The sequence below is a fragment of the Pogonomyrmex barbatus genome, unplaced genomic scaffold (assembly GCF_055798465.1).
Source record: "Pogonomyrmex barbatus isolate J1 unplaced genomic scaffold, ASM5579846v1 scaffold12, whole genome shotgun sequence".
In the NCBI taxonomy this organism is placed as follows: Eukaryota; Metazoa; Arthropoda; class Insecta; order Hymenoptera; family Formicidae; genus Pogonomyrmex; species Pogonomyrmex barbatus.
The window spans coordinates 5,297,473-5,369,561 of NW_028297108.1; the positions used below are offsets into that span (position 1 = coordinate 5,297,473).

A 72,089-nucleotide genomic window follows, 5' to 3' on the forward strand; every position below is an offset into this window, starting at 1 on the left:
ATTCCCGCGTTGTCATGTGCACCTGTGACGAGAACTGTGCGGGTATTTACCGTGCCAGCTGGACAACCAGCTTCACGTTTGCCCGTCGCTTCATGAGTCATTGCCCTTCTGACGTGCGATTCTTATCGCTGGAATGCTTTTCTGCGATGCTGATCCGCTAATATGTGATAGTTATGCGATACGCTCCGATAAATCGATCGAAGTGGATAAGCCATTAGACAGAAGCGATTAGATCTATTCCTAGATGCTACTAGTTTTTAGATTTTTCTAGTGAACTTCACATTTCAATTATTCATATCTAACGTTTTAATAATGATAACATTTATAACAAACTTTGAGTAAGGCGCAATTTCCATAAAAAATGCTCGCAGGCAAAAAATAACATTAAAATACAACCAAATAATATTTTGTACTCGTCTTGGAATGAAATACTTCATCGTGTCATCAATTTTTTATGAGCCATAAAGCTTTCCTTCGTTGTTAATTTAGGGGATCAAAGTTTTTGGAACTGTAAAGCTGTTAATTAGCGTAGTGTACCAGCGACATTAAATTTCATTCGCATAGAGCATGAAGTACGTCACAACCTGTCGCATCACGCATCAATGTTAAATTTCGCTTACAGTTTTTACAGTGTATTCGCGAAATTTCGGACTAGAGTGTGAGTTACAGCTGGCGGTGCTGTGGCTGTGGATCTACACTGCAGGAGGGCAGTAACGTGTCGAGGGTGGGGACGTCTAGCTGACTGGCCGCGCGGAGCGAAACTGTCTCGGCTTTGCCTGCACGCCGTCGCTTTGACAGTGGTGTAACAACCTTCGCGAGAGTCGTGCCGTGCCGTGCCGTGCCGAGTCGTGCTGCGATTTGCGGCTTGAAAAACGGGGAAAAAGAAACGATCGGTGTTTTTTTCGAAAAATTGATCGCCGCGTCGCATCGAGGACCCGCCACTCGTTCAAAGAGCGACGCGCTTTCCCGAGCGTCGCCTATCCCTCGCTATTGAACTTTTAGTTAAATTAAAAAAACGCTGACACGTACAATCGAGAAGAATACTACAAGTTTTTCCCCTCGAAATTCATCACGAGGGGCGATTTTTAAAGCGAACTTTCGAAGCTCTTCGCGTGAGAGGAGCACGTAGAACGGTGGATCGATTCGATCGATAGTCTGTCGCGACCGAGCGGGACTGACAATTTTAAACATGCTCGCGGATATTTGAGTAAATATTACAAAGAGGAGACAAAATTGATCATCGTAAGCTGATATAAGGGAACCATTATTACGATAGTCCGCGGACACGCCGTGTGTGGTTTGTGCGCGTGATAAAACGTTATCTGCTATAACACGAAATTCCTTCACGGTCTCTACAAGGATCATTCTTTCGGGAAGTTTCGGTGCGGTTTCCTGCTCGGTCCAGGGGGGTACCGGAAGTGCATATTAACTAAGAAGAACGATACGGCATTTGACGGCATTTGATGGCTCCTCGTGAAAAGGTCCCACTGTTTCGTTTAATAACTCAATTGTAGCCGATGTCACGGCTCGCTTCAATTAGTTTGAAGGTAAATCAATCTTTTTTCTTTGTACTCTGTGTACATCCTCTGCGAATACTGTGAGTTTGTTGTTCGAGACCAACGTTCAGAATGTAAATGTTACGGTTATGTGGAACGTACGAGAATTAAAGGATTCAAAAGGAAGAGTGATATAATTATATGCGATAATACATAATGTATAACACTCGATAAGTTAAACTTTAATTATTTTGAATATTACTATTATAATATTACTCTACTATTTTCTTTAGTTTAAGAATATTATAAAATACCTTATCGCTTCAGGATTATAAATTTCTAGTATTAAACATTAAAATCGCAAAATGCGAATAAATAATTTCTTTGTAATTTCTTCGTTTCTTCGTTTTCCCGGAATTTACAGTTCTAATATATGTTCTCGTGTGTCTAATTAAAATTATGCTTTTATCGCTCTGTTTTTATCGCGGTAACCCCTAACTGTTAGCCTCAATCTTAAGGAAGCAACGAAAATAATATGTTCTTTCCGCGATAAATATCTCTAGAAAAATAATACGCGTCATATACAGTTAAAAAGGAAAAACGTTAGAATAATTAAGTCTGTATTATTGTTAAAAGAACCACTTCCGTATGCATGTCACGATAAAAATCTTTCAATGCCAAAGAACGTAATAATAAATGCAGGAAATGATTCACGAACTTGAAATTGTACCCCTGAACAGCGATCGACACATTGCTCGATCATATAATCTCCGCTTGAATGATTTGCACACGATTTGATGACGTATCGCTCCTCAGTTCCGTAGTCCTCTGCATATTCAATGATTTGCAGGATTTGTATGTATTACGGACTTTCGTGGAATTAATTTTCACATATAGATAAATTCTAACACGTTCGCTTCATGCACGCGAAAAATAAGGCACGAAAGCGAAAGAAGTGATACTTGGCGTACACGTTATATTGCAAATATTCAGCCTTATAACATGCGATAAGAGATCCGGCTTCCTCACATTTCTCCTATGCTTTTGGAAAATTTGAAAATCAAATAGAGAAATTCTTCGTTGTTATTTTATACAAAAATTTCCTTAATGTGCGCATTTTAAAATAAAAAGATATTAAAAAGTTGATGTAATTAAGGAAGTAGGAAATTTATTGAACTTAATTCGGTATAATAACGAAAAATATGGCTATTTCAGCAGAAAAAAGCTGATAATCAGGAATCTAATTGCTTCGAAATGAGAGAAAGGATGAAACGCGTCAGGGAAAACGTTTAATTAATACGGAGCAAAATATACGTATAAGATTTATCTATATTAAACGATTTATCAAGATTCCTTACGATTTGAGTTCTACCGTGATATCTCGACGAACTAATTTTCGCAATCACGCAAACGCAATGCGTGAAATGCACGCGATTTTATTGTACGACTCTCACGTAATCAACATTCAACACACATATGCTATACGTCGATAATTCCATTTTTTTCAAAATAATAATAATGCAGTTATCGATTAGAGAATTTTTTGAGAATCCCTTTTTGCGTTAATGCACGAAACACAAGAGCAATCTTTGTACCGAAAACGATTCTCGCTTTCGCGGAGGAAGAACTTTTTATTATATTACACCATGAAGGAAACCGCAAATCTCTAAACGAGAAGAATGATTCGAGCGTGGTTGCACGTCGTTCGGAGCAAGATTCTATCTGTTAAAACGATTAACATCACCGGTGAAATAGCCGAACGATTTTCCTGTTATCTCCTTTTCCTGCGCCGGGAATTTGAACTTGGAAACCGCATTTGACGCATAAATCCGTCAGTCGTAAATGTAATCATGATGCAACAGCGGCGGACATCAATTTCTCGGATGTGAGAACATTTTTTTTTATTTTCTGGAAATACTTTGCCGCTTTTTCAATTCATTCCATTTCGTTGGATTAAAATAACGTATAAAATGTAACGCCTGTGTTTATGCTTACTGATTAAAGTTTCATTTCGCAAAGTGACTGAATCTTGGATTATTTTATTCCAAGCTAAATCTTATTACAAGTTGATATTTTAACTTTATGAATTTGTTCTTCGTAAGTCGATCGTGAATTATTTAATTGCTATATTGATTTTTGACGTTAATTAGAGCATGGGCGTACCTGCTGACAATTAGCAAGTAGGTCACTCGATCGTTCGCCAGGAACGCAAAGGGGGAAAGCATAAGCGCAGATTCATCAACTGCTGATGGCGTGTTTCATCGATCGGATGGTATCATCGAAAATTCCGCATCTTATATAAATCGTGCGAAAATCGATTCTCCAAACGTGCCGTTTCGGATGGCAACTGGTTTTCCATTTGAATTTAAATTTAAATCATTTACAAAAATCTTTTAACGAAAAAGTGCAAGATTGGAATAATAATTTTATTAAAAACTATATAAAATAGAAATGTATAAAACTTTAATAATGTAATGTAATTAATATAATTCAAAATATTAATTCTTTCAATTTTTTAAAGCTATATTGTTAAATTGGAATATTTATAACTTCAATATTATACTTCAATATTATAAATTTAAAAAATAGAAGCTTTGAAAAATAAATTTTAATTGTAAATAGAAATTTAAAAATCATTTTAAACAGACAACGCGCTTTTTTATTTCAATTTTAACATTGCAGTGTAAATATAAAGATTATAAGCATCATAATATTATTCTGCATTCGACGAACGGATAAAATGAAAAAAACTGAATTTTAAACATTCTCAAAAAAACAAGCGTCGCGAGATTAATGCGCTGATGAAATATATAGTAATCGACAAACTTGTTGATAAAAAAGATATCGGAAAACACTTTTAAACGTTAGTTCAACGATTTATATTTTCCAGATTCGAGAACGATACGAGGATCAGAACACTTGTAACTCAAGTGAACTTCAATATTCTATACGAACTATACATGCAGTATCAGCTTATTTAAATGTGAAGTAACTAAACGAGACATCGCTTATCTCTGTAATTCCTCGAATAAAATAATATAATAGCTGCAAAATTTCGGAACACCTTGCGAAATTATTAGTCTGTTAGCGCGCAAGTTTCAATTCAAATAATAATAATAATGATAATAATTTTCAGTCAGTGTTCTAATATTCAGATTCAAGACTGAAGATATTTAGTTCTTAGCTACAACAGAATTATCTCTCGTTTGTGACACACACACACACACACACACACACACACACACACACACACACACACACACACACACACACACACACACACACACACACACACACACGAAAATAATATATTTCATTGATGCTATGCATAAAATGCAGAATGGATGATATTTTATCTACTTGACAGTTGTAAGATAAGGCAACTATCAGCGTTACGTCACGTGCTAAATGTTAAGGGTACTGAGATACCGTGTCCGTGGAATCTCAAATGCACTTGGTGTACATATGTGCTGAATATATATATGTGTGTATATATGTGTGTGTGTGTGTGTGTGTGTGTGTGTGTGTGTGTGTGTGTGTGTGTGTGTATGTGTGAAATTAGAACCGCGGCAACCATGCGTGCAGTCAGAACTTTAGCAGTTTTACAATGCCACGCGGGCCGTTCGCTCCAATTACGAATCCACTTTGTGCCGCAATTTTCGATTTTCTGGGTCAATCCCAGCACGTCCGTAATTTATTGCTTTCATGCTAAGACGTTTATATGATTTCGGATTAATACTAAAATGACATGTGATATAGATCTGTAATTTTCTAGTTCTAATAACTGCATTGTCGGATAATTACGTAAAACAATTGTCTTTTTTATTGACATTAATTAAAGCAATATCAGAATCGACGTCGGAATCGAACATTTAAATTAAATGTTTCAGGCTTTGATAATATTTCTAAATTAAACTACCCCGCTTTCTCCGTCATCGATCAAAAATATTTATTGACGTTAATCGCACGTTCTCTCGCTGTTCATCGCTCCGCTTTCGCTCGCGTTGCTTCTTTCCTGCTTTCATTTACAATCAAACGTACGCCGATGCTCGTTGACGCATACGTGCGTACGACCGAAGGGGGATTTTACTTGGAGGTTTCCTGTCTTCGTCCGGGATATGACGATATCCCCCCTGCTTGGCCAGTGGCGTAAGTATTCAGAAAAATATCTAAGCTCTATTTTTAGCAATTACAAAGTTATATTTTTTTTAATGATAAAAAAATAATTTCTGCTTATTCAGAAGAATAATTTACGTGTATATAATATAATTTAAAAATATTACAGACGTGATAATGTAACTTACATATTAAATTTAACCTTACATATGAAAAACGAGTGTTAACATATTATTAACATCGGTAATAAATTTTTCTTGTTTGTCATTTATTATATTGTTTAAGAATTTCTGATATTGTGCTACATGAATATTGTAAAAAAACTTTAACAGAAAAATAATAGCATATTAAGTCATATTAAGTCATCATATTATATTAACTTCACAAACAATGCGCATTCTTTTTGTTTTCGCGAACATTCATACACTCTTTGAATTCATTGTTCCTTAATTAATTAGTAGTCTCGTGATGAAATTACATTTTCTCGACAATTTGGCCACTCTCATTTCCATTATTGTCTAGTTTTAATCGTCACAGGGAAGAAATGTCATATAATTGTCATCGCAATGTGATTGTCGTGTAATGGACATGAGAGAATCTCTCATCGGTCAGAGAAATGTAATTTAAATCGTTCAGTACATAAGCATACATGAGCGATAATCAAACTAAAGCAACATCAACATGTTTCGTTAAATTGAAGTTGTTAGATAAATCTTTAGGTCTCTTTTATCGTTGGATTTATAGAGAAAACGGAATAATCATCTACCTTACGTTTTTTTTTCACTTTTATCCTATTTATCCACGTTTCGAGCTTATCAGCGACATGAGCGTAATGAGTTTCCTTTGAGGATGTCCTCAAGGAGGCTCTTTTCAACCGTGCATTCCTGTAACGATAGGCAGTCTTTGAAATCACTGCCGTAAGTGGGTTACGATGTCTCTTGGAATTCAAATCGCTATCTTGAGTCCGCAGAAGCCGTGCAATTTGCCTTTTCAGGAAATCGAACATACCGATACTCTCTCTTCGAGAGACTCAGAATTGCTTTTACGGACTCTCTTCTGGAAAGTCGGTTACTACTTCGGTACCGCGATGCACCCCCTCTGTGTCCCTTGTTTATCGGACATATCGAGTGCTCGTCAACTCCGATAATTGCTCTGCTGCATCGTTAAAGAGGGCAGGGTCACGCATCATGAGGGAAGCTTGAGAGCCACGCTTATGCTGCAAAGACGTGCTTCTACGTGTTACGTGCGCGCGCACGCGTGCGTATGATTTAACGAGCACGTTGTGTGCCCTCGCACAGATACGCACCAAACGTACGCACGCACTTGCGTGCCTCGATGACATTTTAGCCGCGTACACGCTTACCATATTAAGCGCGCGCGCTAATGCGTGCCAGTGTTTGGACACGCTTGTCAGAATCGCATCAGTTCTCATCCTTGTGAAAACTGATTTTTTTTTATTACAATTACGTGCAACAAGACATTTCAGAGAGAGAGAGAGAGAGAGAGAGAGAGAGAGAGAGATTAAAATTAGTTTTAATTAGTGATAACAAAGAAAGATCGATAAATTCACTGATTTTTCAATTTAAAGTAAAATCAATTTTCCACATCAAAAATAAAATAAATCGATTTTCCAGGCTAAAACCATTTATCTCATATGAATAAATTTTATTATTAAAGTAACAAAACATTGTTTTTTTTATATTATATAGCATTATAAGCGCCATTTTTAGAATTTTTTCCATCGCGTCTTCTTTGAATTAAAAGCATCTTGAACTGATTAAAATTGTTTCAATAACTTTACAAAAGACTGAATATTAGAAGTCAAATTATTCCAGATATTTATGAATGAAATTAACCAACATTAATTAAGTTGCAACTTTTTCTCCTTCTTAGCATACTGTAATTAAGATTAAAATTTTAATTACTGCAATGTTTATTAACGTGATAAAGAGTGAAGAATATGAAGATATCCTCCAGCTCCGATACATTCTCTTTAAAAAGATACGGCCAGACTTTTTTTCTTCTCGCGTATACATATTGTAGACACAACGGTGTCGTTAAAGATATTTCTTGCGAAGTTACGCCTGATGACATTTATATCATGCCCGACGCGTTGACGTACGTACACAGACAAAAAGGATGAATTCGTTTTCTTTCACATTTATTTTATTTATAGTAGAAGTACTTGCTTTCTCGTTATGCGAACGTGTGATAAACACTTTATATTGCTTTATATACTTTACGCTTTAAATAATTTATCGCTAATTAATAAACTATTACAAATCAAATATTTTTTGGAAAATGATTTCTCAAATATAATTTCAATATAAAGTAACAAGATTCGACAAAGATTTCATCTTTATAAAATTTGTTTAAAACAACAATCGTATTTGATGCTCAAGAATCGAAAAATCGGAAACTAAAGAGATTATAATGGCTTGTGATAAATATGTAAGAAGATAAAACAGATGAGGAACTTAAAGTTCATAAAAAATGATTGCGTCGTATCATAGATGAGCAAGAGATGATGTCAATCCGGGGGGGTTGTGTATAGTGACAGGGAGATCTCAATTGATTTGCTAGAATTGATGCACAAAAAGGTCTTTAATAGGCGTCGATTATCCTCGCCCACAGTTTCCGACGATTATCCAATCGCGGTATTGAAAGAGGTGCAAAAATCTCGTCCCCACAGCGACATTTAAGTCGCCCATTGCGTTTGCGAATGCACGTCGCAGCAAATATGTACGACGGGCCATCCATAACAAGAGGGGTCCATAACACACTCTATTTTATTAATATCGATTACAAAAAAAGTTTATTAAGTATTCCAGAATATTTAATTCGAAATATAGAAAGAGGTATATGTTGACAATATGATAATAAAATATATTTAGGTTTATATTTTTTTCATTATCATGCACGTTCAAGTTAAGAAATAAATTAGTAAGTCGAATGAGTAAGTCGAGTATATTTGAATAATGATTTCAAAAGCAAAGTTAATGTTCAACCATATGGAAAAGAGAAACGGCTCTTCTTACTTGACCTTTTTCATAAACTGAGGTTCTTTTAGTTCTAAAGTGCTTGAGTAATGTAATATTCATAACTTTAAAATAACTTTTCGGATGTTTATTTTTAGTAAAAGGAATCAAGATTTATTTGTATTTCGAGTTGAAGATTTTTTAAAAATCAATATTCAAATTTATATGTACATATAAAGGGAAAAACAGAATATTTAAAAATATTTTTATAAACATTATAATCTACTATTAAATTTCAAATTTAATTAAAAAATTAAATTAAAATTAAACTTATACCTATATAATTCTTAATTCTTTTCTAAAGACCTATGAAGCTTGAGAATTTATGCGAATTACATTTTTAAAAATCAAATCAATATTATGTACTTTTTGTACAAACATTTTTCTCTTTGATAGTCTCTTTTTCATTCGTTTGGGGTTCAGGGAGAGCCGTTTAGAAATTTCATTTATAAAAATGGTCTCTATAATTCTTGTTGTCATGTGTGAGAAATGGAATCGAATGTCAATTAATAATAGCGGAGAAATTAATGGCGATAGAACACCCGCCCCTTTGTGGGAAAATGGCTACTGCGGCAATTTTCGTGTAACTTGAAAAATCGAAATCGGTCACGTCGAAGACGTCTGTTTATACGACGAGCGTTGTTCCACAAAGGCACCGGTGCGAGCTACCGATGCCGAGCGACGCGAATGCTAATTCGATTAGCTACCCCCCGGATGACTCGGCCCACCCCGAGAGACGTCGGTCACCCTTACGTGACGTCGGCGTCATCCCGTTTGGTTCGTAAGATGAGTAAGTAGTAGTAGTACCGATAGTAGTAATAACACAAGACACGTGGTATCGACCACTCGACATTTATATCCATCTGCCGCACGTGCACCAATCTTATTATTATCTGAAACAATAGCATCGCGACGAATATCAATTCTTTCGGAATGGACGATGAAATCAGTCCGCCACAGAGAATCGATAATGTATGCGAAACTACGTCCGAGATTTCGAATCGTTTCATTGTGTATTCTGTTTTGTGATTGTGCGCGCTATCATTTCTCTCGTATTGAGAATTTCATTGCGTGAAAACGCACGGATCGTAATATGTAATATCTTTGTTAAATAGATTGGTGCGCATTTCGTATGTGTCTAAATTCCGGCAGTGTTAAACAAAGCTTTTGAACGAGTATCTTTCCTGCGAGATTGAAAACCAACAGCGAGAAAATAGCACAAGAGATTGCGTACATTATCCTTTGTATTCTCTCGAAAGAAAAGAGGAATGATCACTTTTAGCTTATCAAATTTAAATAGAATAAGAACAGAAATAGAATAGAATAAGCGAACATCGAATATAAATTGTACAACTTTTCATTATGAATAAAGCATCCACGAAATAAATATAAAATTTCCCTTCTTAATGTCGTGTAAAATTCTGCCATATGGATTTTTTGCTTTGACGTCAGTACGTTTTTAGTTTGAAAGATTATTCTTCCATGAGGATTAACAAAAGTACTAGAACGCGACTCTTTGATCTAACGGTAAAGTAAAATGGTTGTCTAAATAAGTTCCGCAATTTATCGTGACGGATTCCCGAGAAGAGGCCTCTGAAATATATATATTGATATCGGAATAGATCACAGTCGATTCCCTTCGCTACTTTCTGGATCACGCAATTTCTCTTCCAACTTTATTTTCCTCCGTTATCGATCCGATCTCTTCGTGCATCTACTGAATTGTTACTCTCTTACGTTTGATAAATCGTTCCTCGCTGCTCGAGCTATCTTTTGTTTTATCATTTCTAAATTTACGCGAGCGATATTTCGATACTCGTTGGCACCCCCCCTCCCCCCCCATCCCACTCTCTGCCCCCTCCGTTCAAGCGCCATCTCGCCATCTATACCGCGAAGCAACCCCCCGATCGATTTTCCGCGCGCGCGAGCGTGCCGCCGCCGCCGCCGCCGCCGCCGCCGCCGTTTTACCAAATAAGGGAAGGACTCGCGCGCCTAGCACGATCAACCCCCCCGACCTACAACATGGCCGGCCACCGGATGACAGTTGTTGCACCCATCTCGCGTGCTCGTTGACCCCGTGACGCTCCCACCGGCGTCCCGTTCGGCGTGCACCTGTCGCCGTCATGTGTTCGCACGGTCGGCGCCGATTACGCCGCGATTCCGCGACGGTGAGCCCGTCAAACGTCACGCGATTAACGCCACTTTGGATTCTCGTGGACGCGTCCTCGTAAAAAGCCTGCTGCAGGATCCGACCCTCCGACTCGAGTTCCCGATGGCGAGCTTGCTATTCCGTGCGAAAGTAGATGGCAAACATCGCAACAATCTCGCCAATCTGTGACACTGTAAATATCATTTGATGATTCAGCGACATTAGTCCCTAACTGGGCATTTGTTTACGTTGATTAATTTTAATTAGAATTACACTATATCTTCAAATTCAATTCAAATTCTTTAAAAAGATACGCAAAATATAAGAAAAAAAAAAATAGTAGTTAATGTAGTAAAGGGAGAACCTCTAATGTAATTTGTTTGCCAATCTTTTAGAAAATAATTTTGTTAATTATGTCATCGATTATAATTATTAATAGAAATAAAAGAGTACTGAGGTGTAGAAGTCAAAATTTCTATGATATCGTAATTATAATCTGTACAAGTTATATGTGTGCCATAACTTCATTGCTTCGTCAATCGATCGGAAAGATACTTGAAGTTTTGCGGTGTGCAAGTTCTCTGAACTCTACTCCTCCGCGAATACGTGGGAGTTTAAATCGAATGTTGAGAAAAGCGTTTTGGATGAAATGCTGGTTTTGTTGTGTTTAACGCAATGGTATGAGAACACCATGTTAGGTTGGAATCTATGAAACTACACATAGCACTCTTGCTGTGGATACTAGCGTGAGTAGGTGAGGACATATCGTGGAACTCATGTTAACAATTCATGAAACAATTCATGAACAACGCGGCAAGTGCATTTATACGTTTTTAATGGCAGTGCACTAAGGCTTTGAAATTTCACGGCAACGCTATTTCTTTCAATCGCTAAGAGCTGGCTTTCGATACGAATAATTTGTTGCTTTTATCGCATTCTTTTATTTATTATAAAAATTTTCTATTTATATTTTCTGAGAAGAGCGCATTTTCTTACCAATGACGATTAGATTACTCTTTCGCAATTGCAGTATAATATAAATTGGTTCGTCAATATTCTTCAAATTTAAATATTTATCGAAAACATACGCTGGAAAAATCAACTCGTAGAATAAAAAGAAACATAAATGATTACGTACAAGCGAATATCGTAACAGATACACGTTCTTGTTTCAAACGTTCCGCACTGGAGAGCGCCAGAGGAATGTCAAACGCAAATATTTATTTTACATTGCAGCTCGGTATGACTATTTACGTTGCACATTGATATATCGCCTGCCAGTTATTGAAATTATTAATTGACATCGTTAAACATACAATAATCAGATATTATTATAACAATTCTACATGGTATTTTTATTAACTATTCATTATTGAATATGAAGTCTCTTTTTAGAAATATATATGTATTTGTAAGACAATTATACATCATAATATCTAATCGACTTTCAAATCGTCCACTTTATCGATTACTCCGATGATAAAGAATTTTTCATCAGAAGCAAGAAGCTCTTATAAACTTTTAATATTAATCCTCGAATGGAAATTCAAATAAAATGGAACAAATCAAATTTGTCACTGATCGAAGAATTTCTTGAATTTTATATTTTAATCGCTCGTTTCATCAATCTCGGCTGCAACATTCATTGATGTAATTCAAACTATTAAATGCGAAAACTATTAAACCCGTACCCGTGTGACTCGAGAACTTCAGCGGCCCGATTTTTGCATAGTACGTAATTATTTCCGCCGATAGAAATCAGGAGGCTCGGCGAGTGACGATGCGACGAGATGACGAGCGCGAAATGTGCTTTCGGGCCGAAAATAACGCGGCCGGTATGGCGGTACGGTGGAATCTCGCCGTTTGCAATTTTAGAAACCCCAAAGCCGATCGTGGGTTCTCTCGTGCGCAAGTGACAAGGACGTGCTCGGTCCTCCCGGACGTGATACTCTCTCGTTGAGTCCGCGCGGCATAAAACACGACGCTCCCACGTGAGTCATCGTCGGCTCGTCCTCGTCAACGCGGACAACCAAATGGAACCCCTTCGCGAACGCTTCAGGTGAGGGCAGCTCGGCGAGGGAGAATCGTTTCGTTCGCCGAAACTGATTAACGAGATTCATCTCCCCGCCGACGAGTTCGCGGAATTCATTTATTCCGCGGTATCGATGGGGATACGCGTTAATCCCGACGTGTGCGTGTGTCGCCTACCCGGAATTAATGGTTCGATATATATATATATATATATATATATACACACACACACACACACACAAGTGAATATATATGCTCGAACTGCAGCCTGAAATTTCAATTTCATTGTAGTCTCGTACCTGACAAGTTACCACTCGTCGGGTGAAGCGAGTCGAAATTCAATTCAAACAGAAATTCAATTATAAACCATTCGCCCTTCATATTCGTCGCCGATTAATCTTTTGAGTATTGTGCGAAGTATTCTGCAAAGTGTAATCATGTGAGCTCTCTCCATCGCTTTAGCAAGAAAAATATTCTAGTCTACGTCATCGCGTATCAATTGCTTCAGTATGTGGATTATTTTAGAATTCCCGAGTTTAATTTCGATGCCTCTAATATATTTTGATTCGACTTCTTTTTATATAGACAATTTTAAATATAAAATACAAATTATTTTTTGTAATCTAGAACAAATTGATAAATATCGATTCAGAATTCCGGATAAAAACATATTTAATGAAACAATATCGATCAATGTCGTGCAATGTAAATAGCGAATAATAAGATTTTATTATATGTTAGTTTACTTCATACGTGCGCGCGAACATTTGTTTTTAATGATATAACTAATAATAACAAATCTATCTTTAAATTCATCAAAACAACTATTATTTTAAAAAAGACATTCCTGAATAATGTTATATCGCATAAGTTTATACGAGTAAATGAATAAATTATACTGTTTGTTATTCTAATAAAACTCACATCGTGTAATTCAAATTGTCTTGCAGATGCCTTTCACGTTGTAAAGTGACTTTCGTCGAAAGAAGCTGTGCACTTACGATGGGCAAGCTTTTAAGCCTTTTGGCTCGAGATGAGTCTACCTGTTGCACTCCTCAGAAATACGACGTCTTTTTAGATTTCGAAAGTGAGTAGTACATTATTATTGTATAAGTTATTTTTCGCAAAGAGTTTTAATTTTAATCTAAAATCTTTTAATGCATTTTACGTGTATGATAATGTTTTCTAATTCCATGTTTATATACTTTTAGTAAAATATTTTATTAAAATTATTTTATAATGGCATATATAATTGAAATAACATATATAATTTTTCTAATGACGAGACAAATATATTCTTTATAATAGCGAGTTGTAATTATAAAATTATATGGTAATAAAACATATAAAAAACATATTATTAAATAATTACCGATCTGTCCCATTTGCCTATTCCAGATGCACAACCATCGGATATCGAACGTGAGACGTTCGAGGCGGTGCAAAGAGTGCTGAAAAATTCGGAATCCATTTTGGAGGAAATACAGTGTTACAAGGGAGCTGGGAAAGAAATCAGAGAGGCAATTTCGGTACCCACGGAGGAATGTCAACGAAAAGCGTATCTGACCGTGGCACCTCTCGTCGCAAAACTCAAACGATTCTACGAGTTTTCCTTAGAGCTTGGTATGCTTCATTAATCACATTAACGATAACAATTTTTTTTATATAAATAGCATTATACTTTGCCTCTCAGAAGTTAGATATCGATTCGAATATCGAGAAAACTTCGACTTGCCGCAGAATGCTTTTAGCCATATATTTGTGGCATAAATTTTTAATTATATTAAATATTGGTGGTTTTCGATAATACCCGTGGAAAACAACATTTTAAAATATTGATGTTCATATCCAATTTAATGAAATATCGATATTTAATTTAGCGAACATTTCTCTTCAAGCAAAGCCGCGCAGAAAAGTCTTAATTGAAAGTGCAGGCTTCGCATTTTTATATTAAGTAATTATTTTTTGTTACGTCAGTAAAAATTAAAAAGAGTTATATTCTTAATAATTTTACATAATTCAAATTGTTGATTGGCTATTTATATTGGTCTCTTATTATAATTGTATATAATAATAATAAACATAAACAATATGTGATAATTACCAATTCTTATTGGTGTTTATTTATTTAGGATTATGTAATATTGTATTAGTATCAATTAATTATTGCATATAATTTACTTAAAATAATTGCAAATAACATCTTTAACACGTTGCATAAATAAATTTTAATATTAAGTTTCATAATAATTTTTATTCGTTTATTCATACGTATAGAAAGGGTTGTACCGAAAATTCTGGGACAATTATGCTCGGGTAATCTTTCACCGACGCAACATCTAGAAACGCAACAGGCTTTAGTCAAACAATTGGCGGAAATATTGGAATTCGTATTGAAGTTCGATGAGCACAAAATGAAAACGCCGGCAATTCAGAATGACTTCAGCTACTATCGAAGGACACTGACGAGGGCGTCCTTGGCGCATCAGGACAATGCCGAAAAGGATCTAGTTGTCGGGAACGAACTTGCCAACCGAATGTCCTTGTTTTACGCCCACGCGACACCCATGCTTCGAGTTCTGAGTCACGCGACCATTACTTTCTTGATGGACGTAAGTGGTATCGCCTCTCTACATTGTTCCCGTCCGTGAGACCTCCCATTGTTGCCCGGACAATTATTGATCCGGCCAGATGCTAACTGATGGCAATTAGATGAAATTCTGCGGTTATCCAAGCGGTTTCTCGGCCCTCTTAGCCCTTAATCATTCTCAACCGAATGAAAATTCTGTTTCATTCCAAATTTCAAATTTGAAGCAAATTCCGAAAATTATTCGTTTTATTTCGATTAAATGACTTTAATACATTATCGTGTTTTAAAAAATTATGCATATTATTTATCATATATTATTTTTGAAAAGGATTTTATATTAATAATTACATATAAAGAAATACAAAATTCTAAAGATTTTGATAAATACTAGATATTACATTTATGTCTCTTTATATTATAAAGTAGAAAATATAGCGACATTTTAAATTCTATGTATTACATTCAAAACTTTTTTGCAAGCTTTTTTTATTAATTATCTTACGGAAATATCTCTCAACAATGAACCGTTATAATGAATCGCGAGCTTTCATTTGTATTGATTGCGATGACAAATAACCGCGTTACGTGATCGACATGCGACGTAATGGTAAGACGGACACAAAAAAATTGTCGACGATAATAATGCCTCTGCTGAACTGGAAAATTGACAGGTATCCTGGCCATTTAAATTATCCGAGCGCTATATAGATTGCATCAATCAGACAAATAAACGTGGCATGACGGATGTGTACACAAGTCCGATGTATATGCAAGCTTTTAATTAAAATCAATAACAAAGTAATAACTCATTATTTGCAAATAGCATTTCCAATTTGTACAAATATGTATTTCATGATATATGCCTTTTAAGGCCGAGCTTTCCAATAGATGTTCATTATATGTATTTCTAAATTTAAAATGGATAAACCGTCATGTATCTCCAACGATGTATTTATTACTTAAACTGTTTTTGTAATTTTTAGAACGAAGATATAGCAAGGGAAAATATTACAGAAACACTTGGCACAATGGCAAAAGTGTGTCTTCGAATGTTGGAAAATCCGTAAGTACTATTTCTATCGGTATGCAAAGAAAGCTTTATCGCAAGAGAGTAGGAATTTCTTCGCGAAGCTAATTTAGGAAATATCTTGTACCAGGAATTTGCTGGCGCAATTCCAACGAGAGGAGACTCAACTTTTTGTCCTAAGGGTTATGGTGGGCCTGGTAATTCTTTATGATCATGTACATCCCCAGGGTGCCTTTGTAAAGGGTTCAAACGTGGATGTGAGTACAGAAAAACTTTTGAACTTTTAGCGCAATATTTAAAAAAGAAAGTTTTTAATCGACAATTTTAATTCAATTTCTCTTTATCTATACTTTATCTATGTCTTTTATATAAATAATTTTCTATATGTATAATACTTCTACGAAATTATTGATAGTATTCGGATTAACATACTACTAAGGAACAAATATTTTTAAAGATTCGACAAAAATATTTGTTAGAAAGAAGATTTTTGAAGATAAGAATCTCATTTTGCCTATACTTTTTTAATAAATGGCTTTACATGTAATTCAAATCTAACAGGTCAAAGGCTGTGTGAAGCTATTAAAGGATCAGCCGCCTTGCAAGAGCGAGGGCCTTTTGAATGCTCTTCGCTATACCACGAAGCACTTGAATGAGGAGAACACGCCGAAGAACATAAAGAACTTACTCGCTGCATGATTACCGAAGCAACGCGGTTGCTGCATCAGAAGCTGAGATCGCCGGCCGCACTTCCTTGTAGACACTTCTAGAAGAAGTGGCATTCGCTTCGAATGATCGTCTTTGTAGCTCCGCGAATAGGTCCAAGAATCCTTCACGCGCGCGTAAAGTGCGACCTGCGTCGGGCTTCCTTCTAACACGCGTCTGACATACCACCTGACCTGACGGACCACACGCGTATCCTCAAAATTAAAAGTCGAAAGCTGCCCGAAAACTGCCGAGATTTATGAAGTCTTCGAAAAATCAAGTTAAGTGACACGATAACGATCGATTTTAATAAAACGGTCATTGCGCGTTTCCTCTTATTTTCTTACGATTCGTTTGAGAGAATATACCATTATTGCTGATATTATTATTACGTCACGAAATGATTATTGTCAAATCGCGACACGTATTTTCCGCGAATTATTCTATCATTATTTTTTTTTATTATTTTTTAAGCATTAATATTTTTTCAATAGCGAGTCCTTCTTTAGTTCGTGGCATTTACATCTTCCAACGACAAGAGAAGTTAAATAGAAGCTACAATAGATTTGTATGGCTACAGATTGTTCCCCGTAGTAAGATTTTCTCTGGTACAGTGTTCCAACCAAAGTTATCTATTGACACGATTTCCGGCCGAACGGGATTAAAAGTTAATTAGAGCATATCATAGTGTATTTAAGATACTGATGGACTTTTGAAGGTGTTACGAAGAGAGCTTTAATCACGTTATGGATATTATGGAGATTTTTAGCTCTTGTTTTCTTTGTTGAATGACGGGCGAGAGGGTGGATTGTGAGATTGTGAATTGCAAAGTCGAATACTATCGGATACTGAATATGCATAATCGATAATCGTATTTTATTGATAATTCAATATTTGGAAAGTATCAAACATTATTGTGCGTGATCTGGTTTATTAAAATTTAAAATCATTTTGTAACTTTTTTGTTGTACACGATTGAAGATTAAAAAACCAAAGATGCTTTTAGTATATAGTAAAGCTACAAGAACGTCAAAGATGTGATTTATTATTATTATTATTATTATTATTATGTACTATGATTGTATTATTATTAATATTCTCATTGTAAATGATACTACAAAAGTTCTATTTATAATAACTAGCAAATCGCACGAACCGCAATATATCTCAGCGGTATTACGTCATTGTTTACGTATTAATGCAGAAAAATCTATCTATGTGCAAATGTAATAGTCGCGATAATTTTTCATACTATGTCTTTCTAGTCGATACAATTTTTCAGAGCGTATAACATTGATTTTATAAATTTTTACGTCAAAATTTTTGACTCACATTTTTCTAATATATATTTTTAATTAATTTATTATAAGATTTCAAATAATATTTATTATAAATTCTGAAATATTTTTTCTTACTTCAAGTTTCGTTTAGTTTTTTATACGGATTTAAAAAATTTTGTAAAAATTTGATAACAAACACCACATTAGCAAAACAATCCTTAGATATTACAATTTTTTACTGTCATATTAAAAAAGGAATATTTGTGATATTTAGGACCGGTTTTTACATTTACATATGACGTAAATATGAGGAAAAATCTTACAGGTGTTTTCGAACTGACTTTAGCACAAATCATCTTCTTGCGCGTTTTAGAGATTAATACCTTGAAGACTGCTTGCCGACCATAATGTGGAATCTTGTGTGAAAGTACATGTAACCGAAGATCACACGTTTATGTAAAAATTTACTGTGAAATGTTTATCAGTAGTGAACCTCAAGACACTCAAATATTGTATATACAGATTGTTATGACGTATTATCGATATCCACAAGTATTACATTGTTACATTGGCGCTTCATCAACAAGTGCCCTGACTTATTGCCTTGGTAATTTTTAAGGGAAAAACAAAAACGAGACAAACAATATTTAGTTATTTTTACGTATTGTTCATTATATGCTTCATTTTGTAATGTTATTCAATGTCAATTAACACGAGGAATATTATTATTGCATGCGCGCACGTGCGCGAGAGATTGTACTTGAATTAAATTAAAATCCCCTGAAACGCACAAACACTGTAATTATTTTAATAGAGTTTATTATTTCGATGAATCACTTCCTTCGAGCAAATACGTATGTTTGAATATGCTATAATCATGTACGATTATTTTCACGAGAAACTTCCTTCTTGCATATGTTATTGATTTATAACAACTTCCTAATCCAGATTAAATAAACAAGAGCGAATAAAAAAATGGATAATTTGTTCTTTTTTTTTTAATTAAAGGATATAAATAAAAGATAATCTTTAGCTTTTTTGCTATTTCGTCTATATTATATATGTCTTGTTTTCATCTTACTATTTTTAAATTAACATTTACTCTTTCTAAATGTTTATTGCATTATTGCTTATAGAAATATGTATATGAGTGTACATGCATATAAATGTATGTAAGTAATTTGTAATATTCTTGGTTTGATTTGTTAAATCTAAATAATGGTATAGATCAATCATCTTTGCATCAAAAAAAGATTGAATTTTGAGGCAAATTAGTTACTTGTGTTTGTTCACTTTGTTATTTGGATTTAGTTTTCTAAAGATCTACAGATCTAAAGATCAACACAATATATGTTCATACCATTGACTTTTGTTTGTATAAAATTGCATGCGCATTATTCTTTTTTAATATATTTTAACAACATTAATCAAATGATGAAAATACTGCAGAAAAATTCTAATATAAAATTATCTTTTTCATGTATATAAAAATAAATAATTGATATAGGATGCTTTATTTGGACAAAATCATTATTATTATGAACTTTAGAAAATTTTTTATATTCTATAAAATTGTAAATCTTACAATTAGATCTGGAAATATATGATAATTAAATATATTATTTATCTAAAAAGAGTCGTATTTTCAGAAGCGTACAAAAAAGAACATAACTATAAACTAAACATACAGAAGAGATATCTTTCATTTTTTTTTTACTTGTAACTCTTATTTATAATAAAAAATACATGTTTTTGAAATCGTACAATTTAAAATTGATAAGTAAATTTCGTGTATGATATCTACCTAGATTACAGACGAGAAAGAAACATATATTTTTATATAAAAACTATTTTATCCATAATTAATAAAATATTATCAAGGGTTAATAATATTATAAACTGTTGCACTATCAGTTGATAATTCATAAGAGTAAAGTTTCACGAAGAAAATGGCAGAAAGATTCGTGATCTTTATAAGAGATGACGCATTAAAGCTGAAGCCCGCCATTACGTGACGCCACGATGGTTATTAAGGCGCAATTCTTTAAATATTGATTGAAAGCGGGTTGAAGTCTGAGGGTGTTCGGGGGAAGCTGGAGGGATAGACGCAGAAGGTGGAGGTTGGTCGAACTGGCGAGATGAGATGAGAAGGTTGACCGAGAAGGGGAGACCATCTATTATATATGATGGGCGCGGTCGCTCTCTATGGATTTTTTTCTCCATTATAAATGCAAGCCATAGCGAAGATAAATTTTTAATTATCGGCCTGCAGCAAAGTTTGATTAAGACAGTTTCTAATTTTGTAGGATCTCGCAGTATTGAACTGACGTGAACCAGCATAATATTTTTGGATGGATTTTTCTTGGCTATTCATGTGGTTCATATTCTATCTAGATTTATCATCACCATAAATTATGTTCGTTTTTATAAATTAAGTAACAAACATTTATGATTAAGTTATTAAATAACATGTTTCTAATATTATATACAAGTTTCTTCACGAAAAACAAATTTGTATTAAAAATTTGTTGTGTAATTTTTTTGTAGATATAATCTGAATTAAAAGAACGTATTTTACTATGATGAAAATTAAATTATAACCCTGAGATATTCTGAAAAAAACAGAAATAATTGGAACGCATTCGCAAAGCTATCAGTAATCAATCATTTCTTTGAGAGAGAGAGATTGTCACGCACATATACAGATTATTACATATTTACATACAAAAAATTAAAATTTTTTTTTCCATTAATTTTTAATCTATGTATCTATATATAATCTTGTAATATAATTTTAATAACATAACATTTTTATAACAAACTACTCCTTTGTTCTATTAATTATAAATGAGATCAAAATGAAAAATTGTCGATCTCATAGTCAGCGATAATTTAACAATCGCGATTTCTTTTGGCATTTCTTTCCAAGCGGCCATGTTTCCAAAGGCGTCCGAGAATGTCGCCCAGCTTTTGTTTTGCCTTTAGCACGACCGCCACCACCATCAGCACCACCCTTGTAAGTTTCCCCTCCGCTCATCCCCTGACGCCACGCACAACTCGCTTTAGCTTCACCCTCTTTTTTTTCGGACTGGATGCTGCAGTGCGAGAGAGATGGGTGCAGAGGGACCCCTATGGATTTTTTTTCCGTACCGCGAAAGCACTCGCTCTCTCCGCACTCCCCTCCGTTCGCGATGTTTTAAGGGCTGCAGCAACGCCTGACGGTGGTCCTAAAGTAGAAAAAAAATTCAACCTCCAATTTGTAAGGTTGGCGGACTGTTTAATTGCGATATCAAATTCCTCCTCGCAATCCATCTTTTCTTTCTCCTTTTCCATCTCTCACTATCCGTCTCTCTTTCTCTTCGTCTCTCTCGCGGTTTTTCGAGGCGTCGAGATGGTTCATAAGGGCTGCTCGCTCGTTAATCTTCCGAGACGTATTTTTTTTCTCTTCTTTTTTTTTGCCACCCTGAAGCGCAGTCGTCCCGCTCGGGGGAATAATAATGAGACTAATCCGCACGACACACCTTGTACATTAATTCCTCGCACGAAGCGTTCGTCTCGGATGGACCACTTGAAAATCCCGATGATACGAATCAGGATCTTTTTTAATAGCGACAATTTGAAAGGAAGGGAAGCGACCTTCTAAGAAGGTGGTTGAATTGTCAGTGCGAAAAAACGATGATTTCGGCGAGTAGATTAAATATTACACTAGCGTCATTTATGGTTTTATTAAAATTCTTGCAATATATTATTGTAATTATATGATTTATATTTTCACATAAAAAGGATATTAAAGACGATGATTCGATAAGATGATTTGCTATTATTAATTGAAGTTTTACATAATATTTTGCAATACCAAGAAAATAATTACAATATAAAATAATATTATAATTTTTACAATAAGACATACACATATTAAAAAATTAATATTATGTAAGAATAAATATATAGAAAGCTTTACTTTCATTCTTCTACTTTTTATTGCATATTATTTATTTAATAATCATTAAAAAGTGGCAACTAATAATTATGATATTTGCATAAAATTATATATTGTAATTGAATTACATTTGTTCATTTCGAAGAACAAATTTAATAAAATATGTTTTATTCTGTACAAAAAAAAAATAATAAAATATTCTGAGCATCAAATACGAGCTTATTGTAACAAGACACAAGTGTGTCGATTTGCTGCAAAAAAATCTACTCAGCGGGCGAGCATAATGTCAGAGTTTACAGTTCCGGCAAGCACCCCTGCGCGGTTAAATTGTGCCACCCCTTTCTCTCTATGCGGGACATTACGCAGCCTCCCCCAGTGTGGCCGGTTTAATTGTGATATCGGCTTTTTTTCGCTTGGTTTTTTTCTTATCTTTTTTTCCAACTCATCACCGCGTCCCGCTTGCCTGCTCCTCGCGCGCGCGGTTTTTTGTTCGTTATTTTCCCGCCACCCGGTAATTATGTGGGCGCGGCGGACCAAACAAGGGAAGAAGCGGACGTAGCGTCGAAAAAAAGTCGCTTTGCATATTTAAATCCCGTTCGTAGAGGCAGCGGGGAGAGGCAAACGACGATGCGTAAAGAGCGAGCGAGATGGGAAGGTAGGGCGAAAAAAAGGATGCGTTCTGAACCAAGTTACCCCTGCGACGACGGAACGAGATGGAGAATAGCGAGGGCGCGTGCGCCACGACAATGGGCCGTGTTTGCACACCCGAAAATTGGCCGACGCAGAAAAAGCGACTATCTCGGCATGAGACAAAAACTACTCGGGAAAAGAAAAAAAAAACAGTCAAAGGGAAAACGACTAATCGGAGGACATGCGCTAACTACCCTCAACCTCGTCACGCTGGCGCTTACATCAAAAGATAGTCCGCTTTTAAATGAGACAGAGTTATGAGACGATACACTGCAACAATGAGAAAACAACTTTACAGAAATAAAGTTAATTTTTTTTTTAATTTTTATAATACAAACGAAGTCTTGTAAAACTCTTTAAATATTTGGATTTATTATAATTGCAGCTATATGAAATTTGATCAAAACTTTATATTAAATACATTTTTTGCAACATTAATTTAAATTATGGAAGATCTATGTATAATCATGTTATTTAATAATACATATAGGACCGATTATTGGTAATAGAAAATAATAAAAAATAATTAGTAGAATTCATAAAGTTGCCGTACATAAGAGTAGTCTTTGCAATTCATCTTGCACAGAAATTTCAAGGATCTTTATAATTAATAAATTACCGCTAAATATCTTAAACACATACTTATATTAGAGCAGTTTTTTCTGATTTACTTATAAAAAAATTATATTTATTATCTGCTTAGAGAGAATTTCAATCGAGCGAAATCGATTAGTAATCGTGGAAGTATTTTTTTCAGGTGATATCAACCACAATGCATCACACGCACATCGACATGTTACAAGATGAACGTAGGCTGGCATCGATCGCGGGGATTAGCCAGATCCAATTTTCCGCGGACGATAAATTAGAATTTATGAAATGAGCGTGAAAGGCGGCGCGCGAGTCCTTCGAGGGTGAGCTCTCTCGCGCGAGGGAAGTCCAGTTTCTCCCTACCGTTCTCCATCTACAAGCACTTTCCTCACCCCCGCGAACCTCTCGCACTCCCCCCCACCCCCTTTTGGCCGGAACTAATAGTTTTTCCTCACTGTTTTTTCACATGATGCCCCGCGGTGCCCTACAGAATCGCATCGTTCCGGTCGTCAGCAATTTTCGTGCTGACTCTCTCATAAAACTTATCATTATATCTATTAGATGAGAGATAATTTAATCCTTGTAACATAAGACATTTTTTTATATACATATGTGTAAAATATCTTAAATATTATTTATATATTTCCGTAAAATAATTGGAACAACATAGAAATATCCTAATAATTCTATTAACTTTTTATCCTTTAATTACATTAATTTTTCAATTATTCTTATTCTAATATTATTAATATCTCGAGATTGCTATGAATATGATCAACTGTTAAATGTACGTTCTATATATTATTGCATAAGTTTTTATCTTTTAGGATTTTTTTTTTTCATAATGATTGCGACGTTATATAAAGCGTAATGTTAAGAAAATGTCGTAAACAGTGTCACATTTAAAAGAGTTATTTTTGAAAATTATTAAATGTGATACAGCTTTGCACGATAAAATCTTATTCTTAAAACTACATGACATTAAGTATACTTTTGTCTGTGCACATATTGTGAGACTCAATATCAATTCTTTAAAAGATTTTTTTCTAGATTCAATTGTATGCTATTATGTTTGTCAATCATTACAAGAATAACACGTTCTCGCTGAGAACACTCCATCTTGGCGTGCAGAGAACTAGTCGATCCGTTCGATAGACATCGAGGACCGACAGATGTTTCCCATTTTTTCACACTCCCTCTCCTCGACAGAACGCCGTTATTTTCGCAAAAAAGTACCCCGAAACCGATCGGCCGCTTCCGCACACACGTGATCATGTCCCGTTTCACGAACGGATGTTTCGCCGACCGATCGTTCCCTTTCGAGGGGTTCGGAAAACGCTTCGTCGAACAGCTCGTAAGCATCGATCTCATATCGCTTATCATTTTCTTCTTCTCGGTTCAGTAATAAGTCATCGCGCTGCGGTGTACATTGTGTACCCAAATGAATTTTCGTAACAAACTATGTTTTATTTAGCAATAAAAAGAAAGAGAAACGGGGTAAGATTTGATCTTCTCAATTCCCCATCCTAGAATCTTTCGAAATTTCTTCGTAATGGTGCGTATTTTATGTATATGTATAACGAAAAAATTAGGCATTAAAAATCTCTGTGATTTAGGATTATCGGAGATTTTGTCAAAAGAAAAGTCTGCTCTTTCGACGTTGCACTTTGCGAAGGCGCAGTGCGCAACTTAGGTGGCCGTTACTTTTTTCGGAGATTATAACGGTTGGTCATCTCCTGGGGTGGTAGCTGTGTAATCCCGTTGTGACACACGGATTCGGGACTTTTCCTAGAGAAAAAAATCCTGGAAATCCCATAATCCTGGATGGACAGGAATAACGAGTGTTTGATTACGAGCACTGTGGGGCTTCAAAACCACCCAGTGGCTGGTAATGTTCGAAAAGGGAGAAGTAAGGGGGGGTTAGGCAATGTGAGAATAAAAAAAAAGCTGGAGCACGCCACGCGCTTCTCGGGATGGCGTTTTATACCTCTGCGTCGTAGCAACGTCTAGAAGCTACCATTAGGCTGTCATATTATGACTCATGATTCTTCTCAGATTAATTGATTTTTTTGTAGACAGCAATGAAATAAAACATTTATCTTTAATCAAATTGTTCTTTCATTTCTTTTTTATAACTGATTAATAAGTATTCTTTTATTCATTCTTTTTATTTATTAGTGATACGTTGATAATACGAGTTATTGCTAAATAAAATTATGTAAAGTGTTTGATTATATTATTTCATAAAAAAAGTCTATTAATTAATTAAAAGAATACAAATATCAAACATATAATAATTTGATTACGTATAAAAAGTTAAATATATATCTTTTTCATTAATTGTTATGTTAATAATTTTGTATTAATATAGAAATAACTAACTTCTCTTAAATAATTAAATGCAAGATAATAAATATTTGTAATAATCTAACTAGTAAGACATCTTTTTAATAAAAAAAAAAGAAATTTTATAAAACCTATATTTCTCTAGAATATAAAAGTATATTATAAATTTCATGAATGTTCCACGTGTGAATGCTTCGCGATCATTTTCTACCCCTCGCTACCGGTAGGTAGGTGAGTGACCCCCTTCGGTTTTTATACAAGGGTTTTCCTGTGGGGAGATTTTTTTTTACTCTGAGGGGCACCCGTGGGGTGGAGTCTTTTTTTATAGACCAGCATCTGTACCCTCGTGGCTAGAAGAGAAAAATTTTTCAGTGAGCCAGTCACTCACCTGGCCTACTTCGGGACGGTGAACTCGGAAAATTTCATATCTCGTCTAACTAGTCGTAAGTTTCGTGTATTCCAAGTGCAACCTGTGAATGTCTTAATTTTATCAATGACAAATGTGCAATAAAGAATCGTTTCCAGATATAATAAGAAGACCAATTCGTTAATATTTCATAAAGATCGGTTATAAAGTTCGGTATAATTAGATTTAGTGATTTATATTAATAAACTACAGTAAAAGTAAGTTATACGTGAACACATGCATGTTAAATCGTATCAAGAAGAATTGTTAATCTCAAGTACAAATACACACTTATTGAGGTGAAGTATAACAAAAATAAAGTGGATTTTAGAGTTATAGTAATATTTGCTTTCAAATATATCTTATGCATTTCAATAAAGATTTATGTTGCGTTAAAAATAAAATGCATATAGATTATTAGATGCATATATAGATTATTAGAAGAGTCTTAGGAAAACACTCACAATTCGCACAATTGGTATGTAAAAAAAGGACAAAGGCGATATGAAAAATTCGAAACACAAGGGACACAGATTCGGCCAGGTCGCTTTTTATCCTCCGCCTTCATGACCTTCCATTAAAAAGAAAACGCTTTCTTCCGCGCCCTACGCTCCCCCGAGATTAAAACATTCGCGAGCGACTCGTGAACTCGTTTGTCGTTTATGCGCACCTTCATCCCTCCGTTTTCTATCCATGCCGACAAACGATCCTTTTCTCTCCTCGTTTTTCGTGACGAGTCACGTAACGAAGCGCCGAGCATCATGCAGCTAATTTTCCACAATTTCTCAAAAAAAAAGAAGAAAAGAAAAAGGCACCGAGACGAAACCTCTCCCACGACGTCACCTCTTAAAACTCACCCCTGACGTCGTTGGAAAGCGAGAGGTACGCCAGAAAAGGGCGACGAAAGTGAAAAAAAGTGAGATAAAGTGAGAGACAGAGAGAAAAGAGAGAAGGCAAGAGAAAAGAAAAATAATCTCTTATATACGACGCCCACGGTGTAATGGAGGGTATTTCGCGCTGCAAAACACCCGATCCACCCCTGTGCCAACATCCCCACCCGCCCTCTCGCCTTTGGTAATCTCCGCTGCGCCGCCTGAAAATAATATCTATCTCTCGCCAGGAAAAAAAAAAGAAAAGGCACCGAACTGGGAGAAAGGAGAAGCAAAGACAGTCGTCGTTGATATATCCGCGTTGTATCATCCAGAGGAAACGCAATTTCCAGAGGGGCCTAATATTTAAAATCGAGATCATTTTGTTAATGATAATTAGATAACACTATCACGGAGAAGCGTTTACATCGATGCTGATAAACATATACGATTACGATTCGTTCATTGTCTAAGTGATTAGCATGCATTTTGCAGAAATGCGATTTGATTCACCTCATAACGTAACAATGTGAATTTTATCGATCGGCTTACGGAATGGAACGAACGCCCGCCGATAAAAGACGAAACGGAATCTCGTGGTGGAATAATAAATTCGAAGGCGGTGGAACAAAAAACAGGAATAATAGGCGCGAGAATCGTGGCGGTAAATCAAGTGGAGTCGCACAACGATAAATAAAGGTAAATGACGGTGGTGATTCATAATTAAGGAGCCCGGGATCGGAGCCGCGACAAGGAGACCGCGACTGTCCGATAGTGAAAAAAAAAGAGCTAGCATGTGTTGGAGAAATTGTGACAAAAGAAGAGGCAGAACGACCCTTTTGCACGCCAAAAAGCAATGTATCGCGATATCCCTTAATGCTAACGCTTAAATAGTTGCGCACAAAAGTTAAACTGATCATACACAATTCTAATTTTGTAAATGTAGAGGTTGTTATAATAGATTTATAATTCTATGTTAATATGTAATTATTATAGGAAAAGTGAATATAATTTACTACAGATATTTTACTACTGTTTTGAATGAGCAAATAATTATTAACGTAACAAAGAATTTTTTTAATATTTGTAGATAAAATTAATAAAAAGACTATGTTTCTTAATTTTTACTCGTAATTTAATTTGCAATCTTTAATTTTCGTATACTTAGAATGCAGTTTATAATTATTTTTCTACTTTAATTTTGTTTTATTTTTTTATTTAAACTTAATGTAATTCTTTACATTATATTTATCAGTTATTTCCTAATGATATGATATGAATGACATTGTGGATATTAAATTCATACAAATCTATAGAGTTACATAAATATTAGATCACTCCTTTTGATTATACACATCTCCATACATATAATGATAATATATTACATATAATGAGTGATGTAATATTTATATAGTTTTTTAATATATATATATAAATTAAAAATTTAATTGTCAAAGAATTAAGAATTTTGTTTTTTCCCGCCATTAAAAATTGCATAATAAAGTTGCATCTCAAGATTCTGTACAAGCTAAAACATATTCGAAGCAGATCAGCATCTGTCTGTAGTCCGTCGGAAGAAACATTCCTGACATATTCGCGAGATTTCCTGGAGGATTCACCGTATCCGCGGGCGCGCGAGGCTATGTATTGGCGAACGATAACAAACCGTATCGTGTCCAAAGAAACGTTTCACAAACGAGAAATCGCTACGTGCCCTCTTTCCCTGCCTTCCCTCCTTCGAACATGGGCAAAGCTTTTCTCCAAGTGTACTCGAGATGTACTCGCGTCTGGAATCGAGTCCCGGAGCAGCAATTATCCCGAGAAGCTCCGTCGATTTTGCATCCGCATGAGGGAATACCTGGACCGGTGGAAGGAAACGAAGTAAAGGGGGAAAGAAGGAAAGAGAAAGAAAAGAGAGAAAGAGAGAGAGAGAGACCGTTGCAAAAGGAGAAGGAAGAAAAAAGGCGAATACAAGAGAGACAGAGCGAGAAAGAAATGATGAGAGAGGAAGAGGAGAGAATTCAGGAGAAGGATGCACTTTGCAGTAGCAACGGAGTATAAGCGGGCTCCATTTTGTCCTAGGGGGGTCCTTAGGCGGCCCCCTTCCATCTCAGTCTCTCTTTCTTTCTCGCTCTATCTCTTTCTCTCTTTCCTCGCTCACCACTACCCGTTTTCGATGCACACACTCATTAGAAGCGTACGCGCATATACACACGAGCGCGCGTCTTTCGCCTACCATCCTTACCACCCCTCCTCTGCCATCATCTCACTCCTTCTTTCGTCCTCTTATTTCTTTTTTCGCTCCCTCTGTCTGTTTCTACGTGTGGACCTCGAAGGTTCGTCGGAAGGGATGCTGCGCGTTGCGCGTGCGCAACTCGCAAGATATTGATAAAAATAAGGTCCTCCCCCACCTACACCCCCAACGAGCCAGCCCCATCGTAGGGAACTAAGGAGATATTCTGACGTCGAGAGAGCCACCCCTATGCTCTCTCTTTCTTTCTCTTTCTCTTTTTATCTATCTCTCTATTTCTTTCCCTTTCTCTCCGACTATCTCTGCTGATGTCCTTCGACCGAGTCTCATATTATGACATTAACATAATTATTAATATTTTCGTGACTCTTGTCCTATTTCCTCTCCGGTTTTCTTCGTCGTCGAGTAATGCGGCATCATCGCCATTATTCGCACAATGCCGACCGTTTGTGAAATGACAAAATTGTATCATTTTTACTTTTTTAAACTACTTACTTTTCCGACTAAAACTATTTCTTGGAAAAATATTTTCAAGCTTGGTTTCTTTTAAGAGATCATATGGAAAATATCATTACTTGTTTATATTATTTTTGTTATAGGTAAGAAATATCACTTACCCTATTTATATATCAAAGGTATTATTTTCACGAATTATAATACATAATTTTTTATATATCTTTCACAGCTAATATCTTTCACTCATTTTAATTTCATTTTCCCCCATTTCATGTTCCCCATTTGTTCCTTCACGCGCGAAATAAAAGCTAATTAATATGAAATTAATTTTACACGGTCCTCTTTTTGCTTCATTCAGATTTTCAATCTGCCTCCTTAAACTTTTTACTTTTTCTCTGTCAACATTTACTCGTTCCCATCTTGATTTTCTTGCCTGTGTTCTGGGATCTGCGCCTTCGTTTTTTTTTTCCATTTTTTCTCGTTTCTCACCCCTCCGTGCTTCATTCCGTCGCCGCAGTGCGGCTGAAACGTTTCATTAATCCTAACGATCCGCGGCTTAGCCAATGATCCGTTGTTCCCCTGTCATTGTGCGCAAAGATTTCCTTTGCGTTTTCCAAGATTTTCCATAGAAGGGAGAGAGAAGGAAATACAGAGAGAAAGGAAACTCGTGCTCTATCGATCTTTCTTCAGCACTAAGTTCTTTGATGCATTTACAATCGCTTGTCGTTACATATAATGTGCAAATTTTTTTACGCTGTTTTATAATGTTTAATAATCTTATAAAAATATGCCATTTTGATCGAAACAAACGAGGTATAGAAAATACTCGAATCCTTGTAAGACAAAAAATCTTGAAATAGTCTATTGCAAAATTAAAATCGCAAGATTTAATTTAATTTAAATCGCATTAATTCGTCGTGATAATTTACATTTGTGGTTCTTAAAAATAGCCACAAATAAGCGCATCGATTATAATAAATTTGGTTAAAGTGTAGAGAGAGCAATAAAACGGGCATTTAAAGAAAGCAACGAATGGAAAGAGAGGCAAAGAGAAAACTTTAGACGAGTATGCGCACACATAACTATCCTTTTTATAGAATCAAAGGGCATGTCCCCTCAGATTTTTTGGCGACTTTTTAAGAAGCATTTTCCTCTTTTTCCACGATCGCTATCGCGATGGAACACTCGCAGACCGAGCGGAAACAATGAGATGGCTACGGACCTCGCAATTAAAACGTTCTGGTTCAAGTGTTTCCCTTTGAGAATGCCAGGGAATCCCGAAGGAAGATCAAGGGGGAACGGACGAAGCCGGGGAAGGAGGCCGATCAAAGGGGATTATTTCATTAAATCGACTAATCATGCACCCGCTTTGTTCGAACGGTCTCTGATAAATTGTAACGAGAAAACGACTCGTGACTTCATTTAATATTAACAAGTATCGTTGATCAAACATATTAACATATCATTAATTATCATATGTTTATTAATTATCTTAAAGTAAGCATATATAAGTTTTCAAATCTCCCTCTCTTTCCCTCTCTATTTACAGAAGATATGAAAATTAAAAAGTGTAAATATTGGTCAATTTACGATTTAATTAATTTCAATAGAAAAACAATTTAGGGTTATGTATGAAGTTATTAGAAGAAAAGAATTTGCGATATACGCGATTCATAAAAAAGAAAAATTTAATGATAGAAACATTCAAGTGTGTCATAGTATTTATGATGGGAGAATAATTAACAATTATGCTTTCTTGCATGCTTTCTTGCACACAAACATGTTTCTCGACTGTCATCTTCAGTTTCGGATTATGTGCAATTTTTCTCAAGAGTCCCATATTGAACTTCTCCGGACGTGTTAATTCTCTGGACCACCGTCGAAGGACGGTAGACGATGGGGTGGCAGGTTCGATTCGAAATTATATTTTTTGTCGTCCGAACACGTTCTCAGTGTCCAGGACACTCGCATCCCGAGGGTATTTAAAGACTCTCCATCGTTCCACGGGACGAAAGTCGGGAGAAGGGGACGGGGTGGAAAAAGAAACGGGGAAGTCGGGGCGGCTCCTAAGGCAGTAATCCTTCGAGCTCTCACGTACGAGTATTAGTCTCTCGTATAAGATGAACACATATACATGTACACACGTACACACACATACACGTGCACGCACACTTGCGTCAACGTAACGCGCACGCACACGACGGGGAAACCGAAAACCGCGATCAAGTAGGATTACTTCGGAGCAATATGCTCCCTCTCTCTTTCGGCTGCCTCTTTTTCTCCACCACTCTTGACCTGCCTGCTGCCCCGCACACCCCGCCAAAGACACCCCCGCACGCGAAATATATACACACGTGCTACCCTATCTCGCGGGCAATGGCCGTTATCTGGGGAAGCAGCCTGAAATAAGAATTCGCCGTGTGTATGCGCTGAAATCGCCAGTCGGTTGCTTAGATTTGCCGCTAAACGCGTAAGAAAAAAATCACTGTTATGTTTATTAAATTTGATCCTTTTATTTACAATAATTGAAAGCCTGCTACTATACGCAACACGTTTCCGAGAAAAATAAACATTAAATAAAATTCATCATTTAACATAACCGGAAATTCGATTGTTTTTCCTAAATTAATAATACTTTTACTTTTCCTAAATTAATTAATATTTTTATTTTTAATGTCAATTACGTAGTTTGTTGAGTATTTTGAGAAGAGAAATGTCAGCTCCAAATTTATTGAAAAACATTTCTGAATTTTTATGCAAATGTTTTGAAATATCTCTATATGTATAAATTTATATTAGATTTATATCATAGTACGGTGTACAATCACTATTATTAAACGACTTGAAATAAGAATTTGCTGAGTGTTTTGTTGCTGCTGAGGTTGAACGTTATAGCATGCCACTAAATGCTGACCAAAGACTATTAGCTATCTGCCAGCGAATCTTCGTTTTCCTTATCCTTCCCTCGCACTTTTGTTTCTCTTCCCCTTTTGATCTCCCCATACTTCGAGAGTATCCTCCATTCTCGACTATTTTGCTCGATCGAAATTCTCGCCGTAATAGCTATTTTTAAATCTAAAACTAGAAATCTCCTCTGAACAATATAATATATTGAGTTAGATATATAGATCAAATCGCGAAATAAGATTGTTGAATAAACAAACAAGCGCTGAAACGCACGGTAGAAACATCAAAACAAAGCAAATTACTTGTCGTATTCATAAAAATACTGAGTGATGTTAAAAATAAATTTCGAAAGCGACCACATAATCGACTTGGCAAATTATGTTTAAATAGTGTATTTTATAAAAATAATTATAATAAAAAAAAATAATCTTTATAAGCGGATAAAAAAATTCAATTAGACTATCAATTATTTTCTGTTGTTAAAAAATATGATAAAAGAAATTTTACGTGAATATGAAATTTAAGAATCTCTAAATAATATACATGACAAAATAAACACATGACAAAATAATTATATAATGTTAGGCGCAAAACAATCATGGAAAAAGAAACATGTGTGTCGTTTATCTAAAATTGAAGATTCTGATTGATGAAGATATTCTGTATCTGTAGAGAGACGATTAATATTTTGAGTGATAAAATACGCATTTTTCAACCAAGTTCGCGACGGACAATTTTGAATCTGACTGTAGGAACGACGGCAGTGTCAGGAAAGTAACGTGAAATCCAAGACGCGTCGAGCAGTCAGCCTTAAAGCGAGTTAAGGATGGTTACACAGTCGCCCCGGTAAGGTGCAAGCATAATATTCCCGAGGCGGGCAAAGTAGGTGCCGCGGTGCGATGAGACGGCGAGGTGAAGCCGGATGAGAAGTAGAAGGCGTAGAAGAAGCAGTCGGCAGAGAGGAGGTGAGGTAGGAGGAGGAGAAGGACGAGGAGAAGGTGGCGGAAGAGAAGAGCGAGGTGGAGTACGTAGAAAGAAGGCGAGGTGGAAGCAGAAGAAGAAGAAGAAGCGGAGCTGCCACCGCGATGGCAAGAGTAGGGAAGGGAGAGAAAGCGGAGTCGGGAGAAAGAGCGGTGGGGGTGTAACGCGGGGTAAAAGTCCGCGAGCCATTTTTCCCCATATAATTATAAGAGAGGGACTGGGTGTTTCCATGGTAACCACACACCACCCTCTTCTCACCCACTCATCCCCGCCGGCCTCTCCTCCCCCCCCGTTCCCCAACCCATATACACCCCCTCATACACTCTGCACCCCGTTTACTTATATGCCGGAGGACGCGCATCGGCACACACACACACACGCGCACATACACGCGCGCGCGCGCGCGCAAGCAAGCAACTAGCGATGGTAGCTCTTGTGTCTTTGTGCGTACGTGCATACGCGTAAGAGTGTATGTATGCACGTATGTGTATGTATTCGCGCGCCGTGTCTCCGAGCGTGAGCGCGCGTGTATCTCCAACGAGGTGAGTAAGAAAGAGAAACGGCGAGAGGGTGAGGGAACGGCGAGACGGGAAGAACGGAAAGATGAGGGCGAATTCGTGCGCGTGTCGGAGACCAAGCGTGTGTTTATACGGAGAGACGGCGAGTGGTGGAGAGGATGGGGAGAGGGTGAAATTAATGTATTTGTTCTGCGGCCACCCTCATATGCTCCTGGGCGAGAGAAGGCTCGCCGCTCTCGCGAGGTCTCACGGCGAGCCGGATGGCCGAGACGACGTGGTCCGGCTCCACGTAGAATATCAGCCCAGCGTTATTGCTTTTGTGTGCAAAGGACGTCTGTTTCCATCCTCTTCCTCCTCTTCCTCCTCCTCCTCCTCCTCCTCCTCTTCCTCCTCCTCTTCCTCCTCCTCTTCTTCCTCAACTCGCTTCCACCCTGCCGTTCCTTCGCACTAGTCGTTTCTTCAAGGCGCGTATATGCGCCTATATCGCGCCCTTCTACGTGTCGTTGCGATTCAACTTATAGCGAGTTGCGAGTTAAACTCGCTATTTTAGAACAAGAAAGATAGTTAAACCAGCCAGGTTAGACGAAAGATTCGGAATATCTAATTTTCTTAAACGATATCTAATGTTGTAGCTGTTTGCCATTTTATAGAGCCGGTAAAATTGCGGATTTATGAATCCAATGTGAAATTCATGACGCACGTTAGCAGCATAACGTTGCGAAATTCTGCGTAACGAGATACTCTTAAAAACAGTAAGAGAATCATTTTTTCGTTAGCTCTTTTTACAAAATATTATTCTAAATGTCATTCGATTATTGTAATTTTTAAAATTTTGATATAAAATAAATTATACACGTCAAGATTATATGTTAAAATGTTGAAATATACTTATAAATATCCAAATTTTGTTATGTCTATTTGCATTTTCTTTTTATATTTAATTTATCGTAAATTTTTATTTCCAGGTACAAATCATAAATTATTTTGAGATTTATTAACGAAAAACTTCTTCATTTTTTTGTCAAAATTTGTCAAAATCATATTATTAGATTATATATTTATTTAATAGAATTAATTTATTCTAAGAATATTTATATTATGTTTGAAATATAAAGCAAAAAGACGGTATTCTCGCTTTGAATTATTTAGATCCTGAAAAGGATCTCGGAATTCGCAGTAACTAGCGCGGCACTGAGTGATGAAGGGGGTGGGATTCGTTCGAGTTCCCCTTGGAAAAAAGCTATTTAAATAGGTACGATCCGTAGTGGGTGGGGTTGGTTTGATGGGGCGGGTTGGTTCTCCATTGCTTCATTCTGAGAGAAGCAACCGGCCATAGGAATACGTAACATGGCTACGATACCAGAAAAATCCTTGAAAAAATGTCATAAATAAAGCTGTAAATTTATAGAACACACATCATTAATTCTTATTTTTCAGTATTGATTATGTTACAAAATATTAAAAATACATGTACAAAAATATATCTTCAAATTGATAGAATAATTCTATAAGCATTAAAAAGAATTTAATTATATTAAAAAAACATAATATTCTGAACATTACATTTTAATTATGCTATATTAAACTTTTTATAAAAAGATAGATCCAAATTACAAATATAAAGAAAAATATAATAATTACTACATTTTATTAATAAATTTTACTATACACAATTATTAATTGTATTTAATAATATTATATATAACGAAAAAAGAGAGGAATAACGAAATAAATACTTTTATTCTTATTTCAATTTATTCTGTTCATCTGTTTATCAAGATGAAATTACTCTTGCATCTTATTATTACGTCTTTTTTTAAAATAAAAGACAGAGAGAGAGAGAGAGAGAGAGAGAGAGAGAGAGAGAAGGAGAGAGAAGAGGGCAGGAGTTTTTAATTTCACTCCAAATTACATTCCATTCGTTCCGATCTGGCGAGATTGGTCAAAACTACAATGTTTCGCTAATTACAAGATGATATGTAATTACTAAACAAAATTCATCCACGATTCTGAAATTCACGCTTCTCGTTGTCGAGACCACGGTATGTTGTCGACCGTTGCTGCTGCGTCATGTCACCACTTAAAATCATCTGTTTTCGTGTTTACATCGCGGGATACCGGCGGCGACCGGGCGGTGCTGGAAAAAGGTCGCTTAGACAGTAGCGACTGAAGATTCCCGTGAATAATTGAGCCGCGTAATTTATCGCGCGGAATGCAGCCGGTGGCTTCCTTTCCCGGGTGCTGAGGGTCTCCCGAGTGGTGAGGAGGGGTTTCGTAGGAGATGTAGAGAAGGAGGTGGAGGAAGGGGCTTAAGGTAGGTAGGTGAGAGGGGTGGGCCGGTGGAAATTGAATTTCGATCGAACACCGCCACGATGGGAAAGAGCCAGAGGGGTGGCTGAAGCGGAGCGGAGAAGAGGGAGCAGGAGAGTGGCAGCACGGAGAGGAAAGGAGAGATGAAGATGGGGGAGGGGGAGTAGAAGGAGGCTGTAGAACATTACAGGGCATCCTCCGGCCCCGTCACTACGACGAACAAATGAGCAATTCTCTCAACCCCCGTGTCCTATGATGTCCTGCACGTAGGACCTGGCGATGGGCGTCTTCTGGGTCGATCTCGAGCCATACAGGTTCCCCTCTCCTTCAACCCTCTTCCTCCCCGCCGTACCGTCTTCGATCTTCTTCCGCCTTCTATGTACTAACGTCGGGGCTACCCCCGAGGTGATCGTAGTTTAAAATTTCTCACACGGAGCTCGGAAACCACCCGCGCTTCCTTCCCTTCCCCTCCCCTCTCCCTCCTCCTCCTTTTCCTCCTCCTCCTCTTCTTCCGTGTGCCTCCATTCAGCCCCTTCCAGGAGCGTCTACGTCGACGACAATCACCCATCTACCCATACGTCCCGCCGAACACTCGTGACTCCCAACTGCCACGAATGCTGACGAATTATTTTTCGCGAGTTTCGACCTCGCAATCTCGTCGGTGGATGCATCGCGTTAGATTGACGTTGTAACACCCACGGATACATCGCGCTATAACTCATCGATTATACGAGCATGGCCGACGTAACGGTGAGAGCTGCGCGTTTGGTTGTTCTTTCAGAAATCGGGATAGACGCAGCAGAAAGAAACACATCGCGTCACTCTTGAATGTCTTATATCACATAAATACGTCGACGATGCCTGCGGGCTTTGCTAGAAAATGTCGAGGCTCGAAACCTTGATATGGAGAAAGAAAGAGAGGGAGAGAGAGAGAAATTAAAATTTTGGGGTAGTATAATCTTCCCATACAAAATGATTTTGTCGATCAACAAGAATTTTTGGAAGAAACAACCTCAATCGAATCATTAAATGAGCAAGTTCATACTTGCATGTCGCACTTATCGTTAAAAAAAGATTATTTTATTTTATGGTTTATTGATCCAATTTTTAAAATTCCGCACATTCAATTTCGTGACTACTGCTTCTCGAAATGTCATCGAGATAGAGCTATGATAACAAGCTCGGCTTATTTATGAGTGTCCATCCCGCGAATCAGTGTTCATCAATGTCCTCTTTTCATTATCCGGTGCACCTGATCTCGGTGACTCGCTATAATGGGAAGGCATGCGGCAGACACGTTAATCAGCCGAAGGTACTCGCCGTATCCTTGGCGGAGGCAAAGGACTCTGAGCATAGAGAAGGAAAATGGCCGGTCCGCCATTAATTAATAATAGAACCCAGCGGAGTCGCTCTCGACTGGTAGCGGGGGTGGTGGGAAGAGAGGGAAAACAGGACAAGATGGAAAATAGAAGAGCAGAGAAGATGAAGAGAGACGCGCGAACAAGGGTAGTTTTCTCCACGATTTCCGTCTCTCTTCTCTTGAAAGGGGGTGGGGCGGTCTAGGGTGCGGAAAGGGGGGACTGGAACGGGGAATGGATTTTATGCCCAGAGCGAGATATATGGCGGCCGCTACGCCCGGGCAAAAATAATATTAATATCGGAAAGGAAAGGAGGGAAAGTTTCGCAGGCTGGCTGGCTGGCTGGCTGGCCCTGCTTCGGGCAGGGGATATCAAGTATAATCATAATAATAAACGCCCGCACGCGGGGCGCCATTGCTGGCTCCGCCACCCCCTCACCCGACCACCCTTGCGCCTTCTTTTTCCGCCGCCCTCATCGCGCACACACGTCGGTGACACACATACGCATACATACAAATGCTACTTTCAGGTATTACACAAACATCTCTCTCTCTCTCTCTCTCTCTCTCTCTCTCTCTCTCTCTCTCTCTCTCTCTCTCTCATCCCTCACGTATGTATGTCCATGTGTGTGTATGTTGCGCGCGCGTGTCCACCGTTGAGCTAGCTATACACTCGAGGATTAGATTAGCTTCCAGCGGCTTCACCGCAAAGGCTTATATCCGCGGGTCGAATGAGCGGCAAACAAAAATGGCTCTTCTACCGAAAAGCGCCGCGAGATCGCTCGGAATTTTTCACCATCGCGACTGCCCTCGCAGCGAACATCGCGGATTTATGGCGGGATGTAGGTGCAATTTCCGAGGATATTTACGCCGATTATTTATGTCGCGACTGATCACTATCTGGATTTGATTTACCGTGCTTGTTTTCTAGATATCACTTTCGTAATTGCTTAAATGTGCCATTTTCAAAACTAAATAAATAATCGTAATTAATTGTAATTGATAATAATAAATTATATTATTATTATTATCAATTTCTATATTAATTACTCAATTAATATATTAGTATTATTATTATTACTCTTATCCTAATAATAATAATAATGATAATAATAATAATAATAATAATAAATATATATATATATTATTAATTTTATGTAAGAATGATTTAAATACTCAAAAAGTAGCGCAAATTAAAATTTTACAGAAGATATCAAGAGATGCACTAAAGTTATTATTTAGCAATTTAATCGTATGAGAACATTTTTATTTTTTTAACTTAAAATCTCGATATTTCTAACGAAAAGAAAAATTTATCTTATGACATGATTACTATATAAAAATGTAATATATTCAATTTATATTTTGATAATTAATATTATTATATAAAATGTGTTTATATTAAGAAAAGTATTTAGATAAATAAAAAAAACCGAATAAATTAATAGTAAATTTATATATTTTTAAATATTGACAGACATATTGCAATAAAATGCTATTACTTTCATCATTCTTCATATATTCTTCTATTTGATAATTCAAAACTTCTAGATTTTAATCTCGATTGTCAAAGGTCGATCCTAATTGCTATCGGAACGGTTCGTGTTTCCGTCCAAAAAGATGCCATTGTTTATACGGAATCCCGAAAAACCCTCGATCTCCTAATTAATCCACACGACAGATAAGGCGGTCTTTCCGCTCAAGCAAAGACATCCATCGACCTGCTCCCTAATCCTCCGGTCGGCCATCCCGCCCTATCTCTCCCGTCCTGGCTCCCTTCCGCCTCCCCGACCCCCGCGAAGCTTACGAATAGCGCAGATGCATTTATATCGAATTGCAGCTCGGTCGTATATTGGCTCTCTCGGAATGGAGGCTTTTGTCTTGGCGCGCCTCATAAGCGTGGATTTGCCCTTATCCTTACCGTAGCTTCTTCTTCTCATCTCTTTCTCTATTCCATATCCACTTTCTCGCTCTCGCTCATGTCATTCTTCGGTCCACGCTCGACCACCCCCGAAGTCAACTCCCCACGTTCTTCGCTGGAAGTGGGGAAGATTGTGTGCCTCGATTCTTTCCCCCCCCCCCTCTCTCTCTCTCTCTCTCTCTCTCTCTCTCTCTTTTGTTCGCTCGCCCTGCCTATTTCTTTCTATCCCTCCTTCTTCATCTGTTCCTATTTTCCCTTCGTCGCTAGTTTCGAAAAAGTATGTTAGCGCACGCTCGGTCGGCGCTCGCTACGATTCGTTTCATTATCATACCATTATTTTTTGCCGTCACTCATAAATTGCCCTTTTTTCCGTGGATTTCCCGTGCTTTATACGTCCCACTTCTGCCATTAATGTCACAGACTCGATTCCACGTCCCTTACACCTCCCCCTCCTCTCTCCCTCATTCTACGACCATTTATCCGAGATACGTGACTTTCGTTGCCAAAAACACATTTTGTCCCGACCAGTTATTAATGAACGACCATACCCGCGAGGTTCCGCCTTCTTGTTCCTCTTTCGAGGCCCTTTTTTTCTGTTTCAGAAATAGCTGAACATCAGCAGAAGTATGGATTGGTCATTACGATATTGGTCTCTTGAATCATCGCATACGATGTAATTCACAGCGAATTTCGAGATACTTCCCCGTCAACTAATAACACCGAGATCGTTTTGTTTATTTAATAATATTTAATATTACAAATGATACGAGAGAGAGAGAGAGAGAGAGAGAGAGAGAGAGAGAGACAAATGATACGAGAGAGGTAAAATTTGTATTTCGTTAAAGACGAAATACGAGAGCGCGTGCTCTAGCAAGCAGCGCTTCGCAAACAGCGCAAGAAACAGAAAGGTTCGAAATTCAAAGGCCGATGGGGACAGGTGCTTGACCCTCAGAAGGAGCCGGGTGAGGAACAGGTTGCACTTCTGGTGATTAAAGTGAAGCGGAGAATTTTAGAGCGAGGCGGAATCGCGAAGGCTACGGCATCCGCCGAGGTGGCCGAGCGCGGGGAGCGGGACGAGAGTCTTGGCAATCAGTGAAATGGCAGTGAAAATAAATGAATGGAAATCGAGTCTGTCTTCCTCCGGCGAGATGCCCCGGGTACGGTCGACCGAGCGGTGAACGAGCACCGGCGTACGGACGGTACACCCGATGAACCGTCCCACGTCGTCTGCACGAGCAATAAGAACGGATTGCTGAGTTAACTCGAGTCACATTTGTGATTGTAAAAAGCCTCCGCTGTTCCCGGGGACGACTCTGTTGCATTATTGCGGACGCGCCTTGGGGGAATGTAACGATAGTGGAGTCGCTGATATGAAGCGACGGCCAAGAAATTTATAGTCGTTATGTGTGTAGTTGTGCTTGGAATTATAATTGTTTCCACTGATTTATCGCATGAATTGTAAAAGTGGCTTTTCACGTAACAGATTGTGACGAATGCGGACGCGAGTGCAATTTTAGTAAAAATCACGAATTTTTCAATTACATAAGCTAATGATAAGATAAAAAAATGTATGTTAATGAAAAATTTTAAAAACGACGCTAGAACATTTTAGCTAAAGTTAATATGCGACATACTAGAAAAGTACATTGTCTGATATATATATAATACAATTTTACATAATACAATGTTACATATTTACAAACGAAAATTTTCTTTTTGTAGTTGTATTGTCAAACTGTGTGTTGAGAATCTTTGAAGCCTATTTCTGAAAGAGCCACCGAGACACATTAGAACGGGCTGACATTAGAGAGTCCTTGACTGTGTTTCGCGTGGAATCCCTAAACTAAACTATACCTCATCCCTATCGACGAGCACGCATCCCTACCCTCAGGAAAGCAAGCTTAATGCCTCGGAAAAAATAACACGCGCACATACACGCACGCAAAGTTACACGTACAAGTGCGCGTGTATCCCTACGCGCATCGAGATCCATGCGTGTTTCCCGTGTCCTTTTTTTTGCTGGCAAGAGGGTGGACATTTAGGGCGACAAAAAAGGACACTCTGTCTCCCGCAGGAAGCCCCCAAGAACGCTGGAATTTCGACCTCGCTGATCGATCGAATCTGCATGTTTTTCTACCTCGAAGAAAGAGCGATATTATCGATATTACTCCTTGCGATTACTGAAGCGACAATTGCTGGACGAGGAGTTCGAATAGTTCTGTCTACTGTCTGTATCTGTTCTGTTTAAACTTTCTACTTAATTCTGCATTATTCACAATCGATAAAGTACGTTCATCTATTTAAATCTTCGCGAGAGAATTATTAATTAAATAATTGATATAATAAACTGTTTGTCATATTAAAATATAACTGCCATTATTACACAGTATATTGTAATTTATTATTAAAAGCAAAAAAAAATATTTCTTTATATAATCATTTAATGCCAAATTGCAAATACTTAACAATAATATTTATAAAGAACATTTGAGATATATTTTTATTAAAATTTTAATTACACAAGTATTTTCAGAGAAATTTTATATAAGAGAAATATAAATAATTCTTAACATATTTGTCAAAAATAGAGGAGCAGATTTAATAATAATTATGTTGCAGAATGGCAATTAATTTTTAATTAATTAATCTATCTTTAAGAATATTAAAACTATTTATATTTTATTTATGTTCTGTGTTCCTAGAATACAAATAACATTAATATTATGCTGATTATCAAATATAATATGTCATATTACCATTAACTATCATTCTGTCTAATTAAAAAGTTTCTTAAAAGAATTGGTATATGAAAAACATTTTCATGTTACCCTTAATATAATGCATAATACGTAAGATAATAAAATATATTCACTTAATTAGCAGAGAAAATTTTGTCTAATTGTTTTTTAATTTTTCTAATTTTAATTAGTAGGTAAATTAATTAATTAATTTTCCTAATTATCACGCAATTTAATTGCTTTAAATATGGAGCCACACCTTTCGAATAGCGCATAGGTATGGCCAGAGCCGCGTTTCGTGCTATCCCTCCGGCGAGGGGGAACTCCGGGCGTATATATCGCACGCGCACAAGTGCACTCGTGTGTGCTTGTCACACATATGCACCGCCGTGTGTAATTCTCCCACCCGCTCTCTCATTCCCCTCATTCGCTCCCACTTTCATCCTTCGTGGGTGCGGCTTCGGCCATTTTGGTACCACCTACCCCTCACGCGCAGGTCCTCCACCCTTCTGGAGGGGTCCCACGTACACGTATGCGCGTGTGCACATACAAGCATACACGCGCCGTCGCAAGGAAAGGTGCTCGAAGTCACAGCAGGGGAAGGTAAAAGCGGGGGAGGAGATTGCGGGGGTTGCGGAGGAGGGTTGTCACGGAGAAGGGGTGATCGAGCTTATTCCGGAATCCAGCGTGCAGCGAAAGGAAGACGGTGAAAGAAGAGGTGTCGTTTCGAGGAACGTCGGAACTGGGGAAGCGACTTAATTTCTACCAGCCCCCTTTCCGACATGTTTCGTTCTCCCCCCCTCTCGTGCGCTCCATCACCCCGCGGAGAGTTCACTCGTTACATGCCTCGAACCACGGTGTAACTTTTCTCATTGGAACGTTGGTGCCGATTTTTCGAAGACTCCTCGAAGGCAAGTTTTTGCTCGATATAATCCTTATCGCGAAAGTCTCCGATAGGAGACTTTCGAACTTTTTCGCCACGATACGATCTGAAGGAAAGATAACGCACACACAACCTGCTTTAACGAATCTTTTATAAACATTCGCCCGTACTTTCATCACACAGATGGCATCGACTAACTGTACCTTATATTACATCTCTGCAATCTTAATTTAAACTCGAATTGATTTTCCGCAATTAAACATGATATAAAAATAGTAATGTACACGTTTAAATTAATAGAAAGAGAAAGACTGTCTCAAAGTTTGTTTCAAATATTTTTAATTATATTGTTATTCTGGATCGTAAAAATTTTCTTAGAATAAAAAACTTTTGCTGCATATATTCTTAGATTTAATATTTGAATGTAAATGTAACATTAACTGTAAATGTAACATTTATAATTACATATATATATATATATATATATATATATATATATTAAGTAAAATAATAATAATTATTGGATGTATTTGTAATTGTATCTGATGTTCGAATAAATGATGGCAGATATGAAATTACGGTATCTAAAGGAATTGTATCTCGTATAGATTGAACAAGGTCTGAGATATACGCGATGTTCTTGATCACAGATGGCGGCACTTGTATACATTCGCCTTATATAATTCGCAATTTATTATAAAATGTTATATATAAATTAATATAAATGTGTATATAAATTAATAGATTTTTACAATTTTAAATTTTCTTATTATTTCATTTAAATATGTGAGATACAAAAAATATCTTTGCATTTTACTTTACTTATCATTTGTTATCCTATTTATAACATTTTCATTAAGAGTTTTGTTTAATTCTTGTAAGTCACACAAAATAAAATTTCTCCCTGAATTGCCGCTATAATAATTCTTAACTATTGCAATTAAGTTTAATTCTGATTCTGAATACAAATATGTGGTTTTGATATCAGAGGAAATATTCAATTCATTTGTGTTATTTCTATGTGTTTGTTATTTTATATATAGATTTTTTCTTATTGCTTGAAAAGATTATCAAAATAGTCGTATCAGTTAAACAATAAAATATATAATTGATGTGTGTAGTCACGCAAGTTTAATTAAATACAGTAATTAAAAAAGAAGATATCAGAACAAACAAATTAAAACATGAAATGTGTATTATTACGCAATTTAATAAATTCCATCTTACTTTTGCCGCGCAAAATCATAATCCCGTTAAGAAATTTTTTACAATTTTCTACGGAATTCGATATAAATCTACTTCCGTGTCCTTCGCCTTTTTCACCCGGCGCGAAACATGTTTCTATGTGAGAGTGGATGGGCTATAGCAGGGGACGAGGAGGCGTAAGTGCTTCTTGTCGGAAAAATTATATGATAGCCGGGAACGCGCGAGCTTTTTCCCCCCCAACCCTGTCCTGCTCTTTTCCCTCCAGCTTTGGATTAGAAAATATGATTAGCTTCGTGCCGGGAGTTTATTCCGGGGGGGGGGGGGGCGCAACGACGGGACGGGAACCGGAGAAAGAGGTAGTAGTCGTTCGTACCCTTCGGATTTTATGGATGATCATGGTCCCCTTACGTGCTTCGATACGACGACACTTTCCGTGAAATGGTCTTTACGCTATTGCGTCTAATTCGCACAACGTGTCGAGCGATTGCACACCTCAGCTACGAGCCTTTATCGTTATCACGCTAGTTTCTCTAATAACGTAGCTTTTAGTTCGTAAAATAAACGTCAATAAAGTAATAAATCACGGATACTGTGTAAAGATAAAGAAATTGCAGGAAGGAAGAAACTACATGCTATATTTATATTCTATATAAGAGAGAAGAGATTGCATAAGATAGGATATCTCAATAGCGTATGAGAGACTAACAGAATTATGCTGAGAAATAACGTAAGCAACGCACGTTTCACTCACGTTTTGCTGCTGTTCCCTTCTTCTTCATTCGTTTCACAAAATCTTTCTTCTTTTTTCTTTAAAACAGATAATCTTTTACTTGTCTTCCAGTGATTAACTACACAGAATTGCACTTATAAATATGATACAAAGCAAATAAATGTTAATTTTGCATGCAGATAGACACAATGCCTGAATGCCAATGATTTGAGTTATATAATTCCGTTTTAATTTCTCATAATTTTTGTTGTAGTTATTATTTAATATTAAATATCAATATTATTCATGTGTTACGATCGATAATATAAAGCTTATGAATATTTGATTTATATCAAACATCGTTTTTAAATATGTGGACGTAACTTTAAAATCCGCATCGATCACTTTTGCAGTTGCATACGAATGCTTGCGGAATGGTAAGCACATTCAATACTCGATCGAGGGAGGAGGCAAGTAAACGCGAGGAAAAACGGCAAGCTATCTCGTGCGAAAGATGCCCGCCATGAGAGCACGGGGTTGTGCGACCGGGGTTGGCGGCGATGAGTATTTCCCAGAGGAGGAACTCGGAGTCGACTCATCAGACGACCCTAGCCTTAACACCCGGGTTGCATAATAAAGCCGTGCCAATTTTTATCGAGCTGCCATTGTGCCGCACGGGAATCGGCGGATCCTCGCCGTTTTCACCCCCGATTTTCACGGTATTCCTGTCGCGACGCCGCGCGACAGCTCGATGAAAACTTTCGAAACGCCACCGTGGACGTGCGTGGAAAAAAGTATCGGTTTTAGTGCCAAACTGCGACCGGTGTCGAAATCGCTGAATCAACGAGATTTCGCGCGGTAATAAGCACAAAAAATAATAATGACGAGATTGCGTGTCATACGCGATACTTTACATTTTTAAATAAAATAATGAGCATTAATCTGTACCTAATACCTAAAATTTAATTATAAATAAAGTTTTTCCTAATTTTTGTTTTTCATTTATAAACGTTAAATAATAATACAGTTTCTTTTTCTCTCTCCTTTCCTCCCTATCCCCTTCTTTCTCTCTCTCTTTCTCTCTTCATCATATTTTGCTTGTTTAAAATAAGCTATTAAAGACAAATGTAATTTGTCAACTTTCTTAAGAACCGTCTAAAAATCGCGCAAGCTGTCGAGTTTCTTCAGAAACGAGAAACGGCTAAACGCGAAATATCGACGTTACGTCACATTTCCTCGGTATAATACTTTCAACGTGCCGGCGTACCGATGAAATTAGATTCCGGAGACGCGAGTAGCAAGCGATGCATCGGGATAGAGAGGGAGGAGGTGATCGATGAAAAAAAAAAGGGCGATCGGTTTCAACCCCATCCACGAGGTATGTTTGCGACCCCAGCGGATGAGAAACGATTCCCCTGTCCCCACCGAATTTATATCGAGATCGAATTATTGATCCTTGCCAGCGCGACCGATTGCTTCGACCCCCACGTGTCAATTTTACGGTTTTAACGAACTGCAAACTCCAAAATGTATCGCCTCTATTTCCTTCGTATTGGAGTGGAGTCGGCGTCGCTGGCATGCTACCAAAACTATTTCAAAAGTGGCGCAACAAACATATATCTATAAATACAATGTTAAAATGTGCCTACATTGTAATTTTATTGTGCATATATCTTATTCGTGATAATAGAAAATTCTATTTTTATAAAAATTCTTATTATACAACAACTATCCATCCAGCGACCTTAAAATATTTTATTTAATTTAAATATTACAGAAAAATTTTAAACAAGTGACTCGAATCTATTAAAAAGTTTGCATCAATCTTTCTTGAGTTTTCTTTATTCTAGAAAAGAAAAATTAGAAATTCTTTATATCAAAAATAGAAGCTAACGATTCTATTCGCTAAAATATATTTTTTCGTATTTATCTTAAAGATATATAAATTTAACGGAATAAATACGGAATAAATAAAACGGAATAAATAATCTTAAATTGTCGGATACATATTGCATGTTATAACTCGCTTCATCAGTGAGTCGGGAAAGGCTTAGTTCGCGATTTATCGCAAGTGGTCAAGAGACACGGCAACCAAATAATTAATCTAGCTCCGGGCGAATCGTGAGATCCGGCTAACCAGATGTCCGACCTGTCTGACAACGATCGGTCAATGTCCAGTTCTGTTTTAACTGCGGATTAAAGCGAGCTAACTGTCAACTGCAATAGGTATATTGGTGTAAAGGATTAAGGAATAATGTCATTTCAACGATACCGTTGATGTTTCGAAAAAACGTCATTGCTCTCATTGCTGACGTTAATTATATGTGATTTGTATTATTCTCCTATGTCAGAATTTGAAAAATGAAATACTTAGTCTGTCGATTAAAATTCATCGCTAATTAGTTATAGAATTGTTGCATTAGTTTAATTATTAATTTTAATTATTAATTATTTTAATTATTTTAATTATTAATTTAATTTAAAACAATTTAATTAGTGAACATATAATGTAGTAAACTTAATAAAATGAAATATACATTTTGAATTAATGTAAAACGTTCAATACATAATATTCCACTCGAAATGTACACATATCGCTATTCGTTTCTAAAACATCCCCTTGCCAATTATTCGCAGGCCTTGACGCGCAGCGCTGTCGACAGTCCCCAGGCTGCGTTTACAAAATTTCCAGGGTAAATCCTTGTATATGAAATTCCATAAATTACACGTCCCCTCGCTCGCGCGTAGCGCCGTAGTTATTATTGGCCCGCGATAGCAAGAAAGAAAAGGAGAAGCGCTTCGATGACGAGTGTCCGTCCGTCCGTCGAAGACACCCCCTTCGCGCTGTCAGATTCAGCCCCTCGTCGGCCGATGCGTGATCTTTAAGGGGATGTATATAAGCTGTGGAGGCGGAGGCGTCGCGAAGGGACGAGACAGACGAAGAGCGGCGAAACAAGCAAAGACGTCCTAACGGTGTTTGGTGATGGTGGGGTCGAGATGAGGACGACGGCAATGGTGGTGGCGGCGGCAGTAGTGATGGTAGTGGTAGTGGTGGTGGTGGTGTAAAATATGGATTTACTTCTCCTCCAGGGCCGCGGCTTTTCCTTCGGGCTCTATCTCCATGTACGTGTACCTCTGGGCGCATGTGACGTCATATGCGGCCCTACCAACACCATTATGCGGTGGTGGGTAAAGAGAGGTGGCGGCGCGGGAGGGTGTCATGGCTCGTTTGTTAGACCGGGCTTGGAGATCCAGGGGGTGTTTTGTTAGTGTTTTCTTTGCACCGTCACACGAGACGACAGTGTTTTGTCTCCGTGCGAGGAAAGAAGCGGCGAAGATTGGGGGGCAGGGAGCGCGAGAAGAATAAAGCGAAGATAGAAAACGGGAAATGCTTCGGTTAAGCGCGAAGCCGGAATGGTGGGCTTTCTTGCGCCCTTAAACGATTCCGTCAATTTGGTTCTTGCGACACTTCGCTGAGAATAAATCGTTGCTGCAAGGTGGATTTTGCGTATTTTTTTTTCTTTTCAAATGCATCCATTTTCGCACGTCGTTCTAAATGTTCGTGAATTTTTTAGGATGATGATGAGCAGAAATACAATATTACAGCTGTTCACAATGTCTCAAGTGACAAAAAGTGATCTTCCTTTTGACAAATATTTGTATGCGGTTGGATCCTTCCTTATTTATTATAATTTAGTTGTATTAATCATCCTTTAAATACAACACATGATAGGAAAGATTTAAACTGTTATAAATAAGTTTGGTCTCTTATTTATAACACTTTTTAAATTTTTCGACTTTGAGATATGTATTTGATTATTTATCCATTAGATAATTATTATCTAAAAATTTAATTTTAGGTAGATAAATCTTAATTTTTGTTTCCTTAAATCAGAATATAGTTATTACGTATTATATAACACAAAAAGTAATAATTAAAAATCTTGCATTTTTTACTTTTTCTATTATTCATTCATACAAATTAAAACAATGTATATTCTTAACATTTTTATGAAAATGAATCTGATTTTTTTTAAATACAATATTGATGCAATATTGATTTCTTTGCACGCATTTATCAATAAACGCATTTATCAATAAATCTTGATCACAATACAGGAAGAAAGGTAAGAATTTATCGTAAGAATACAAGATGACGAAGGTGCAGCCGTTTCGTTTATTTCGACCTCTCATTTTCATTTCCACACGAACGATCATTATTCTCCCAACATCGCTCGTTCCTATCTATCGATCTGCGCGAGTACTGATATTCGATCTTCTGTCGAACGTTCCCATCCACTACACCTATACCTATATACGTCCTATGTACGTACGTGAGTAATTTAAAATGCGATTACTAGAGGGATGTCCTACGTGGAAGCGGTGCCTGTGTGTCGATGGACATAAGAATAGCTAATACGTGGATGGCGAAGGAAGGTCGCACGGCGAAGGAGGCAGGAGAAACGACGGTTGGATGGCTGCCATTAAAAGATTTCATCCACCCTGCCCGCTTCCACCCCCGTCCTACTCTGCCCCATTCGGCTCGCCCGCGGCTCCCATATATAAGGGTGAGTAATCTGAGAGCCATCCCTCCTTTCTTATTTTACGTCCTCCCTTTTCTCGCTTTCCACGCGTTTGCATTCGTTCTCGCGTGAAAGGAAAATAGCGACCGTGAAAAAAAAGGACGTGAGAATGAGTGCGTATGCACGATTTATATCAGCTCTTTAATGTACATGTTTTGATACCTTTGTAAAGAATCTTAGACAAGATTGAGAATTAGATTGGAAGTGTAATTAAGTAATTCATGTAATTTCTTTTAATGATTTACATAATTAACTCATATTTTTAAATTGAGATATCACAAACATTTCCTAGAATTTTTCTAAATCTATATATTTGTTCGCATTCTAATTGCTGCGTTGATTTCTTTTTTTTACGGTAATTATACTTCGAAAATATTCTAACTATTCTTCCTGGCGTCTCATTGAACGCGCAGTAGATTTTCCTTCAACGCGTGGATGCATAGGAACGACGGAGACGTACGAGTCGAAGGCTCGAGGACGAGCGGACGCAGACACTGCACCTAAGGGATACGTAAGAGCCAACCAGCGCACACGTACGGATTACAGAGGGTAGGATTGGCAGCTCTGATCAATATTCGATTTTTGAAATATCTCCCTCATCCCCCGTGCCGGCGCTATCCTCCCCGTCCGCCTCTTGCCGCTTTCCTCCCCCTTGATCCAGAGCTCACCTCCCCGGGACCCCTCGCGGTACCTCGCGTTCCTCGAAAGCTCGATACTCCATTTGTATTTTTAAACTGGAATCCCTATACTCGCGCGCGCGTATGCGTGCCCGTGTATGTACACGCACATAGACGACGACACGCCAAAGCGTCCTGCCACCACCATCGCCATTCGCCATCACCATTACCACCGCCGGCGGCGACGGCGGCGGCGGCGTCGCCCTCCGCCACCCCCGTTTTCTCGCAACCCTCTACTACTTCTTCGTCTTCTTCTCCCTCACCTCCGTCGCCCTTCCCGTGTCTCTTCCTCTCTCACTCCATCGCCGTCTTCCAGGCCGTTCTTCTCTGTGCTTCCACCTCCGTCTCCTCTTCCTCCTCTCGCACGAGCTTTCTCTTCTTCTCGGTGTTATGTGTGCTACGAGCACGCTTTCGACGACGTGTGTGCATACGCGCATACGTCGGTGTGCGTGTGTGTACGTAGGATGCTTGGGGGGCAGGGGCATACGATCCATTGGAATTTTAAGGAAATAGAAGGACACTCGATGCATACCGTCGCTGTGTAGTAATGCATCGGTGTTGGTGGTCGCGTGTGTGGGCGTTACAGGGCCGGCGACAGCGACCGAAAGCGAAATATCTCGAGGCGACGAGATTCAATGCGGATAACAACCCCGAAAGTGCATTGACTTCGCATGCAGCTCGGCCAAATTACATCACGGAGTTGTACACATCACGCATCACATTTCGCGGTTAATCACCACGAGATCTTCGATAATAATCATAAATTTTTCTCAAAACTTTTCCAGTAGTCTGAGATTTTGTTTTTATCATATGTTTTTTTATCCACGTTTTTATGGAACTTTCATACTTGCTACAGCAAAGCAACTTAATGTGTGTGAAGCAGATTCGTGTTACTGCATTAAATGTATGTCTATATGCATATTTAATTGTATGCCTATATGAAATTACGAATAAAATCCTTGTCAAGCAATTTTTTTCTGGCTTTCAATTTTTGTCAGACGCGTTATTGTTACAAATTATCAAACACGTTATAATCATAACACGCTTTAGCAAATAAATGTGATATCAAAATCTCGTAAGTAACAATTCGGTACGTTATCTCTATCGTTATCAACGATCCCAAAAAACGTGCGGTAGATCAATTTTCAGTCAGCCCGGCTCAAGAAAGTAGCTCTTACCGGTCCTGTGCGTCTTTACACACGTCGACCTGAAACGCACACCCGCGCACTTAGAAATACGTCTGGCGGAATATGCGCGCGCGCGCTTGTTCGTTTGTTCGCGTTTCAACGGGGGGGATGGAGGGATGTAGATACGTGTACTCGTAGAGGAGACGCGCGGTACCCTATAGCCGTTCCTCTTTACCCGGCGAATTGGAATTTCTCGCCGCGGATAGAATTCTTTCGCGAGAATCAGGAGACGCCCGGCGCGAGCGATATATATACGCGACGTCCTGGGCGTCACGTTGCGCGGGCGCATTATACATACACAATGTGATTCATCAAAACGTGGTTATGCGGCTGATCGTATATCGACGCCCGTCTGAATCTCCCGAGATATATTTCCCGAAACGAAATGAGAACGCGAACGATTTATCCGCGCCGCCGCGATACATTGTAATCGATGCCGTCATCATCGCATCAGTATCGTGAATGTAAGTGTAAGTGTCCCAATCATTGACACATTGCTAAAGCGGAATGATACCAAAAGTGCAATTACATTTGGTAAGATAATGATTATGTTAATTAAAGTAATTATTACTCTTCAGATGGGAGGAGAATTTTTTTTCTGTTTAAAGAGATCGTTCGTCAACGCTTATCGTTCATTTTGTTAACGATGCCTTTCTTCAGACGTACATACATATATAATTTCACTAATTAAACAAAATACCATTATTCGGTATCATTCATTATAAATTATGCGCTGTAATTAATAATATCGTCATTAATGTCATTAATGATTATTTATATAGTAGTCATTTTTCTCAAAAATAAAAGAGAGATTCTTTTCAGATTATTTAAGAGTATTAGCTATAAATAAGTTATAAATAAAGATTTCAATTTACTGTGCAATAAATATAACAAATTGATGCAAATTAAAATAAAACATGTTTCATTTTTTCGTTCCTAGTAAAACCTACAGAGATTTATAATTAAAGAAAAGAGGAGGTAGTTTTTCATCTGGGATCATTTAGGGATCCTACAATTAATCAAGTTGTATCTTGACGAACAGTCAATAAATATAATTATTAACATTTAAAATAATTTTAGAATTTTAGAATGATTTAAGACCGCCGGAAAGCGCCGTGAGCTTTCCGTTTGTCCGGGATGCGGTTCGCGCAGCTGCACCGGCCGCTGTCGATGCAGCTCCAGGCGATTAATTAAACGCCGGCACAGCGCACGGCCGCTCATTAGCGGGCGTCGATTGGCTGCTGGCCGGTCACGTGATATCCACGACGGCGGTACGTTCTCCGGAGTGGACGACTGGGGGTCGAGCCGGAGAAGGGGGTTGCCGGTCGGTCGGTCGGTCGGAGGCAAAGAGGGACAGGCAGGCAGCAGCGGCGGTGGCGGCGGTGGCGGCGGCGGCGGCGGCGACGGCGGCAGCGGCGGCGGCGGATCTCGGGCTCTGGCTCGGGCTGGGGTTTGGGCTCGGGTTCGGTGGGGTAAAGGGAGCAATACTGCACATTCGCTCAGTTGTTTCTGCCGGCGAGCAGCCACGCCCTGCCCCTTTCGCGCCACTAAAGGCGGATACCACGGGATTAATTAAGACGCCCACCAACAAATGATATCACGCCGCTTTCGGGGAGCCGCGCTCTCTTTCTCTCCGCGAGCAGGGAGGAATGTTAATTAGAAGAGCGGAGAACGCAGAGAACAGCCCGATTGGAGGTATCGCGCGATAGGGGTTGGATCCGTCCGCTCGGCGTCTCCGCGAAAAGCGTGAGTGGACGATGGAGACGTTCCGTGGGCGGGTCGCAGGGAATAATTATAAACCCAATTAAGCGCCCGCGAGGGAATACTTTTTACTCGGGGATTCAGCGAAATCAGCGAATGGCCGCGTCTCATTACGCGCCGCGAATTGCCCCTGTCATTCTCTGATAGTGCGTTTGCTATCTAGAAACTCTGTTCCGTCTGTTGCGAGCCAATTACCATGTAATTGCATTTGTATAACAAAAGAATTAGTTTTCTCGTTATCTTGCGAATAGAATTTAATGATCACAAGTCACATTTGGGTTAAAAGCATTTCAAAGGAAATAATGACAATTAAAATGTGACAATATCAACATGTATTCAATTGTTTCGCCTTAATCCGTCAACTCGATTATTCATTTCTGTCAGTCATTATTTACGTATTGCATTTACTTTTCTTGTGTATTTTTACGTAATACACAAGTGACTAAATTTTACTAAACAGGAAACAGTTCGACGTCGAAAATTTGCCACCGTTGCCTCTGTCGATGTCTCGATTCTGCCATCTCCTTTGTCACGGGCAAATCGGGATGTAGATTCGATGCAAATTGCTCGAATGCGCCTTCGAGAGGGCTCGATTGGCCACTCGGCAAGTCCGTAGATTGGATTGCCGAGCGCAACGGCTAATCACGCAATTACTCTGCCCGGCTTTAATTTTATCCTTAATTAAATCCAATTCCGTGAGTTGAACATGTATTGGCGAGGCGCTTCTGCGGCGCGCACGTCCCGCGGTGCTGGCAATTTCAAAAAAGTCAGGCGTATGGAGCGACGCGTAATAATAAGTTAGATGAATTTTATTACGCACGATGATTGACTAGTAAAGCGATCATCGCGTCTTGATTCGACACTTTCATTCGAGTAATTTTATTAATAGAAATAATGACACCTGACGAGCAATTTATAGCTTGCCACATCATTTATCGTGATCTTACTCAATTTTAAATAAAATTTTGAATAGTAAAATGTTATTTAAATTTTTATTTTGACTTTTAAATTATTAATAGAAATTATCAAAACATATATAAATGATCAAGTAAAATAAAAGCATTAAATTTATCAAAAAATTTACAGAAATGTCGAGAAAGTAAAAAGGTCAAAGAAAATAAGAAAGATAAATAAAAAGTTTGTCTGTAAAATAAAGTTAGTAAAAAAATAATACAAATAAATTTAAAGTAAATATAATAATAAAGAATGTTTTTTCTATAAATATTGCGAACTCATTTGATAATGTGTCACATCTTATCCGCAGTCGTCTTGTTTTTTTTTTCTAATAACCGGCATAATCCGTTTCTCCCTTGTCAAGCCACTAGGGTTCTACAGGGTAGTTGACGAACGACCCTGTTGACGTTCGCCCTTTCCATCGCCTGCTACAAAACGAAAGGAACCGAACAAACTTGCCCCGGCCGTCGTCGCGGCCTTCATATTTCATATTTCGAACACCCTCGATCTCTACCCTTCTCCTGGAACTCCCGTTCGCTTGTCTCCGTTCCTGTAAATATACGTGTTTCACGAAACTCCGGGCGAGATTAATTTCTGATCTAAGCCCGGAGCTAGGCAACTCCTCAGGGACGCTCAGTGAAAACGGATTTTCGCGAACAAACCGAAGTTTACAGAGTGGATCGTCCCGACAACGACGCGTCGTACTTTTATTTTCATAGAACCGCCCTGTCAACTTCACGGCTTCGTTTGCCGTTGATTTATCGTTCGGATTTGAAAATTTATATTTCAATCCGTTGCAAGGCGAATGGAAGAATGCCAAAGAGACGTTTCAGCATATTTACCTGCATCTCATGTCATATTTATTAAAATATCGGACTTTATATAATTAATTAAAGCTAAACTTGTTAAATTATTGTACAACTCGCTTTTGCAGCTTAATTAATTTTCCATTGTTAAAAGAAACGTCTTACAAGATGCATCACACTTTTCAAAACTCAGTTACAGATTTCAAGTTTCAATTTACGCGAGCAATTACTAGAACCTCGATAATAAAATTATCGTGATTTTAATACGTAAGACAGAGATTTTTGAGCGAGCTTAGCGAACGGAAAAGCGGACGAATCCTCGCTTGTTTCTCCATAGCTTCATTTAAACCGAGCGCGGAACACGGAGGAAGGTAATTTTGTTTAATTTATTAAAACCCCCGGAGGCCCCTTCTTCATCCGCCGCCCGGCTAATGATGTAATCCTCTAAAAAGTTATAAAGTTACTGAGTTCATTTTTAAAAGCAAGCGCACCCTCGCGTCGCCCGACTATCTCCACCCCCCCGGGGCCGTCTCACCTCCCCGATCCGTCCATCCCACAACGATGCCTCTTGCTCGAGATACTTACGGCACTTTTTATTACCCAGTATTTCACGTCCGCGACGCAAGTTACTTCTGCATATTTATATAGGTGAATAACTAGGCTCTGTCTCCGCTAAGGCCGTTTCAGCGGCATACAGGAATGATGACGTTGAAAAGTGGTGAAACTTAATAGAAACGGAAGGGAAGTATCACCGACACTTTGCCTTTACGAAATTTTTTTTTTTATCTTTTTACATCTTGTAAATTAAATGCCAAGATTTATAAATGATGTTATTATTATTAATAGTTTCATTATCATTAATAATATTATTATTTCTGATGTACTTACTATTAGAATGATATTAGAATGATATTATTTCTTGTCGCAATTTTATTTTCACATTTGTCTGACGTATCTTTTTCAATAATTGTTGTCATAATTTTATATAATTTGGAATTAAAATGCTTCACAAAGGTAACCTCGTTTGCAACGTAGGCAACGGCCGCGCACGGAAACTTCAAGGTTTCCCATTTCAGCCGCTTTAAAACGGGGCTAAACCAATAACTATTATTTGATTCTTGAATTTACGTAACACCATCGCGATACGGTTCGAGAGACGCAAAGCGTTTTATTTTTACATCGACGCAGAGAGATAATATTTTCCGCGCGTGAATTTTACTACCAAATTCGCGCATTTCGAAAATACCAGTTGGACGATTGATCCCCCGAAAAATTGTTCTGTCCAATCGGCACCGTGAGTGCTCACCGGATTTCAAATTCAAATTTTGCTGCAATCAAATTAGCCGACAAAAGAACCGTTTGATCCATCTCGTCAGCCTGTGCCCGCGAAACTCGCACAAAGTGGCGGTCCCAATTATGAATAATTCGGAATATAAATTCGCTTAATTCCCGCTTGCCCGAAAGCAAGAGAGGTGGAGGGTGAAGCAAAAATTAGAACTAACGATATCGATCCTTGATTACCTTTTTCCAGTGTGTATAACGAAAATTTTACTCGCATCAATAAGTATTTTTGTAATAAATTAACTACATAAGTAATTTACAATTTTTATGTATAGTCTAGATCAAATAAAAATCAATATTTCTTTGATAAAAATAATTAATTTTTCTATAGACAAATGTTAAACTTGTAACAATTACATAATTATTAAAATATCTTTATAAAGTTAAAATTAAACAAAATTAAATGTATATTGTATAGGTAAGACTTTGAGTCTATCTTTCTTTTCTTTTAACTTTTTAATAAATTTATGAATGTATAGATAAATAAGCAGTTTACGTGATTATTAATTTTTATTATTTTTCATTGATTCTCCAAAATTAGTATCATGCTAATGATGGTATCAGCCAATCCTATTTACGTGAACCTAATTAATCCTCTCATGAAAAGAAGGAACATCTGCGCGAATTTCCTTTTTAATTTATTCAGGAAAAAAGAGGGGATTTGAGTCACCTGTTATTTTATCAATATTCGAGAACTTATTTTCCTATGTTTCATCAATTATTCTATGATGTTTCTACTACACAAAGAAAAAAAAATGAAAAAGAGTAATTAACTTGACTAACTATCTTCAATCTTCCTTCTTTTATCTATTATTCTTTAGAATTACTCGACTTATTTTGAAATATAATATTATGTACTCTTTTGTTTTTAAACAAAGCATTTATTTTTTAAAAAAACATTAAGTAGTTTCAAACGATTGCTTTTTACATATCTATAGAATCTATGTTTCAAAACTTTGACATAAAATTATATTTTAAATAATATCATTTACTTCTTCTTAAAATAAAAATTTCATATATATTGAACACAAACATGAACACAAATTCTCGTTTTAAAATTAACGATAAAAGATAAAATTAAATTGAATAGTGATTTAATGCGAAACGTTAGCAGCAAGGGTGCCAGCTTTGTCGTCGAGCTCGTAAAACAGAGTCCAGACATCGCTCGTTACGAGAGTGCCACGGCAGAAGCGGCGCTGGCAGGAATCCACCGAGAAGCATTCGCCGAGCTGAGCATTTTTTCTTTGGTTTGATTGACTAACGTCAGTCACCGAGAGATCCTGAGACTCACCACGTGAATCTCCATTTGGTATGCCATGTAGATAAGTACAGTCTCTGAGGAAATTTTAAAGGCGATGAGCATACGCTATCGTGCGTCACGAAGATCCACGTGAAGATGATCGTGAATTGCGCAATCCTAATTTCGTAGGTTTTCTTTCGTAGCTTTATATATAATTGTTCTTTTTCCTCTTGCAAAAGCCTTTGTTATTTTTGCGATTATTTTGTTGAAAAAATATTCTTTGTTGCATGAGAAACATTTTTATTTCATAAATCTTACGTTATTCGTATCTCTATCATCTATCTATATTTTATAAGTTATTAAAAAAATATTTTGCAAGCATTTATATTTTATATTTAAATATTTTGCAAGCATTTATATTTATCTGTATTGTAATTAAATATAAATCTGATTTATTCATAACGGAATAGCAAAGATTTTATGTACATCTGAATTATTAAAAGAATAATATCTTAAAGAATTTAAATAGTCGTAAAATACACATTCAATAATTAATCATTCTGGTTCAAAAATATTACATTATATTACATGAAGATCTGACGTCGGAAAGCACGTGTCAAGAAGATATATGTCAAGTAACAATAAACAGCACGCGACAAGCAAAAGTAATAGTAATTCAGATAAATGCACTGGCGAAGCAGACACGAACGCAAATCGGCTTATACTCGAACGCGAATGTAACTTCGTGCATACAGTAAACATAAAACGGAGTCAAATACGACGATGAAGAGGAAGAGAAAGAGAGGGAGAGAGGGAGAGAGAGAGAGAGAGAGAGAGAGAGAGAGAGAGAGAGACAGGCAGAGAACAGAGAGCGACCTGGATAAAGAGGAAGGAGGAGCAGGGGTCTAGTGTAGAAAGGCGAGCTGGCGACCATCACCAAGTCAAATCGTCTCGCAACGCGCCAGCGAATAATCTTAAATTCAAATTAAGAGCGGGTCTACAAATTTAAACAATAAACGATCAGATTCGCCGCGATTCAAATTTAAACGCGGCGGACAATGGGCCCGAAGAGCGCGCGTTCGCGGCATTCCTCGGCCTTACCTTGACCACCACGTGTACACCTCGATTTTGGCTGTTCCACAAACACCCGTATATTCAAAATTAATGAACTCAAAGCATTAATAAACGAATTTAACGAAACGTCACTAAATAATTTTTAGTGCAAATATTTTATAGTCTATATATAAATTGTATAATTAGCCTATTTCTTCGTTATTAGATTATATAATTATTAGATATTACTTATCTACTTTACTTATCTACTTATCTTCATTAGTCGATGCTTAACAAACTCTATATGTATTCTAGTAGCGCTTCGATACTTAAGCTCGAAGTGTCCTACTTTCTAGTTTTGTCGCAAAATTACCGATCGATGCCGAGCACGAAAATTTAGCTTCATTACGAGGCGATGCACGATGCACGATGGCAAAAGAAGGTAGAAAAAAATTTTTTGGTAGTTCGCCGATCACCAAAAAGCGAACCCCTAATTCGGCGATTGCCGATTCGCTGGCCGAAGTCAACGGGCGGCGAGGCGGAACGGGGTGTCGAGAGAAAAACCCGACGACGAGGGCGATGCGGTGGAAGCGAGACGTAGGATAAAGAAAGTAACACTGCTGAGAGGAGACTGAGGAAGACAAGGAGGAAGCAAGATAGTCGCGGTGACAGGAGGGAAGGGCACGAAGGGGAAGAGAGGCGAGAGGGATAAGAAGCGATCGGGACGTCAGATCGGATCTCGTTGGTGAATCAAATTTGGCCAAATAAACGAAGAGACTAAGAGAGGAAGAAGATGAAGAAAACCGGGAGGTACGAGTGAGAGTGAGAGCGGGAGGGCTCGCGAGAACAGTTGCGCTTCGTGCGTGCATTAGCATGCAAGAAGGCTGCGAGAAAGAGACGCTCAAGAGAGGGAAAAGATGCGGGAGGAAAGGGGGAGGGGGAGAGGGCGGGAGGAAAGGACGCGGAAAGAGGGATGGAAGAGAGAAGGCCTCGATGAGGTGCAGGAACAGGAGGACGAGGGCAAAAAGGCTGGCAAGAAGAGACTTTTCGAACTTTCTTTGTGTGCTAAGCAGCTTCCCGGGTTACCCGGAGAACGTAGGAACGGCTCTCTGTTCTTTTACGTGTCGCCCTGTAGTCGATACCGTGTATCGGGGAATCGACGCAGCGCATAAGTGCAGAAGCTCCTTCTCGTCGACCGTTTCGAGTCTCGTAATCGAGCGGCGAGGTGGGTGCGAGAACGAACGCATGGAGAATGGCGCTGATAATCTAAATCTCGGTCTCGAGATTTGTTACACCGAAAGCCAATTTCTGTCCTACCGCGATTCTACTTTAATCTTGATTCATGTAATTCTTCATTTTTTTTTTAAGGCACGATTAGAAAGAGAAAATTAAGATAGATAAAAAAAGTTAATAAATAATAATTACATAAAAAAATATTTAAAAAGTTGCACATTTCAATCAATTAATCAGTAAATACTTTTATGTAATTTAAATTTTGAAAGCATTCGCAGCGGATGTATAGCTTTTAAAAATCTGTCTCGACGCCTGAAGTTAGAGGACCGAGAAACATTTGTGCTGATGGTGTAGCATATGGTGTTACTAACCGAGAATTATATATTCTGACACGAGTTCACTCACGATATTAAATATAATATGCATGATTAAAATCTATCTCTAATTGTAAACTATATTTTTCAATATGTAACATAAATAAAAAGTTTAATATTTCACATTCTAGTTTTCTTTTATGTAAGAGATGCTTGGAAGAATTTTAGTTCTTTTTTCAATTAGATAGTCGCGACTTTCTCTCCTTATCGAGGGGCAAATAAATGGTAAACTTTTATCATTCTGATATATACAGCCAAAGCCACTTTTCTCGGCATATCGATACCGAGCAGGACGCTCTCCGATATTTTCTCTCAAGTAAAAGAGATCCTACATGAGGTATATGACGGAACGGCTTCATATAGATATACGCGACACGCTGGGACAGCGCGTTATCATTCATTGCATCTCGAACTTTTGCTCGCTTTAAAGTAGAAGCCTGTTGAATATTAAACAACAGTGTCAACAGCGAGGTTCAATGTTTTTCAAGTTATGTCGCGTTATCTATATTGCGTCAATGTTACCGATAAACATTCATGCTTACATTTTTCCATCAATAAGAAGATAATCAACTTCTTCATCTTGCACACTACGTCATGAGAACATTTCCATTTAATAATCTGCATAACAAACAGTCGCGTAATAAATTCAAAAATTTAATATCTAGCTTTTTAACAACGATATAAATGATTCAAAAACACGATATAGCAAAAAAAAAAACAATAACAAAGAAGAAATATCAAACGGTTAATCTGATTAAGAGGGAAAAACAATAACTTATTATTATATTAAAAAGTAAGTCTCGCTTTATAATCCACATTAAGGAGAGAAAAAGAATTAATTCAGAATACATAAGTAACGATTCAGCATCGTTTAAGAATTTCCGCTACAGTTTCACGCGACTATCGATATCGGACGAGTTGTGTCGGTCGTGGAACATTTACAGACTAATTTACAAGACTCTTATTAATGCACGGAGGCGCATGCAAGCGGGCCGAGAGAATGCCGGGTAACCGCGACGCCGTGTGAATTTAAATCGTTCTCTTAAATGGAGCTTCGGTTGTCTAGCAGGGAGATCTCGCGCACGTATTCGGACACGTTTCTCTTAGGGGACTTATTAAACCAGCCGCTATCATTACATGTGTACACGCACGAGCTCTGGTTAGAAGTGATCAGAGACGATGCTTCACGTGTGTTCGAGTGTCATTTCACGAAAACACGCGTTTTACGATAAAAATGACACTCACAAGGCTATGGTTAATCTGCGAGGTTGAGTTCGTTTAATTCCAAATCCAATTTGACCATTTATAAAAAAGAAATAGTAAAAGAAAGAGGTAGAGGTAGTTTTAATAAAGGCATCTCTTTGTTGTGCAAAATTTTCCAGAACTGGTTGAAAGAAAAATCAGAATTCGTTACGATCTCGTAGCAGAATTACATTAAAAGATAAGATCTGATTTTTATCTTTAAGTGTATGATGCTATTAAAAATCCGAAGAATTACCATTATTATTTAAATTAATATAAACAGTAGATAAATTAAGATGATTTGTTTGAGATAAACGCGCGGTAAAGATTTTGAATTTTAATTCAATCAAGAATTTACATTGTGATTCGTCATTTGTGCCCGTCGGCAACGCAAATGATGGACTCCACACGCCACTATACGTCGTAAAAGCCGCATCAATTAATTTATGCGCGACTGATGCACCGGCGCGGCATGCCGCGATGCAAACCGCGCGCGTTCTGCGGCTCTGGATCCACCTCTTTTCTTAACCAGTCCCCGCTATTAAAGGTAAATTCACGCGGTCAACAATCATCCCGGCCGATCGGTCAAAGGTAAAACGCGCGAAACACGCGAGAGACGCCTCGTTTCTCCACTCGCTCGGGACGATTAATTATTTTGTTGAAAATATTGCCCGGCGCGCGATTTACCCTCGTTTCTCCCTACCCCGGACGACTCGAAACGACCGTGAGCTCGAAAGTGAGCAACCTGTGTAAATTCGCCTTAACACAAGGGAAGGAAGAGGCATGCGGGAGATCTTCATCGCTCGCGCTGTTCCAGCGGCGACCATCGCGCGCGGCAACCAATTATTACGGGGGCGAGAATATTGCCGGCGCTCTGGTGTGTTATTAGCGCGAGGCGTTCGTCGGCGCTCTTCTTTCCGGGCAGTGCCCGGGATCGAGAGTATCGCCGGTGTCGATCGTTACCATCTTGGCACTGACGCGACGTGTCCTTCCCCGCTGCCATAACCCGCAGATGGGCTCGCCGATAAAAAGTGTATCGCCGCTGCGATCGCGCTGGGGTACTTTGAATTGTTCTCGCGGCTCCGAACGACGGCCCCGGCCTCCGCCGATTTCAACAAGCTGAAAAATCGGCGAGCCGCGAGCGTGTGAGTCGAACGTATTAATCTCGATGAAACGATGTTACGTAGCCATTTGCGTAATGAATATCTCATATTGCAGGTGTTGCCTACAAATACGATATTAAATTTCCTTCGACTAAAATACGATATTAAATTTCCTTCGGCTAAAAAGAAGTTATTGTACGTTCTTGGATATTTTTTCTGAATAATGTATGTAAATCAACGTCGTGTTTCCTCTAAATCGGAAACGTAACGCTATTTTAGTATACTATAAATTTTTATTATCTTCCGTTACGTTTATAATTTTATAATAACCTAATATATTTTGTCCACACAGCTCAACGTTTATTTCGATAGTATATATATCGATATTTCACGATGGCGTTGCACCTCGAAGCCATTTATTCTGATCCTTCATAAAGTATCTGTCACCATATGCGAACAAAATCGAAAAACTATCGCCAGAACAGCGGCCCAGATGTTCTCTATCCGTTTTCCGAAACACATAAATGACGTGCAAAACGTAAAAGTAAAAGATAATGTGACACTTCCATCTAAATCGCGCGAGCTGTCTCTATATATTTTCTTTGCGTATACATTATATCTGACTCAAAATAACGCGAAATAAACAGCATTATGTCATGTCGATAAAAGATTCATTCCTCTAGATTGCATAAACGTTTTCTTAACACCAGCTCGGTCTAAAGTATCGAAACGTCGCTCCTTCTCCGTAAACGTTTTTGTTCCGTTGACGGCACGACTTTTCGGCACGTGACGAGAATTCGTGGCGACAAATAAGCCCCCGGCGGTAGTTCGTCGACTTAGGGGGATTATACTTGCGGCCGTTAAATATTCATCTACTTTCGAGGCGCCGTTCGAGACACGCTCGCGACGTCGCGGCTATTTCTTCACTTCTCTTCGCGACGGGGGAGGGGGGGGGAGGAGGGAGAGGCCTTATCAGCCGTCTCGCAATCTCGTTCCGCGATGGGGATCGGTCGGCCGTGGACGCAATCGTTCGATTTAAATGCGAGTATTTTAAGCGGGATATATCTATTCGTTCATTCGCTCGCGCTCGACGTCGTTTTGCGGAACAGAACAGAAATCCCGTCCACCTTCGAGAACCGTTCGCGCGCATCTGGAATGCAACCCGGGACCATAAAAAACGGTACAATTACATTTGCGGTACGTCTTCGACGTACGCACGCACGCATAACAGGATATAATGCAGCTGCATAAAGTCTCGAATGTCTTCGCCGCGCATTTAACCTCCTGCGCTCCGCCGAATGAAGAATGCCCGACGCCGCGCACGGAATGCCGTGTGTGTTTTGCGATTTATAAAACGACCGAAGGAAATTCGTGCGAGATGTTCGATGTCGATGATGCAGATCACGCAAATTGGAAATGATATGCGAGGAGAATGCCACATGAACTCTACAGCTCCGATAAGATCGATCGCCGGAAATATTTTATATAACATCAGAAGGATTATTACTTTATTCCAATCTTATTGTTTTTTTAATTTACATAATTTTACGTGATAGTAATGAAAATCAGAGTAAATGTTATTATTCAATTTCAAGAAAAATTGTGATGTTGACACATATTTATATTAAGAATAAGTGACATAAGATGCAATACGCAGAATGCATAACTAAAAAGAATGCACATAAAAGTAGTGTTATATTGTAAATTCAAATTGCTATAACGGGAACTATCAAGTAGCAGTGAAATAAAATGCAAAGAAAAAAATTAACGATTGTTAGTCGTAGAGTTTGGCGAAATATCATTATTATTCGCGCTTCGCTCTTGTGCCAAAATCATGAAACAGTGTCGTCAGTCTCTTTTGGACAGAAAATTCCGGGACCACGTTTATTTGAGGTGGATCGTAAAAGCACGTACTTGTTATTCCCGAAACGCGGAGAGGAAGAGAGAAAGAGAGAAAGGGGGAGTGGGAGAGAGGAGAGAGAAGGGAAGGAACACGCACGTAAACGCACTTGGACAACGGTAGACGCTAATAGCGAAAGAGACTCTGTTCTCCAACCAGCGACCGAGCGGAATTCGAAAGAAGAGAATGACGAGGAAGCGGCCAGGGGCAAGAGGACCAGAGGGAGGGGGGAGGGGGATCGAGGACGGTAGAGACGCGGACGAAAAGCTAGGTAGGGTCGAGGAAGGCCGAGGATCACCTCTAATGAATTCAAATATTTGAATTACAAGAGTTGCGCCCGCGGTCTCATTCATGTCGGCGCCGCGTTAGAAGACGGTCGGACCTCGCCTACGTGGACTTTTGCCGCCGCAGGAGGACGGGGGGGGGTCCACGGGGGGCGTCGGCAATCGGTCGATACGATCAGCAAAAAAAAAGCGGGAGCGAGAAAAGAAAACCGGCGCGGACAGCGACGGGGAGGGGGGAGGAGGGGCGGAGAGGAACGGACCGAGGCTGCACCTAAAAGGAGAGGAATCACGTACGGGCTGGACCGGAACATCCGTCATGGCCGTAGAGAGTTTCATAAACCCGAACACGCGAGAGTGTCCTGCGGACCGCGCGGGTCGAAATTAAGATGATATTACGGATAAACGTGCGACACGAGCGATAAAACAACAAAGAACCCTCGTTAAGGATCCGCTTGAACTCACCGGCTCGAGGGATCGCTGCTTCATTCGCCAGATTGTCTCTCAATTTCTCTCTCAGAGGGTGACTTTAAAGATGCTCGATATGACTAGATGATAATTATATATAATTGTACTAATCCTACTTGATAGCGGTTCAAAGTGTTGTGGCAATTGATAAATAACATATAATTGTACGCGTGATATGGCACGATAAATATCATTTGATCTAAATTTTGTCTGACCCCTATTTCCACCAAAGTAGATCAATTTTGATCTTGATTAAATTTACTCTCTATCTTTATATAATTCTATGAATTAGAAAAAGATAAATTAAATCGAGATCAAAATTAGTCTGTATTGATAATGGGAGTAAGTGTATTGTTTCATAATTAAAGATACAAACGAATTTTAAATGCTAAGATGATAAATTACAATTATCTGGCGAGTTTTAGCGACTTACAGTTAAACGGATGAGTTTAATTTTGAGCAGTCCCTTCGGTTAGGCCCTCCTCGCTCTCGTGCAAGTCCCTTCTACTCTCTTGTCTCGCGATCACCTTCACGGCAAAAGTGGCACTTCGCGGCGAGGACTCTTTCCAGGAAGGATTTCGATAAGGACACGCGGTTCCTCGTCAGGAGGGTCATTGAGTCGCGACTCCTTCCTGCGCCGGGAACGCATCTTTAAGCTTGTTAGGGTAATTTCGTGCGAAAGAGCGCTTGGTAAAAAGGACGGATCTTCATGCTTATTCTCAGCGCTCTTTCATGTCATGCGTGTCGAAGGTCCTGCCTCGAGGATATTGCAGAAGGCAAATCTGCATCGCTTCGCAAATTGCATATCGCATTAAGGCTTATTATGTTAATTCCACGCACATTAAACTAATATCTAAAATGCAGGGAAGGAATTATTATTTAGAAAACTATTATCTAGATATTAAAAAGACTTTTTTAGAAGTGACTTTTTTAGGGAGTTTTATATCCTCCTTGAATTTAAATTTAAGACATTGCTGTTTAAGTTATTTAAGGATAATAATCCATCCTACTTCTATCCATTGATGTAATAAAAGTTCATAAAGTAATTTCCCAAGAAAGCAAGATTTAAATATTTTAAAAACAACGTCGAAACAATGAACGATTCGATTTCGGTTGTCATGTACATATATGGGACAGTACGCGCCATTGGCAGTGAAAGGATCAAGGGACACTCGTCACGTCATATCTCTCGGTCGACCTTTCGCTATGTCGATCGCCATCATCGATCGATCTCGATTTCCGACGAACGGTCGCCCGGCGTTCACCAACGATCACTCGAATGTCAAGGTTTCCCGTCAATTTCCATAGGCGACTATGGAAATTCTCTCAACCGCGACACGAAACGCGACGGATTCTAGGATGCGGACGAGAAGAGAGAGAGAGAGAGAGAGAGAGAGAGAGAGAGAGAGAGAGAGAGAGAATATGTGTTATACATATCTATATAAATAGATAGAGAGAGATTTCGTTACGAATACATGCGCCTTGCGTAATGGCTCTCGAAGCGAAACGCATGATTCCGAGAGGCAACGAATCTATTACAATACATCACGAGCCGGTTGAATGTCCACGCGATCGTGGACGTGTCGTCGGTGAGGTCGGTACGAGGAGAAGATCTCTCCTTCTGGAGAGAAATCGAGAGCAAGCTGGAGGGAAGGAGGGGAAGACGGCGAGAGCAAGCGTTAGAGATCGGATCGGGCTGATTTGAATTAGAACAATAGTCGTCCCCGATGCACGCACACTCTGACGCTGTCGGTGACGTACGAGATTAATGATCCGAAAATTCAAAAATCGGAACCCCGTGGGGCGCCCCACACCTACACCCCCATCTCTGTCCATATCCATCTCTATCTCTCTTCCACGTTCAGCTCTCCTTGCTGAACGCGCGTCCATTCGGACTCGTCGCGCCAACGATACTTATTGATCGATCGCGCTTTGTTTCGGCCAAATTAATTTTAAATGCTCCGCGGCCTGATGATGCCGCGGACAGATATCTGGCTGCACTTAAATCATTCTCGCCGGGGCACGATGGGTGTTCCGAGCCGACATGATTCAACGGTGACGGCTCTCTCGGGGCGATCGTAGCGCGAGGTTACTCGTTCGAATTTTTTCAAAAGAAAAAAAAAAAAAAAGAAAACATTGAGAACGATATGCAAACTGTTAATGCAAAAAATATGTGAAAAATGTTGCATACAAATTTTACAATTTTATAACACATCATTGTTAGAAAAAAAAGACACTTCTGAGATCAATTCTTCATCGACGAAACAACTCACATGCCATTCCAAATGATCGCTATCCGTCATGACAATTGCGACGAGTTTCTTTGAAGTATCGAGCATTGCTTTTGTGTTACTTGGGATTTATTAAGGCAATTATACGAAACATGCTTGTAATATCTTGCTTAAAGCTGTCATTAGTTTCGATACATTTTCCACCTTGCGTAGACTGTCGCTGAATCAAGCGAATGGGAACCGTACGGATGGTAAGAAAAAAAAAATAGGGAAAAAGATAGGGAGTAGAGGAGGGAGAAGGGAGCGCCATGAAATCACCACGGCCCACCCGTTGTAACGAAGAGTTCGTAACTCTATAATGCGCCCTGCGGAGAAAAAGAGTTGCGCATTCCTACCGGCATTCCATTCAACTCCTGCTTACGCCGGCCGGTGCGTCCGCGACGATGCTGCATGCTGAAGTGACCGCACGTGCAACGCGTAGTCGGGGATGCACGCGCGTCGCCATCCGTGATTACTCGCAAGCGTGTAATCTCGACAACGCGCCATTTTAACGCACGCACACGTAATGTCGTAAACGCACCGCCGTAAACGTACCATCTGTAAACCCCCAGAGATTTCCGACTTACTTGCAAGATATACGAACTCTCTTCTTCAGAAGCTAATACAAACTACAGCGACATTCGATATCAATCAGATGATATTAATCAGTGGGATTACACGAGTGATTAGTTATTCTTTAAGAAATTAAATTTCGCAAATTTACACCGACGTATCGTTAAAACAATAATTGCTTTATTTATAATCTAATAATCTATGTTAAAAAATATATATATATATACGAAAGAGATAATTCTTAATAACATGTCATTAAACGTGTCGCGTAAAATATGAGAATAATGACATTTAATTATGGTTGCGGCACCGGACGCGAAACGCACACGCCGGAAACAGACGTTTCGTAATTGCTATAATGAATCCACGATGACAAAAGCGACGCTCGAGCTTCAACGAAATTTCGTCGCAATCCACATGGTAGATAGCGATCGTATAAAACGACACGCACGCTTATTTTGTCGCTGGAGAATTGGTCTGGGGACCGTGACAACGGCGATCGCGTGCTCGACGATAGCGATCAGTCTTTTGTTTCCATTCATCCCTCTTGGCACCTCGATGAACGCACCCTCGGCAAGATATGGGCCCTGCTCGTCTTCTACGATCTCGCCGGCCAGCCGGCCAGCGAGGTATGCTAATCGGGAAACAATTCTCATTTGCTTAATCGCTGACCGAAACACTGTGCACTTTCGATTCCCCTTAGATGAACCTGCTGCGATATCCGTACGAGGGTGGTAAGGATCTGCGTACGTAATGGAATATTTATAATTTATATTGCTTTGAAAAGGTTTAAATGAAATAATTTCACAGGAAATAAGTTGCGAACGTAAATAGAAACATGCTTTAAATAAAAGCAGGAAATTGTAATAAAGTGAAAAATGAGACCATGAAAATTGTCTCAGAAATTAACATACTCGAAAATTAACATAGCTAAAGCGTTAAAGCGTTTGCGTTAAAGCGACCTGCCTAAAATTCGACGATCCGTGACTTGTCCTGGAATGAATTAGGTTCATTAAGATTACAGATTCGAAGATAAATTTAAGAAACGTTTGCCTGCTGTTGGCACGTATGTTGTCACCAGTTGCCTAATTGCCGCGTGACGGAAGTCCGTACGAATTTATTTTCGCCTCGAGCGCAATTCGTGGCGACATTTGGGCGGCGTGCGTTCCTTCGAACGAATTTACAATCGTGGGAGTCGCCGATGAAATGTCGATTCGTGTGGATTGTGAGAATTGTTAGTGATCGCTTTAAATAGCAAACAGAATTTGCCATTCCAATTGCAGTCGTTATAAAAGACCCAAAGACATCTCGAGCCGTCTTTTGCGACGTGTTTTGCAAATTTGTTGTGGGAAATCGTACACTGTTCGCGAAAGCTATCTTAAAGAAAATCGCACGGGAATCTCACGAGTGACACGTCTCGCGAACGTCCAGACGGCCGGCACATTCTATTGACGTCGCGTAACAAAATTTGTGATATTTCGAGGATGCCGACCTCGTAGAACCTGCAGGACACCTCCTTCCGAGAAGGTAGCTCGAGATTCTTGTTTGGTGAGGACCCGTTCCGCCCGGGCCTCACCGTCGTGTTCAGCGTGTCTAGTGTTTCCCTCGCGAACAGACACGGCAGATTAGATCTTAGCCACTACTATATAAGTCTCTCATATTACACGCGGTGTCGGTTTTATTTGGGAGCGGGACACACACACGAGAGTTTGCGTGCCACCGCGTCGGCTCCCGCGTTTTACCATTCGACCATCTCTTCCATCTTCTTTCTTCTCTTCTTCCACGGCTTACCTGCTCAGGCTCTTCACGAGACTTTACGTTAGCCGCTTGACTCTCTCTCTCCTCTTCCCTTTCTCTCTTAATCGTTATCATCATTATGATTATTGCGCAATTATCATTATAACCACGTGCAGCTGTGACGTGTACTCGAAATGAAGCCATACCGCCATAAGGACCCGGTCTCGGCGACCTTATCTGCTAATCTTAATTTTCCGGGTTCCCCGCCGAGGCTCTCGGGTGGATATAATGTTACCGGCGCGTCCTCTCGAGTGTGACTCGATTGCAAACGTCCCTGCTAGGGCAGCGGGCTACGTCGTCGAGAACGTCGTCGGGGATTTAATCTTACCTGGATACTTAGAAGTAGAGGATGAGATTGTAGAGTCGAGAACGAGCGGCGTGATCATTGAACGCTTCGCTCACGCCCTACGTGTAATCGAAAAAAAGATTGAAATGTATTGAATTGTTGAAAATTGTACCATTTCAATCTTGTATTAATTTTCTAGTGTTACTTAAGCAAAGTTTTATTAAGAAAATAACAGCCTTAAATTGACAAAGTAGTTTTTGTCAAAATGAAATATAAAAATCCTTATGAGGTTAAGTGAACTTAAGCTAGAAACCTAATTTCTTAAAAGTCATGAGACATTATGTATATTAATGTATATTAAGGTTTTTTTAAATTAATATATAAAATTGTAAAGGATCGATTATAACACGCTTTCAAAAGAGATTCGTCACAAAGAAGAAATGAAAAAATATTTAAATAAAAAAATCAAATTCCATAACGCACGTATAGGGAGAGGAAGGAAAAGGTGAGTTTCCTGCCTGCGCAAGTAGAAACAATAATAATAACAATAGTATCTACATAGAGTGGCCCTCGGGATAGTTTATTAGCGCTCGCGAGACAATGGAGGTCGGGACCCGAAAAGAAGAAGAGGAAGATGAAGGAGAAAAACGAGGAAGGAAAAAAGAGATGAGGTAAGATTCAGCAGCGGCAGCACGAATCGAGGACGAGCGGCGGTGAAGAGAAAGAAGAGGCACGAACAAGAATAAGACCATGAGGAAGAGTCGGACGCAGAGAAGGCTCAGTCCGTATTTAAGAATGCATGCCCGCCGCCTTCAAATTTATGCACGGCGACAAATATTTCAAAATCATTCCCTCCACCCTCCACCTTCCCTTACACCCTTTCTTTCAAACCATTTTGGTAGGAAGGAAGACGACAGTCTCCCGCAGGAGAGCCACGATAATAACGCGGGTAGGAAGGTAAGAGATCGACGAGAAATCGACGAAAGGAGAGAGAGAAAGAGATCATCGAGGACACGTTGAGCGAACAAAGCGGAGTCGGGAGTCGAAATATATTCCAAAATTTAAGTCGTCTATCAGAAACAACGGGCCCCGCGCGACGACGCGTACGAGTCGATACGGGGGAGGTTAAGGGGAACAGACCCCGAAGGCGGAGGTGCAGGAGACGGACGGAGAAGAGGTAGGGCCTATTTCTCGGGGCTACTCGAGGTAGATCCCGACGAGAGATAACGGCGCGAGAGAGGAGGAAGGAGGTGTATGCGAATTATATAAACCGAATGACGGTAACCAATGATTCTTTCTTTCTCTCGGATTTGCGTCCCCTGTATGCGGCTACGTGTCCTACACGTACGCGCGTGTGTAACGATCGGACAGGTCGCCAGGATCTTTCGAGGGCCCAGCTGGAGATTCTCTCCGCGGTCCTTTCCGCACGCTGCTCTGGTATTTAGGAGC

The 72,089-nt window shown here is 38.6% G+C and overlaps 1 protein-coding gene and 1 long non-coding RNA gene across 5 annotated transcripts; both read left to right on the plus strand.

The window, feature by feature from the left end:
• Nucleotides 1–748: 748 nt before the first annotated feature.
• LOC105430911 (CYFIP-related Rac1 interactor B) lies at nt 749–19,408 on the plus strand. Of its 4 annotated transcripts, none has more exons than XM_011644701.3 (7): nt 749–1,547; nt 13,781–13,917; nt 14,229–14,453; nt 15,108–15,442; nt 16,404–16,483; nt 16,578–16,704; nt 17,009–19,408. In XM_011644701.3, exons 2-7 carry the CDS (start codon nt 13,833–13,835, stop codon nt 17,144–17,146), a joined length of 990 nt encoding a protein of 329 aa, XP_011643003.1. In that variant the 5' UTR covers nt 749–1,547; nt 13,781–13,832; the 3' UTR covers nt 17,147–19,408. The 4 variants fall into 4 exon arrangements, with proteins under 4 accessions (XP_011643003.1, XP_011643004.1, XP_011643002.1 ...); XM_011644702.3 differs by lacking the exon at nt 749–1,547 and adding an exon at nt 10,538–10,992; XM_011644700.3 differs by lacking the exon at nt 749–1,547 and adding an exon at nt 11,088–12,858.
• Nucleotides 19,409–43,286: 23,878 nt separating this feature from the next.
• On the plus strand, nt 43,287–46,453 carry LOC148937663 (uncharacterized). The gene is made up of 3 exons (XR_016138070.1): nt 43,287–43,628; nt 45,421–45,529; nt 45,925–46,453. It is a non-coding gene; the product is annotated as an uncharacterized LOC148937663 (long non-coding RNA).
• Nucleotides 46,454–72,089: the final 25,636 nt, after the last annotated feature.

What these genes read in the sequence shown, in the direction of transcription:
- LOC105430911 (XM_011644700.3), top strand. Translation starts at nt 12,833, where the DNA reads ATGGAACCCCTTCGCGAACGCTTCAG. An exon ending in CGAGTTTTCCTTAGAGCTTG is followed by an intron (nt 14,454 to 15,107) that starts GTATGCTTCATT and finishes TCATACGTATAG; the next exon opens with AAAGGGTTGTACCGAAAATT. An exon ending in TAAAGGGTTCAAACGTGGAT is followed by an intron (nt 16,705 to 17,008) that starts GTGAGTACAGAA and finishes CAAATCTAACAG; the next exon opens with GTCAAAGGCTGTGTGAAGCT.